This window comes from Ursus arctos, unplaced genomic scaffold, assembly GCF_023065955.2.
Source record: "Ursus arctos isolate Adak ecotype North America unplaced genomic scaffold, UrsArc2.0 scaffold_22, whole genome shotgun sequence".
Classification (NCBI taxonomy): Eukaryota; Metazoa; Chordata; class Mammalia; order Carnivora; family Ursidae; genus Ursus; species Ursus arctos.
The window spans coordinates 18,621,631-18,693,719 of record NW_026622897.1 but is presented as its reverse complement, the minus strand read 5'-3'; the positions used below and the strand labels follow the sequence as shown (position 1 = coordinate 18,693,719).

General features: G+C 40.7%; 6 protein-coding genes across 6 annotated transcripts; 3 read left to right on the top strand and 3 right to left on the bottom strand.

The window, feature by feature from the left end:
* Positions 1 to 7,961: 7,961 nt before the first annotated feature.
* On the bottom strand, positions 7,962 to 8,897 carry LOC113259774 (olfactory receptor 10G7). Its single transcript, XM_026505272.3, has one exon. The coding sequence runs from the start codon at positions 8,895 to 8,897 to the stop codon at positions 7,962 to 7,964; it is 936 nt and encodes a 311-aa protein (XP_026361057.2).
* Positions 8,898 to 21,730: 12,833 nt separating this feature from the next.
* On the top strand, positions 21,731 to 22,714 carry LOC113260190 (olfactory receptor 10G6). The gene has a single exon (XM_026505937.3). The coding sequence runs from the start codon at positions 21,779 to 21,781 to the stop codon at positions 22,712 to 22,714; it is 936 nt and encodes a 311-aa protein (XP_026361722.2). The 5' UTR covers positions 21,731 to 21,778.
* Positions 22,715 to 33,393: 10,679 nt separating this feature from the next.
* Positions 33,394 to 34,362, top strand: LOC113259776 (olfactory receptor 10S1). Its single transcript, XM_026505273.4, has one exon. The coding sequence runs from the start codon at positions 33,394 to 33,396 to the stop codon at positions 34,360 to 34,362; it is 969 nt and encodes a 322-aa protein (XP_026361058.3).
* Positions 34,363 to 42,475: 8,113 nt separating this feature from the next.
* On the bottom strand, positions 42,476 to 43,423 carry LOC113259777 (olfactory receptor 147-like). Its single transcript, XM_026505274.3, is given in 1 exon segment — positions 42,476 to 43,423. A coding segment is annotated over 1 exon segment (948 nt).
* A 12,515-nt stretch (positions 43,424 to 55,938) lies between these two features.
* LOC113260191 (olfactory receptor 6T1) lies at positions 55,939 to 56,901 on the top strand. Its single transcript, XM_026505938.3, has one exon. It carries the CDS (start codon positions 55,939 to 55,941, stop codon positions 56,899 to 56,901), a length of 963 nt encoding a protein of 320 aa, XP_026361723.3.
* Positions 56,902 to 60,977: 4,076 nt separating this feature from the next.
* On the bottom strand, positions 60,978 to 61,922 carry LOC113259778 (olfactory receptor 4D5). The gene has a single exon (XM_026505275.4). The coding sequence runs from the start codon at positions 61,920 to 61,922 to the stop codon at positions 60,978 to 60,980; it is 945 nt and encodes a 314-aa protein (XP_026361060.3).
* Between the last annotated feature and the right edge of the window lie 10,167 nt (positions 61,923 to 72,089).

The window sequence follows — 72,089 nt, the reverse complement described above, 5'->3', positions numbered from 1 at the left end:
TGTTATGAGGATTAAATGAATGTATAGAAGTGGTTTGAGTGATACTGATTCATAATAAATTCTTTTTTTAAGATTTTACTTATTCATTCAAGAGAGTGTGTGTGAGAGAGAGAGCACGAGTGGAGTGGGAAGGGGCAGAGGGAAAGGGAGAAGGAGGCTCCCTGCTGAGCCAGAAGCCCAACATGTGGCTCCATCCTAAGACCCTGAGATCATGACCCTAGCCAAAAACAAATGTTTGACTGAACCACCCAGGCACCCCAGTAAATTCTCAATTAAAGATCTAAAGTTCAAACCTGGGGCCACCAGTCAGATAGCCTGGTTCTCAGAATCATTCTCTTCACAAATTATGTCAATGATTCCCAGCCATTAAAATAGTATATTTGAAGATGCATGAATGTTGCCATTATTATTACTATTATCATTATTATTATATAAATTACTCCAGCTAATTATGGACAATGCAATCATTCTGATTCATTAACTATTTTGATAAATTTGCTGCCCTCATATTTATTAGTTTTCAAGGAATTTAACTATAAGAAAATACCTGAAATGTTAAAATTATAATGAATTAAGTTATTCTAGAATTATTCAGCTATGAAACAGAAACATTATTGAGCTTGGGATATGCTAGACACTTCATAAGTTAATCATTACAAGAACCTTATAATTATTACAATAGCCCTATAATAAGTTCTCTATTATAAAAATTGAGAAAACAAAGACAGATTAGAAACTTGATAAAGTCCCACGCTAGTAGGAATATGGTCAAGGTTTAATTTCAGGCTATTTGGCACAAAAGCTCATGGTGAAAATTCTACTGTATGTTACGATCACTAATTTCAGGAACTTTCCATTTTGGGGGAAGAAGAGCAATACCAATGAGCAACAGCAATTACTGGCATAATGAAACACCGATTTTTGAATAGTTATGTGTATTTTATAACTAAATGTGGGATTTTGATAGAAACTACATTTTCCCCCATAGACTATGAAAAGAGCATGATCTGCTCTACCTCCAGCTAAGTGAGATTGCAAATGTGTCATCCCGCAGTCTCATCCCACTGGTTCCTTATGTGTTCCCCATGAAGCGGCGGGTTCCTCTGGGAAAAATACTGTCAGAGCCCCATAGTCTCCACCTACATCAATCCTGTCTGATTTCTTCAGGATATTCTTCCTACTAAGATGCTTTCTATTCCCAAATATTTACTTTTCAGGGACCCGACTTCCGATCCACACTGAGTCCTAAACAGATGGCACCTCGTTCTCTCCATATGTTCCTACCTTCTTTTCAAGTCCCTGATAACTTGAGTTCTTTGTTCTTTCCATTTGGAGGTAAACCTATCACAACAAGTTCCTATGTCTACACCAAAACCTTTTTTCCTTCTTCTTCTTCAATATTTGTCTCTCTGTGGTATGACCGGCCCAACAAAAGTAGCCCTGAAACTTGGAAGTTCTTCCCATAGTCTTTGTTCACACATTTCTTCTTCATGCAATTGGAAAAGTGGTAAGAGAAGAAATAGAGCAAAAGAATGGAGGTAGGATGACATGAAGAAATTCCAGAAAATAAAGAAGAATGTTGGATAATTTTGATACTTCAGTAGTGAATCCTTTACATTATGAAATAATAATTGGGACAACCTCATTTTGTAAATACTTCATTGTGTTGTTGATATGCTCCAAGAGTTATTAGTACTGTTTTCAAAAAGGGAAAGTAAAAAAAGAATAAAATACTGGAGAATTGATGTTTGCATTGCACATGGGAACCGATGAAATCTCAGCAAATGTCTCATCGCATTGTGCCACATTTTGATGTATTCTCCTGAGTTTCTCCCCAAAATAGCAGCTCTGGAGGATCGAACTTGTCCCCTGCGGCTCGTTATTCATGGTGCCATTCCACTGTTAGCCTGAATTCTGAAAATATTGTTTGATGATAGCATAATGTATCTGATTGATTCCTTGAAGCTCTATTTTCTGAGTTCACTAGTGGTCGAAAACTGTCTATATGATAGAAGTAGTAGCTGAATTATAAGAAGTAATTACCTAATATAGAAAAAATCAGGCTCAAATCACGAATGACTTATGACCTCAGTGCTGATACTTATTCATTCACTCATGCTTTCTCAAATAATTAATCAATGCAATAATTCCTTCAACAATTTAAATTAGGGGACTCCTATACGGTGTCGGTGCTCCAGAACTCCAGAGTCCAGTGGGGAACACATAAGTAGACAAATGAATCTTACAGTGTCCTAATGTATATATGAAATGCTACAGTAAACAACATAACATCTAACACAGATTAGGTAGTAGAGTGAATTATCACCTAAAAATAAAAAAAATAGCATACGCAGATAACAAAGACTTACTTCAACTACATAACCCATAATAATTAGATATATAGAGTATGAATAATACAAAGGTGATTTCAGTCTACATGTTTTGGCGTCTGCTCCAAATTCACAGAGCTTCTGTTTCCCAGGCCAAATCATAATGCATGTTGAATCTTTTAGTTCTAACAAGAAGAAAATTTGGACACAAAGGTCTAAACTAAGGTATTTTGCATTTCTTTTTATTGTCTGAAAATCTCTGTATCCAGACCATGCATACATGTTGACTAGGACCTGCCCCCACCCAACCACAGGAGGGCCAGAAGAAGGTATAATCCTACCATGTCCCGGAGATAGAGATGAGGAAGCATTAGGTGGACCGCACTAACTAAGCCTGACTCAGGTCTAACTCAAATGTTTGCAGTGTGACCCGATTTTTCTCACTGTGGGTAAAATTAAGACAAAAACATATCTCCTCCTCTTTGGTAGAATGGGGGGACATTTTCAAAATGGGTATTAGGGTCATATCCTTCTTCAAAGTCATCACCATCAAACTATTTTCAGGGACCTTATTCTCATGTTTGGATACCCATACTAGCAAAGTGACCAGGGGACGTATATATTAGATCAAAAGAGACATTGGCAAAACCCTACGGATTCGGTATCACTCTATTCCTCCAGTTCACCCCCAGTCAGCAGGGGCCATGTTGAATTTTGAAAATATTGAAATTTATGCAGCAAGTGTCAGGGGGTCAAATGCCCTAATGCTAGCACTTCAGATCATTAGATAGAAGCAGAAGGCAAGGGCTCTCATGGAGTGAGCTGTGAGTGGGAGACTTTCTAGTTAGTCCTCCTCCAAAGGCCACCTGCTGGCTGCATATTGACACGTGTGACCATGTGATATGAGAGTATTTGAAATCAGTAATGAAGTGTGACAAACCATTCACAGGTGGACCACACTCTAAAATCAACACAGAAGAGCAAGGTCGCAATGGGCAGTCTGCTGTGTGTTAATCACCCGTCACTGTCCCAGGCCAATTTGCCCTGTGACCTCAGCTCTCTGATGGGTCCAAGAAAAGCCCTGATATTCAATGTGTCCCAATTTGCCTTGTTTTAAGAAGGCAAGGGACAGCTTCCAAGCTCTTTACTTGTTGGAGATGAAACCAGAAGTCACGATCATGACTTTTTAAGCTCGAGAACTGAACATTATTTTTTATGATACAATAGTTATTCAGATTTACTTACAGGTTTGATTTTTTTAACTTTCTATTCCTTCCTATATTTCAAATGCCTATTTCAGGATGAGTTTTATTATTGTGTTGTATATTTTTAAGTTACTTGATACGGTTGTAGTAGTGGTAGAAACTTCCTATTTTTTAATGTCTCTAAATGTCATTATTGCACACTCATACTTGGTAATTACTCAGCATTCAATCATATTTATTTTTTTAATGGAACGTGGTGGATACAGAATGTTACATGAGTTTCAAGTGTACAACATAGTGGTCAGACAAGTCTACACGTTATGCTCTGCCCGCCACAAGCATAGCTTCCATCTGTCACCACACAAGGCTGCTACGAGATCACTGACTGTATTTCCTATGCGGTGCCTTTCCTCCCTGTGACTCACTCCTTCCATACCTGGAAGCCTGGACCTCCTGCTCCCCTTCACCCACTTCGCCCCTCCCCCAGCCCCCCCCTCTGGCAGCTGCCAGTTTGTTCTCTGCCTTTAGTGGCGTACAATTCTTGATTGACAGTTATCTCCTCACATTCTTTACACTTTATTTCCATATTGGTTGATTTGTATCATTGCTGAGGCTCGATAAGCTGTTAAAATATTATTTCACTGAAGAATTACTTATAGCAATTTTCACAAGTCATATATTTTGAAGATATTTTGCTAATTCATAAGAATTATGGGTTTTAATATCTTCCTGTTAAATTGATTTTTTTTTATTTATAAAATGCCCTTTATACTCAGCCACAAAACAAATGAAATCTTGCATTCGTGACAACTGGATGGACCTAGAGTGTATTGTGCTAAGTGACAGAAGTCACAGAATGACAAATAGCATATGATTTCACTTCCATGTGGACAGACAAACCAAACAAACAATAAAACAGAAACAGGCTCTGGAAGCAGCAAATCGCTCAAGTAGAGAACTACTAGTGTTGCCAGAGGGGAGGGAGTGGGAGGATGAGCAAAGCAGGTGAAAGAAATAAGGAGCTAAAGGCCTCTAGCTATCAAGTAGTATGTCACTGGATTCAAAGCACAGCAAATACGTAATTTTGTATAGTGACCGATGGTGACTACACGTAACTTAGTGAACATTTTCTAATGCAGATCGTTGTCAAATCACTATAACTAATATAATATTGTACGTCAACTAGACTTCAATAAATTTTATAAAAAATATATCCTTCACGCTTCTTACTTCCTACCTTAAAGTTCACTTTATTTGATATTAATATAGACTTGGGTTTTTTCCTGCTGTTTTTGTGGTGTATATTTTCCACTGTTACTTTTCATTTTTTAATATCCATTTTTTGTATTTAATGAAGTTTCTTATAAACTAGATAATTAAGAATTTTCAAGTCAGTCTCTAACATTTTTATTTTATTTAAGGTGGTTACTGTATCTGTAATTGCTGGTATAGATTTAAGTTGAACATTTTGCTATTGTTTCAATTTGTGCTTAAATTCTTTTTTCTTTATTCCCATAATTTTTCTGTCTTCCTTGTATTAATCAAAGTATTTAGTGTATTAAACAAGTTTTCATTTTCTTATTTACTTTTTTGTTTTTACCTGTTTTCATTATTCTTTACCTTTTTATGATATTCAATATAATTTTTAATATTATAATTTACTTATGTTAACACTTTTACCACATCCTAAATAATCTAAGACCCTTACAATCATTTAACTCCATGTAACATCTTATATATTTTTATGTTTTGTCATATATTTAATTTCTAACTATGTTGTAAACCTCTTAGGACATTATTATTGGTGCTTTATTATTGAATTGATTTTTATTATTACATGTGCTTAAAATAGTTAATAGTGTTTTTTATTTACCTATATTTTCCCTTTCCAGTGCTAATTATTCCTTCTTGTACTTTGATCTGGGATCATTTTATTCAATTTTGGAATTTTCTTTAGTAATTTTTATGGCGCAGGGATATATTTTACACAGTTCATACTTTTCAGAGGGAGGTTAAGTCTGACAGCTACTTTGTCATGGCTGTGTAGAAATAACGGGTTCTCTTTTTGTTTTTAACTTGAAATTTGACTTTTCTCCTTGCCTGCTTTGAAAAAGCAGCTTTATAAAGATATAATTTGCATATGCTGAAATGTATCCATTTTAGGCGCCCAGTTTGATGCTTTAACAAACGCTGGTTACTTCCACAATCGAGATAAAAACCTTTCCCATCACCACAATGGAATCCCTATGTCCCCTCTGCTGTTCTTCACCAGCCAGAGACCCAGACTCATCTGCTTTCTCTCTCTGTAGATGACATCTGCTTTTTTGGAGTTTCCAACAATGGAATCATACAGTACATACGCTCTTGTGACTGGCTTCTTTCACTCATCCTTCTTTTTCTCCCTCATCTGCGTACTACTTAGCACACACCTACACACATACACAACACATGTACACATAAAACCGGGCAAATGTGAGTAAGATCTGTGGATGAGATCAATGCCAATATCCTGGTTGTGATATTATGCTATAGTTTTACAAATTGTTGCCATTGGGGGAAACTGAACATACTTACGTAATGGATCTCTCCATTTTACTGTATACAATTTTACATGATTCTACAATTATTTCAATAGCCATTTCAACTAAAAAAATGACACCGATATTTATCTTATATATCACCATTAAACACTTAAATTACTTTCAACTTGGTTTTGTTTAACATATATTATTATAGAATTTTGAATCTTTCAGCATATTTCCACTTTGAAACTATTAATAGTTCTCTCCTTGGGCACTCATGCTTATCACAGTGTCCACTGGATGATGCTACACCTGTTTTTCCTCCATAGCAGATGAGGACCTTCATGAATACAGAGACTTTGTCAGTTCTTTGGGTGTATCTATTGCTTATCACGTAACATAACACTCAGTAAATGTCCTATAACAGTTTGTGCTACTGTGAGTTAAGTAAAATAGTATGATGTAACAAGAAACTAGAAAGAATCCGAGTGAACCCAATGGCTAAGTAAGTTTGATCAAACTCATCCTCAGTTTTCTCCTTTGCAAATTGAGTAAGGTTCTAGACTAGGCCATATCAGTCTGGTTTATTGACATGAACACTAGTAATTGACCTCTTAAATAGATCACTGTTGCATGGTTTACATTGGTCATACCTTTATAGATAGTACAATTTTCTTCCCAGCATGGCCTCATAACTTGCTTAGAGCAAGATATACAACCTAGCATAGATGGGTTGCCTTGCTAAAGGGTCTCTGGAAGGCAGGTGCTGCAAGTCTGAGGAGTCTGACAAGTGATCTCCAGTTCTAACAGGTGCCTACCAGTTTCTCTTCTTCTCTTCTTGGTATGCTAGGCAGTGTTGACATTTATTGCACTAAGAGGATACCGGTGACATTTAAATTAAACATTTATTTTTAGAAAAACTACTTTATGCTATCAATATAGGTGTATATTTGACTGCTTTTGAGGTTCATGGCTCAAGTCTTACCTCCCAGATAGTGTCTAAAGTTCATTTTACACTTTAAGTCACACAAATGTGAACTACAGACAATATAATTACAGAGGTCTGGTTACTAGAGTCTGGTTCTAAAATTGGAAGATACTTTCAATATTTATTGGTAGTATATTTTTGTCTCTAAGATTATTTTCTTAATTTCACACATTTGCTATTTGTCTCTTGTTTATTCACAAAAATAATTTTAAGATTGCTGAAATTAGAAGCTTTGCATTTAAGATAACAGTCAGGAGCTCTGTAAATATAGAACAACAATCTAGATAGTGGTATCTGTTACCAATTCAGTACAAATAGTGCATAAAGTACATAGATAGGCAAATATTTACTTTAAAAATCTTGGAAGTCAAAGCGAAAAAATTAAAGAGTTATAGAGTTTTCATTAACTCATAAATGTGAATAAAGTCATTCTTGAGAATCAAGTACCTTTGGTATGATATTGTATAACATAAAATTTCATCATATGGGTACTATATTATATAATGAATTGCAAATATTACATGTGATTTTTATCAGTATAATGGTTTGAAAATTGAGAGAGATTTTTAGATTGATTTAAATTGGCAAAATGAAATATAGGTGAATTGTACTGAAGAACAATTTTACAAAATATTTATCAGGGGATAGGAGTAACAACTTTTCAGATGATTTACTTGATAGAATAGAAAAGAGAAGAAGAAGCCATCATCCTTCCTCTTACACTATCACCTAAATGTCTACTTATTGGGATTCTGGCAAGCAATGCAGAGGGAAAAATTAAAAATGCATTAAATTTTAATGAAAAAATCAAGATTGGATACTTGAAATGTTCCTTACAAGTATAATGTTCATGTTGGTGGTTTAATTTAGTCCTAAAAAAATTTTTAAAAAGCTAGTCATATCTGGCCTTTCTTCATTATTTACGTTGGGTGAATACTGACTGACTTCTCACCTTGAGCAGAGCTCTCTTCACTTCCTTGTTCCTCAGGGTGTACACCACCGGGTTTAGAAGGGGTGTCAGCACCGTGTAGAAAACTGCCACAACCCCATCCACAGCATCCCGGGAGCCTGGCCTCAGGTAAATGAAAAGACCAGGGCCAAAGAAACAAAGGACCACAATGCAGTGGGAGGCACAGGTCTGAAAGGCTCTGTGTCTCCCCTCTGAGGTGCGGATCTTCAGGATGGACCAGATGATGGACACATACGACAGCACTATCAGGAGAAAGCAGCCCGAGGCCACGACCCCAATGTTGACAAAGATCACCATCTCGTTCATGGAGGTGTCCGCACAGGCCAGCTTGAGGATGGGAGGGGCATCACAGAAGTAATGCTGGATCTGGTTGGGCCCACAGTAGGGCAAACGGAATGTCAGTGTGGTCTGGACAGCAGAGTGCAGAGAGCCACTGAGCCACGTGCTGGTGGCCAGGAGGGCACACGTCCTCCCACTCATCATGCTGGTGTACCTGAGCGGGTGACTGATGGCCAGGTAGCGGTCATAGGACATGACTGTGTAGAGGAAACACTCGGTGCTCCCCAGGAAGTGGAAGGAGTAGAGCTGGGCCACACAGCTATGAAAGGAGATCGCCCTGCCTCCTGGGGACGCCAAGGTCATCAGCATTTTGGGCACGGTGACCGTGGAGAACCACATGTCAATGAAGGACAGGTTGGTCAAGAAGTAGTACATGGGGGTGTGGAGGTGGGAATCCACCGTGATCACCAGCAGGATGAGGAGGTTCCCCACCACGGTGAGTACATAAATCACCAAGAAGAGTCCCAAGAGGGGGACATCCAGTGCTGGTGCACGGGGAAGCCCCATGAGGAAGAACATTGTGACCAGGCTCATGTTTGTCATTTTCCACGCCTTTTGTGTCTGTCCCTGTGGGAGTAGAGAGAGCACCCAGTATGTAATTGAAAACTGGACACCCATTTTCATGTGGCAACTGCATCATCCATGGTAGATATTTCTAGAGTTAAACTCAACTTTACTTGTAACAAAACTTATTTGGTAAAGATGATAGAATAATTTCATCATCATTCTCTCTCTCTCTCTCTCTCTCTCTCTCACACACACACACACACAGAGGCACACACACAGATCTATGCAGTAGAAAGTCCTAGAAATCATTGTATTAATCTCTAGGTATATATCATAAATGACCACAAACTTAGCAGCACAAAGGAAATACAAATTTCCTTTCTTACAGTGTCTGTGTCCGGTGAGCTGGGTGTTCTTAAGGTTAAAATCAAGATGTCAGCTAAGTATGGAATCTCATCTGAGGCTTGGGTTTCTCTGTCAACCCAATGGAGATTGTAGGCAGAATTCATTTCCTTGCAGTTTTAGGACTGAGTTATCTGTCTTTCTTGCTGGCTATTAGTAGGAATCCTCACTCTGAGCTTTATTTCTTTTAATAATATTTTTTATTATATTATGTTAGTCACCATACAGTACATCCCTGGTTTTTGATGTCAAGTTCCATGATTCATTACTTGCATATAACACCCAGTGCACCATGCAATACGTGCCCTCTTTACTACCCATCACCAGCCTATCCCATTCCCCCACCGCTCTCCCTGCTGAAGCCCTCAGTTTGTTTCCCAGAGTCCATAGTCTCTCATGGCACTCCCAGCTTTAGAGCCCACCCTCAAGTCCTAACCACCTGGCCATCTGATAACACAGCAGCTTACTTCTCTAAAGCCAGTAGGAGAACCTCTCCCTGTTTGCTGTGATAAACATGTCACAGAATGCATCACGAGTGATAATCCACCAGAGTCACAAGTCTCACCCACACTCAAGGGGAGGTGATTTGGCAGGGAGTGTGCACGAGGGGGCAGCAATCGGGGGGCGGTGCTTTGGAATTCTATTTTCTCTCCAGAGTTCATGTAGGAACTTAATAAACCAAGAATTTAATTGTTGATAGCAATGCACACTTCAAATGTCTACAGTACACCTGAAAAATTTGGGGGGTTGTCATATATACTTGACACCGGTAATACTAGTTGAAATATTGTAAGTATTAAATAAGGTAAGAGATGTGATCTTTAATAAAGTGTTGGCTTCTTGGGAGCTGCTCAAGAAATCATAATGAATCATACAAAATTGTTGCCTTGTGAGACCGAAATGCCTGTCTGTCTATCTATCTATCTATCTATCTATCTATCTATCTCCCAATCTATCTATAGAGGGGGAAAATGAGAGGAGAATAAATTCTCTTTGTGCTGTGAGACTTCTCAATTTCAAAGCTAGATCTTTGAGGAAGGTTTCCTCACTGGTATTGGGACTGATGTCTCATTACAACCACCACCTGCTTATAAAGGGAATTCCCTCAGAGGAGGTGAGAATCTCACCTCTATGATGTGAGACCAGGAATCTTCCATATCATTCAGAACACCAAACCGTGTACACTGCTGGTTCCATACTTCTCTTACACTAGTTTATCCTTCATGAGGCCCTAAGAACATAAAATTCATATGTGTTCTCCCACATCAAGCCACTGGCAGCTTTCTAACATATAACCTTCCATCTTAAATATCTAGATATTTTTTATTTGGCCTTTTTAGAGATAATATCCATCCCTACATCTTCTACTTCTCATACTCATGAATTCAGGCAATGCCCTTATAACAGAAAACATCTCCGTCAAGTGTATGGCTCTTATTTAAGACCTACTACCTGAGACAGGAAGAACAGAACCAACACCAGAGGAAAGGATGTTGCCAGCTTGATATGAAGAAAAGTTGGGATTCTGTACAATGAAAAGCAAGACAGAATTAATGTTTTTTATTTATCCAACTTAGTGTTGCTTTCATGATCGTTATTAATTATTCTTTGAGGGAAGACTAGGAAACCAGCTCCACAATATGAGAGAAGCCAGGATCTCTGATCTCAGCAAAGCTTAGACAAAATGCATCCCGTGTCTAGACAATGTGGCTTGAGCTACATCTAAGCTATAATTTTCATGGGTGAAGGGGAGTGGGAGGTTCAGGCTTCCAGACATGGAATGAATAAGCCATGGGAATGAAGGCCCCGCATTGGAAATACAGTCGATGGTATTGTCACAGCATTGTTTGGTGACAGATGGTGGCTGCACTTGTGGTGAGCAGAGCATAAAGTACAGAGAAGTTGGATCATTACATTGTATACCTGAAAATAGTGTGACATTGTATGTCAAATATACAAACACACAAAAACTCTTTAAGCTCTATTTTTCAAATAAGAGAGTAAATAACAGACAAAATTATTATAATCACCTATATGGATATCAGAATTCAAGAACTGGTACAAATGTATCTGAAGTTTCTACTTTACCAGCAGGATCCCATACCCAGAGTAACTTCACATTCAGATTAGATGAAATAGGAAACTTTTCACCAGGTGAATTGCAAGTAGCCTGAGATTTAAGGCAGGACTGTCGATTAGAGTTGTCAATGTTTCATCTGTGTGTCCCTGCTACAGCAATTTGGTCCTTATTTGTAGGTTTTTAATTAATACTTGTGTGAGGGGGTGGAGAGAAACAGGCAGACAGACAGAGGTGGGAGACAGAGACATAGACAGAGACAGTGACAATGTGAGACTTGATAATCCAATGTAGAAGGATGTCTAACAATGCCCAAGCATCTTATCTCTCTGTGGAAGCTCAGGAGGAAAAACAGGAAGACTAAGAGAAATCTACCATTTTGAGAACTCACCTTATAGTATATGATTAATTTCTGTATAAAACTCATCTATTTTTTTTCTTCCAATTTTTTACTATCATTGTCGAGGCAGTAGCCTGCAAGTTATTACTCAAAGAACAGACATACCTGTGATTCTTTGGTGCAAGTGGCTCATTCCTATCCAAGGACCCAACTAGTTGAAGTATAGGGAATGGAAATGAACATGGCTAGATGGGTCGGAACTTAACTTGATTTGGTGTCTCAGGGGATGGATTCCTCTTGGGTCTTCAGGTTCCCTTGATGAGCAGAAAAACAACAAGAGACTAACGAAAGGTTTTTAATAATCATGCTTATATTTCCCACTGTTTTGCTTTTTGAACCCTCCTGAGAAGATTTCATGTCTTTCTGAAACTAGTATCTACACCTAAGAGGAAGGAAGGAGGACCCAGTTATCCTTTTCCCTCAACAGTGATGCAGATAAACACACAACCCTGACTCTCAACTTAAAATCTTCCAGAACCCATAAATGGTCACCACCTGTTTCCATTCTCTATCTCAATGCCACTCTCTCATCCACCATCTTTTTAAAGTATGTTTAAAACATAAAAGTTTCTACCCTTTTTTGATTGTTTAGAGCTTTCGAGTGGCTTTTCTGAGGAAGTACCTAAGGATACATAACTATTTCCCAACGTGTAAGTAATAGATTGCATTGCTATCATAACTTTTATGCTCTTATAAGCTTATGTAAACACTTGATGTATTAAAGTCGTTCTTAATTTGTAAATAAGTTTTTCATGAACTTTACTGATTTCTTTGTTTTGAGGTCATAGTCTTTTGTTATTGATTTGTCAGGACTTTTACAGATTAAGGTAACTAATTCAAGTTACTAACATCAACATCTATTGCTGGCTGAATGGAGGAGAAAGTTCTTCCCACATAGTGTTGGTACAAATCTGTATGGTTACAGCGCCTTCTTTAGGAAAGCAATACGACAGTAGTTATTTTTTTTTTAAGATTTTATTTATTTATTTGACAGAGAGAGAGACAGCCAGCAAGAGAGGGAACATAAGCAAGGGGAGTGGGAGAGGAAGAAGCAGGCTCCCAGTGGAGCAGGGAGCCCGATGCGGGGCTCGATCGCAGGACTCTGGGATCACGATCCAGAACTGAAGGCAGACGCTTAATGACTGAGCCACCCAGGTGCCCCCAATAGTAGTAATTGAGTTTAAGATCATGTACACTCTTAATTCCAGTAATTCCACTCCAGGAGTCTATTCATGATTGTAAAAGCACCAGGATATAGTGTCTTCATTCAAACATGTGTGTTGGTACATGGTTTCTAGTGGAAAAACAACAGAACCAAGTGAAAAACTCTAGAAAGAATAAATCATGGTGTTGTTACATCATGAAAACTTAAGCAGCTACTAAAAGTTTGAATTACAACCACACCAGTTACCTCTGAGGGGTTTTCATGGGATATTTTCAAGGAGGAGGGGGAACATCATGTCCAGATGTGTGGTTAGCATTGTCTCATTTGTGTAAAGCAAATCATCACAAACTGTGTATTTCAGGGACATAGAGAAAGGAGTAGAAGGATATAAATGAGGTTATTAATCTGGAGTTGAGAAGTAGTGGTGTGAAAAAAGGACAAAATATCTTCAAAAGATGAGAATAATAATATAGCATATAAGATGTTGTCTAATTACTTATAATTTTATTCGTTATTGTATGCATAAAAAACCAGAAAAAAGGGAATTATACATAGTTTAAGTAAAAAAGGAAGCTAAACAAAACTATATATTTCAGTTGAAACACATTTATTTCCCCACACACTCACACACATACAGACACACACACACACACACACACTCATGTAACAAACCCCTAGAAAAGCCAATCACTCAAACTTGGAAAAGGAAACAGGAACAGGCAGAATTATTGCAAATTTGTGCCTCATGAATATGTGATGGTGGTCCACTGACGTCTCCATGGAAGGCGCCAGTCCACAGCGGCTTATCATCACCCCAGCCATGAAGCCCTGAACACACTGCAGGACGAGGTCACCCTGCCGTTCAAATCTCTGTGCTGTTAGTCCTGTCATGGCCGTCCCCTGAATCGTCCTTTCTTGCACGTGCCTTTAATTGCCCTTGCTTCTGACCAAAGTCTAAGTCTAGATTCCGTGTCCACGTCCCATATTTGCTGGAGGGAATGGGAAAGCATCTGGTATTGCTGTCTCTAAAGCAAAATGCAGCCCCACTGACAGGAAGAGGGTTTAAATGATACACAGCCAAAATATATGCACAAATAAGCTCTCCTACGCTCCTAGTTAAGGTGGTGCCACGAGATCTCCAGCGCAGGTACAGAGCTGCACGCCGTGTGGTCCAGCAGACGCTCTCCAGGGACCTACATAGGTCTTGTACATTTGCGTTTCCCGCCATGTATAAACATATCCTTAGCTGCTCTGCTTACATGTAGCAAAAAAAAATGTTCCCAATTCAAGTGTTGTTTGGAAAGAGAAAATTGTGAAAGGAGAGAGGTGAAAAACATGCTTTATTCATAAAAGAGAACCACAGAGGTTAAAAAGAGAGAGAGAGAGATGAATAAACCACACCCATGAAAATCAGTGAGTCTCAAAAACATAATTCTTAGTTAAGAATACCTCTGTATGGGGGCCCCTGGGTGGCACAGCGGTTAAGCGTCTGCCTTCGGCTCAGGGCATGATCCCGGCGTTCTGGGATCGAGCCCCACATCAGGCTCCTCCGCTATGAGCCTGCTTCTTCCTCTCCCACTCCCCCTGCTTGTGTTCCCTCTCTCACTGGCTGTCTCTATCTCTGTCAAATAAATAAAATCTTAAAAAAAAAAAAGAGTCATAACAAAACAAAACAGAACTTTAAAAAAACAAAAAAGAACACCTCTGTATATTACATCAAAAAATAAAATAAAATGAAATGAAATAAAAATGGGCATCAAATGACCAACTCCTTTGAATGACATAAAGCAAAATGAGATAATGACAGTAAAAACAATATATATTTGGTTATACATACATAGGCATGTATATATGCATATGCATATATACATTTATGCACACATATAGTTAGCATAACGTTGCCAATAAATATTGCTTATGTTAAAAAAAGAATACTTCTGTATGATTCCATTTATATGAAGTTCAAAATTCGAATGAACACATATTTGGTAAATTAACAAAAGAAAATCAAGGAAAGGAGTAGGAGAAATTCCAGGATAGTTATTACCTCTCGTGGGGAGAGCAGAGAATGTCATAGAAGAAAAGGACAAAGATGCAACAGTGGTTCTGGTACCATTTTATTAAATTGGATCATGGTTATGCATATTTTGTTTTATTAGTATTTACATATGTATATTATGTATGCATTATATACACATCTAATTTGTAACACTTTCAGAATACATAGGTGTACGTTCAATCTTTTGGATGTTGAAAGTTTTAATGTACACCTACGTATTTGGAAACTGCTAGAAATTAGATGTCCCCACCAGTTGGAGGTGCTGCTGTGCTGATGGCTGTGCTGGTATATTCTAGCAAGACCGCATCGAGAACTGGAGCTGACATTCATCACTACTTCATTATGCTTGCAACTCTCTGTCGTTCTGCACCTGGCATACTGCAGAGTTCAGTGGGAATGACCTCGAAATTTCCATCCTGAATCTTTAAATCTTTGATAATTGTCTTAATCTCTGTGAGCCTCCCCAAAGACACAAAAGATTTCATGACTCTTTTGTTGGAAGTAGGGAGCCCCAGGGCTTCCACGTGACCCTCTCTATCAAAACACTCCCTACTTACTCTACGGGCAGGAAGCCAATCTGGAGATTCCCTCAGTTGCTGAGAAGACCAATTGCAAGTCCCCACTCGTGAACTAGGAAATATTGCAGGGGAATTTGACATGCTGCTAAGGCAGACTTGGTTCGGAGCACGATTTATCACATGACAAAACTGAAGTTCGATAAATGCAATTGATCTGATTCTTTTTCTGTGTAGTTACTGCGTGGAATACAGGTCCATTTGCGGAAAGACAGGAAGAATATACACAGTTCAGGCTATGTTGTTACTACAGGGAATACCTGGTCTTTCCTTCTCCGAAGTGGCACCAACTCAGTGAACTGGCTCAATCAGGAATTGGGGAAGGACATTGACCTCCTTGGTGGCTTAGTTTGGGCCTCTGTTTATGATCCCTGGTGGGATTTTGTTATATTAATCAATAAGGAAAGACTTTTTGGGTTGGCAAGACTTTTCGCTCTTGGATTCATTTGGACTACTATATTTTCTGACCACTCACACTGATGGTCCCCCCCACCCTTGTCTGGGAGTTAAGACCCCTTACTTATGATCCTTAAAACACTGTAAAAATTAAAAGTTCATTTCAATTGCAATAATTCCAACCAGTATCCTTAGCTCTGTATCCGGTATCAATGTCATTCTTAGAGTCTTGTTAAAAGGAGTATGTTCTTGGCCCCTTCAGAGCATACGGTTTGCACGCGAGTCGGCTCGTTGCACGTGTATGATGAACCCACGTCCACATCGCCAGCTGGTCAAGTCATGGATTCCTTTCCCTGCATTCTTATTTAGCATAAGCCACTGTGGAGTCCAAGCATCCGTCAATCAATCAGTCAGGAAACAGTGTAAGGCTACTGTCTTCTGACCAAGCTAGCACAATACCTGCAGAACTTCTGGAAGGCTCTTAGTGGTAATTTCTCCAAACATATAAGGGCAGTCTTTTGTCCTTGGTCAAACTCTTTTGGAATTCATTTTCACCTGACTAAAACTAACGCGGGGAGGGTGGCGGTGGACCAGGGAGGGAGAAAGGACACGTGAGGCGTGCGACTGAGGAAAACTTCCTTCCTCTTAGAAGGAGAGGCCTTTTGGATTTCCAAGCAAGGCAAGAAGAGCCTCACCATGTGGAGCAGGAGGGGCTGATTTTTCTGGGTACGGAGACTCAGTGTGAGGTTGGGGAGTCAGGCACTGCCTCATGCAAATCCCCCCACCAGTTCCCATGCCATTTCTCAGAGCTCTGTTCTTTCTAACCATTCTCTAATCTTACATGAGAGCTCGAGCCAACTAGGCAGTTCATTGGATATTACAGTTAATAATCCACAAAGTATGTGGGTTTGGTCTTTGCTTTTTGCTATTTCAGCCCAGTCTCCCCAACAAAATAAGTCATTATTTTATCATCATAATAGAAGACCACTGGGTTTCAGTATGTTCTTTATCTGAACATTAGCGGATTGGAGGTTCTCAGACCCTCTCTGTAAATTGTTACTTACATTAGAATTTGTCACTCCGTCCCAGAGACCTTCCATGGCCCCATCCATAAAGAAAATCAAATAGGAAGCAAAGGGAGCTCTAGAGTAGAGAGACAGCCACTTGGGCTCCCTAATACAGAGAAAAGATCTCTCCTGACATTCCAAGGCCAAGGATCCACATCAGAATTTGGAACCAAAGCCCCAGTCTGTAATCAAGTATTACTTTGGCTGGTATTATTCGAGATAAATATTTATTCCCATCAGGATAGCACAGAACTTAAAAGCCCCCTGTCACAGGGGAATGAGGTGTTTGGCATCCTAAGTTCCTCCCACCTTCTTCTCCATATGTAGAATCCTCTCTCAGCAGAACCCTATATCTCACTTAAAATCTGTATCATGAGAAAGTATAGAAAAATTAGGAAATCATGTCCTTATAATGGGAAATGTACTGATAAACTAATGCTGACTTTAGATAATTTCTTTAGTGGAGAATGGCTCCGTCAGTAAATAGACCAAGTGCAAAGTTGGGTCTCACGACATGTTACATAAAAATTGCACACCAACAATGGTTCCAACTAAATCATTAAACATATTTAAAGACAAAAACTTTTTCAACAAATGTTTATTGGTCCATAGTTCGCCCAGCACTATTCCAGAACTACCCATTCCTCTATTCTCACAGATGGGGAATTCCTTACCACATATCTACATAGACTTGTAGGAGATTATATCCACTGTCTGCACAGTATAATCTTTCTCCTTTGAACTTCATCTCTTTAGAACTGGTTTTTGTTTTTTGTGTTTTGGTTTTTTTTTTTTAGTGTAAAATGGGGATGTGCTCTGGATTATTTCTCTAAAGGGTCTTCCGCTCTAATTTAAGTGTGTTTGACTTTTAAGGGATTGCCAAAATTGCATACTCTACCTAGCCCGGTCTCTTGTTTGCATACTGGAAGATCAAGACATTCCTGCCTGAAACAGTGTTGCTTGTCCTAGGAATTTACTTTTGAATCTGAGTGAAATTCAAAGGACGCTTTTAGGTAATTAACACACAGCATTCATGTAGCATCTTTGGCTTTGAAGTTCTTGCAAATTCCCTCCCCACACTTTTATGGCAGAAACAGATAAAGCAACTTTATCTCTAATTTACAGGTGAGAAAAGGAGGACTGGTCCTTCCTGACTCCTGATCAAGTCTATGCTCTCAGCAGGATCCTATGCTTCAGGGACACTGCTAGCAACTGAGCAAACATCCTGGAATAGCCCTAGCTCACATTTTGCTGTTAACAAAGCCCACTGCATCTTATTTTCATGCAAGTTAATTGCCCCTGAAGGGTGAAGCAAAAGTGATGTCAACCCCGGGCCCCACCCCATGGGGACTCCAGGAAGGAAGAAGTTGCTTGCCAGAAAGTGAGACTCCAGAGCTCACACCCCAGGGACATTGCTACCAACACTTTGAACAAGGCTACAAAGAGGAGGGATGCACCCAGAGAAGTGTGCAGAGAGACTACGGTGATGAAATCAAGCTGGGGCGTCTCAGAGAGCCCGGGGAACCTGTCCAGCTCAAAAAGGGCCTTCCACAAGAAACAGCAGAGAGCAAGAGACTGAAGCAAGCAGCAGGCCATGGCCTCATGGCAGAGTCACAGCCAGGTAGAGGCCGTCAGCAGAGAAGACTCCAGAAGGCAGGCACAGGTGTAGTGATGGAAACTCTTCTGAGATACATACTTATGAGAGTATGTGAGAGGTATTGGGAACAGAGAGGACAGCCAAGATCTCCTAAAGCTTGTGCTTTACAAATACACGGTGGGGAGGGGAGGATTTTATGTTCTGCTCACCAAAGTCCGGTTTACCTTTCAGAGTTTTCTGACCCAGATGAGTTTCAGGGTCTAGCTTAAGCCTAGTTTAGGTCATCCAGGGTTTGAAATGGCCAGAGAATGCTAGTATACGGGTACTAATCTCCTTTTCGCCAGAGCAGCACGTGGAGATGCTTCTTTTCCCATCACATAGATGAGCACATCATATGTCGATAATATCATGTGATCCTGACTAAATTGTATACACCATGTACCTGGAGCAGTTTTAGTTTCTAATGGAGAAAGAAGGGTATTTTTTTGGCTTTCCCAAGGGAGAAATTATAATTTCTGTGTAGAAAGAACAAGAAATTGTAAAAATGAATGAAGACAGAGAGAGCAGCGCAGTGGGGGGACAAAAGAGGAAAAGTACAGAACTAAAGAGAATTGGGGCTCGCAGGAAAATTGACCTTCTACGTGTAAGAACTAAATGTAAAATGTGAATTGACATGGATGCAGGAGACGTTGTGATTTCTTTTTTGGGGTGGGAATATACACCACCTCCTCTTTTCTCTCTCTCTCTCTCTGTTTTTTTTTTTTTTTTAACAAAGGAGAAACTGAGACTAAGACTATTAAGAGATTTGTTCAAAATAATGTAACTAGTAGGTAATGACAGTCGGTATTAGAATTCTTATGATTTCAGGAGCTACATTAAGACCTAAGTGATATTATCCTGGATTCAGTGTCTAGATCACAGTGACATCCAGACAGAGAGGAATGCATTTATTCAATAGAATTTAAGAACCTTGCAATGCAAGGGGCGCCTGGATGGTGAAGTCAGTTAAGCATCCAACTCTGGCTTTTGGCTCAGGTTGTGATCTCAGGGTCGTGGGATCAAGCCCAGTGTGGGGCTCTGTGCTCAGCATGGAGTCTTGCTGGGGTTTCTCTCTCCCTCTCCCTCTGCCTCTCCCTTCCACTCTCTCTCTTTCTTTCTCTAAAATAAATAAATACACCTTAAAAAAAAAAAAAAAAAGAATCTCCAGAGCAAGATATGCCACAAACATGGGATGAAAAGAAAATGAGACAAAGTCCCTTTGGAGCTCACAGTCTAATGGGAGAAATCAGGTGCTCAGAAGGGTAAATTGCAGCATGCTTTGTAAGCCCATAGAAACATGAAGGACTGTGGAGGCTACAACTGGGGGAAAGGGAGAAAAGGCTTTCCTTAGTAGATCACACATGAATGAGATATTGAAAGATGAGAAGAAAATTTTCAAGCATTGGCAGAACAAGGCCCTTCTAGATTAAAGGGACAGGTGTCTAAGGAGGCAGGAAAGAATGTCTGGCTACAGCACAGATTTGTGGGATGGAGCCCAGAGAGGGGAGGCTGGGGAAATAAGTTGACACCATATTACAAAGCTACTTTTTCTCTAGGCCATGCCAATAATTTTACACTTTGCCCTTGGCTGCAGTGGTGTTAAGGTTGGTAAGCAAGGAAATGTCTAGGAAATCTGGTCATGTCCCTGATTTCTACCTTTCCCTGTGGCTGATGCCAGTCACCAGTAGCCCCGGGACAGAAGGCTCTTTGTCATGCTGCTTCAAATTTGGGGACTCAGATCTGCTATGGGACAAGTCACAGGAAGCTACAGGTTCACTTCAGATCTCAGACACAAATGCAATGACTGAATTTGCCTAATAATGAGGACCACTCCACATAGTTGATGGAAAATAATAGCTAATGTTGATTGAGTGCTGCTATGGATTATGTAATTTTATTTAATCCTTACAACAATCCCATGAAATGGGCACAATGATTGTCCCCACTTATAGAATTAAGCAAGGAAAGGGGAAATGGCTTTTCCAAGTTTACCAACAAGTATAAGTGGAAGAGGTAGGATTTTTTTGGTAAATTTTAACGTGTGTTATGTGCTATTTTATACACTTGACATGTATTACCTCATTTAATTCTCACAGTTCTTTTTTTTATGATTTTATTTATTTGTTTGTCAGAGAGAGAGGGAGAACAAGCAGGGGGAGCAGCAGGCAGAGGGAGAAGCAGGCTCCCCACTGAGCAAGGAGCCTGATGTGGGATTCCATCCCAGGACCCTGGGATCATGACCTGAGCCGAAGGGAGTCCTTTAACCCACTGAGCCACCCAGGCATCCCTCCGAGCTAGGATTTTTCATTCTGGTCTGACCTCTGAGGCTATGCTCTTAAGATACAATACATGCTTCCTTAGTGGATGGATGGATGGATGGATGGATGGATGGATGGATGGACTGACAGATAGATAGCACTATCCAGAAGCAGAGAGAAAGTGACAACAGGCGCCTTGTGGATGAGATTTTGTATTGTTTCACTACCTTGAAAGACTTAAAAATGGCATGTATATTTTTTTGGCATGTAAATTTTTGAGATGCAGTTAATGAAAATGATTATTTCTACCTACAACTTCATTCGATGTGTAGCCCAAACAATGCATGTTTAAAAATCTATGCTGATTTTTATTGGGCACACCTACATTAGGAAATATAATTTCAATTCTCATGTTGTTAAAAAATAAACAAGCTGTTACTTATCTCTCTGGTATAAAGATCAGAGATCAAAGTGAAGGGAAACAATGGAATAGCCATTTCTTCATGGATTGATTTAGGTTTTTTATGACTGTAATTCTTCCTGACATGAAAAGCTCTGTGCATGGTCTTTCCTTCAGTCTCCTGAATTACATACACATCACCTGTCACATAGGTTTTAACCTTGGACAAAATAATTGCTCCCTGGAATCAAGCAGAATCCCAAAATCAAGGTTGGACAGATGGATGGGGGTGAGGGGTTGGTTGGGGTGGAGGCGACAGAATGATTAAGAACAAGAGCTAGAGCATGATCTCTCTCTTTCTGAGACCCTTTTGTGTCCATGCTTGGGAATGACACAGAATATATGTTCCATGCCTAAAGAATTGAATGGGCCTTGAGCTTTCCCTTCTGCTACTTCTTCTGGCAGATGTGAACAGCAAGGAAATGCACAGTGGAAACCAGACTTCCGTGTCTCACTTCATTTTGGTGGGCCTGCACCACCCACCACAGCTGGGGGTGCCACTCTTCCTGGCTTTCCTTGTCATCTATGCCCTCACCGTCTCTGGCAATGGGCTCATCATCCTCACCGTCTTGGTGGACACCCGGCTCCACCGCCCCATGTACTGGTTCCTGTGTCATCTCTCTTTCTTGGACATGACCATCTCCTCTGCCATTGTCCCCAAGATGCTGGCTGGCTTTCTCTTGGATAGCAGGATTATCTCCTTTGGAGGTTGTGTAATCCAACTTTTTTCTTTCCATTTCTTGGGCTGTACTGAATGCTTCCTTTACACGCTCATGGCTTATGATCGTTTCCTGGCCATTTGTAAGCCTTTACATTATGCCGCCATTATGACCCGCAACGTCTGTAACTTCCTGGTTTTCGGCACCTGGCTGGGAGGCACCCTCCACTCACTTTTCCAAACAAGCTTCATATTCCGGCTGCCTTTCTGTGGTCCAAACCGGGTAGACTACTTCTTTTGTGACATTCCTGCCATGCTGCGTCTAGCCTGTGCTGACACCACCATCAATGAGCTGGTCACCTTTGTGGACATTGGGTTCCTGGTGCTCACCTGCTTTATGCTCATCCTCACTTCCTACGGGTATATAGTGGCCGCCATCCTGCGAATCCAGTCCGTCGATGGGCGTCGCAATGCCTTCTCCACCTGTGCCGCCCACCTGACCGTTGTCATTGTTTACTATGTGCCCTGCACCTTCATTTACCTTCGTCCTGGCTCTCAGGGACCCCTGGATGGAGTGGTCGCTGTCTTCTACACTGTCATCGCTCCCTTGCTCAACCCCATCATCTACACGCTCCGCAACAAAGAGATGAAGGCGGCATTGTGGAGGCTGGGAGGTCGCAAGGATGTGCAGCCTCACTGACTCATTCATCGCAAACATGCAGAAGACACTAAGGTTTAGGGCAACAGATGGGATACTGATAACGGGGAAGATTTAAGACAGAAAGCAAAGAAGGATCCATGCAGAGAGTAGAAGACTCCTAGGTGCACAGATGGAAACTCTGGAATGTTTCCTGCTTTCAACATGATATTTTCATATTTCTTCCTTCAAATCCAATGGGAATCAAGCAAAGCAACTCAGCAAGGATGGAAGCTTACAGAAAAGATCCAAGATGAGTAAAAATCCACATAAAAAATTTGTTTCTCTATAGCATCAATCTACATGTGTTTTTTTAAAGATTTTATTTATTTATTTGACAGAGAGAGAGAGACAGCCAGTGAGAGAGGAAACACAAGCAGGGGGAGTGGGAGAAGAAGAAGCAGGCTCCCAGCGTAGGAACCTGATGTGGGGCTCGATCCCTGGACCCCGGGATCACGCCCTGAGCTGAAGGCAGACGCTTAATGACTGAGCCACCCAGGCGCCCCATACAAGTTTATTATTGCTGCTAATCCTTGAGCTGATTCCCATATTGCTTTTTATATGTTACAAATAACCTTCATGCAAAACAGGAACTTTGACCTCGACATCGATTATATAAAGTAGGTATTATTCCCAGGTAGCTGTGAGAAACTGAAGTCAAGGGAGAGAGTGGCCCTTCCACTTCCTGTTCTCAGCCTTTTACTTTGGTAAAAATGGTTGATGAACTTGAACGTGAGGATGCAATTCCACCACACTGTGCGGGTGTTCATGTGCAGGCCATCACTACCTCACTAGTTCTAGCCTCCTCAGGTTGCACAGGGCTCTGACTGGTAAACTGAGGGACGTATGTCAAGGGTAAGCTCTCTTGCTCCACAATCATATACTAGATCCCCTGGTGTTTCCATGGATATCAGTGAAACAGATCCTATGAGGTGGTGGGAGAATGTATGTGCTACCACATTCTGGCATTTTCCCACAACTGTTGAGTATGAATGAGAAGCAGATGGGTTGGGGCATAGACCTGGTTGCAAGATGATGACCTGAAGCCTATCCTGTTGGTTTTCCTTGTGAGAATGTTCCCGGTAGCTCATGAAGGCCCTTCACTTCCAGGTTTGGGGATACGGGGTGCTAGAGATGCTTTTGTTATTTCAAGTGTCCATGGGTAAGTGCAACCTAAGAAGATTCACTGTATTCCCCCAAATCAATGCCGATTGTTAAAAACTATGATCATGAGTAAGAACTAGTTTCTACGGACCAGAAACTTTCTGAGATGAAATGCATAGGTCAGTGGCTTTTCTTGCTGTTATAATAGCAGAGATGCAACCCTTACGCATCTAAACATGCATGAGGAGGCAAGCCAGTGCAACTCAACAGCGATGTGTGCAGTAAGACCCTAAAACTATGACGTCGCCGTCTGTTCTAAATGAGTCTGTAGTCTTATGAGAAGGAAGTGCCTTTGTATCTGAGCATAGAGATAAAAGATCTGACTAGAAAATGGTGAAGAAACAATTGGTACAATTCAGTGTCCAATAAGTCCTGTAGTAGTCCAGGAGAAGGAGACTGAGAGAGAGCATTAGGTCTAGAATCTGCAAAGCTGGCATCATGGGAAGTATGGGATAACCTATGGATTGAAGGTCTTGTAAAATCTGGTCAGTTAGAGGAAAGGAGTAGATAGAAGTTTTTGTGTGAGGCAAAAAAACAAAAACACCCTAAGGATATTCCTAGGAGAATGCTCTAGAAAAGTCTAATGAACCATTTTAGGAGAAGCAGCCCTGGGGCTAGGAAAAGGCAGTTTACAAACTGTTTGGCACATATACAAAGGACAGTGTCATGGGCACCTCAACATCCCACAGGCCAAGAGGAGGCAGCAGTCGGTCAGTAAGCTTCCAGGGCCAGAGCAGACCACGGGCAAGTCAGAGGAAAGCAAACGTGAGGACCTCCTTTCCCATGAAGGCCAATGACCCATTATGCCCAAAAAATGAAGGTTCACATCAAAAACTTAATTTGTTGGTCAACTTTTAACAGAGAAATATAAAATACATTTTAGCAATTTTTTAAAAAGACACCTAAAAACATAACACAACAAGCAACAAATTTTAGTCTCCATCAACAATTAAAAGAGCAGCAGAGCTGAGGAGTGAACGTAGGTCTGAGTCCCGAGTTTGAACTCTCCACTAGAAGGAACTGCAGGGAGTAGTGTTTTCTCCGTTACTTCACCTCTAGGGAGGGCGTTTAGTTTTCAAGTGTGCTTTGAGGTTATCTAGCCTTGAGGGTGAGAAAAATAAAGCAGAGAGGAAAAGCACTAGCCTGAATGTTTCTCCAGTGTTAAAAATAGTAACTAAGAGCATAAGACTGTTTAGAGTTTGAATATTCAGTATGCTTTGGCTTCCTTCTAATTTTGGCTTCTTGTTTTAAAATTCAAATAACTCTCTGGCTTCATATTTTAAAACTTAAGTAATTGATCCAAGTAGGATTTTACATTAGAGAAAGAAGCAAATTGGAAAATTGTGTTAGCTTTCATTTCCCAAATGACTAGCTAATTGTCACATTACCCTTAATAAATACTCGTCACACACACATGCTTAATATGCTACCTTCTAAATATACTAAATTCTTACATGTACTTGATCTTACTTCACAGTATCCTTTATATATACATACTGTATGTAGGCATATCTTTTATATATATGTGTGTGTATATAACGCACACACATAAATACAAATTCCATTAATATGTCCATTAGCACAACCCTTTGGAACAGCTACATTTTAAAAATACTTTTAAATACCCAATAGGACTACTTTCCCATATTTTCTATTCATGGTTAGATTACTTCCAGCTATTTTTTATAGTTATTAAAATGGATTTATAAATAATTTTATGTTATATATATTTTGTGTATTATAGTGTATTATATATTATAGTATTTAGAAATATATTGCTTTATATGTTTTGCTGTCATGATCTAATAGTCATTGTAAGTTACGTTTGTATATATCTGTTCAGATCACTTATATAGTAATTTTTTAATTTTAATATTCAGAAAGAAATCTGATTATGCTTATTTCTAAATTCCTAGAGGACATTTCAATTTATCCCTCTTTCACTTAGCCTCTCTAGGACTCATTTTCTTCATCTGTAAAATAAAGTTGAACAACATGATCTCTAAGCTACCTTTTATTTTGATATTCAAAATCTCTATAATTGTTCTATTCCCACTGTTTCCACGAAATGTACTTAAAAATTGGTGTATACAGAAAATGTTCTTAACAGAGAGACAGGAAAAGAGGAATCATAGAAAAATAGCAAACTGGCAGCCACCAGCCAGATTTTTTTCATCCATCATTTATATGCCAGAAGTGATAAAATATAGAATGAACAATTTCATCAAAAATTTGCTTCTGTTGGCATTTATTGCATAGTTTGACTCTTTCATTGCATTCAAGGGGCAAAGATAGAGCTAACTGATGGAAGTGAGGTATCTTGATTTAATTGCATGTAAAGAATATTCTAACATATCTGAACTGTCCAATAGTGGAACAGGCATTTCTGTGAAGTAGTAATATTCTCATACCGAAAGGGTCATGGAGAAATCGGTGGGTTGGGTAATCAGTTCAGAAAAAGTGAGGATGTTGTGCTATGTCACATGTCCCAGGGCTGATGCCTACTGTTAACAGAACACTTGTCATGTATCATTATTTTAAAGGTGTGGAGTTGACAGACTGAGCATGAGATGAGAAACTGAGCTGTCTTGCCAATAAGTGGTGATGATAAGATGTGAGCCCAAGTCCATCTAACTCCAAGGTTCATGCTCTTTCTGCTGTGCTCTTTCAAAGATGCTTATGGAAAGCACAAAAACCCATAGCACAGGACTTCTTCCTAGGGGGCTCTGACACCTGCACAGAGAAGAGGGAAGTAGTACCCTAGCCAGTTTGGGAACGGGACCTCTGACACAATACACTGTCAGTGCCACTGGAGTTCACAGACGAGCCAGGACACTCTTAGCCAGAGAAGGAAAGGAGGAGAAGAAGAGCTCGATCTTAATCTCAAATAGTGGTTTAGATTCTTGCTTCTCAAAGGGCAACCCATGGAACAGCAGCATGGATATCTCGGGGGAGGAGTCAGAAAGGCAGAATCCCGGGCCCTGCTCCACACCTGGGGGATTAGGATCTATCTGAAGATTCTCAGGGGATTCAGGTGCACATTAAGCTCTAAGAAGCTTTGGAGATATTATCAGGTAAAAATGAAGGTTGATTTCTTCAAGATGGACAAGCAGAGTGAGGAGAACAAGAGGAAACTGATAAATTTAGGAGAGGGTGAAGAAATCTACTTGAAACTGAAGTGTACTGAACAGAGGACAGGTGGAGGAAAGAAGAATAAATGGACAATAATCCATCAGATTTTAGATAGTCTTGAACTGTGAAATGAAAATGTTATGGAGCCCAGGAAGGAAGTGTGTGAGGGTGGGGTGGCTCCCGTTTCTAGGGGGAGCAGTGAGACACACGGGGCTGGGATTTGCTCAGGCGGTGATGCGCAGGGTGGAGTGACTCAGTCAAAGAGAGAGTTGACAATTGAGGAGACCTCGTAGGAGACCATTTTTCTAATCATCCAGCTGGGATGAAATAAGAGAATAATGGTAAAGGTTGTAAATGCGGATGGAGCTACATTTCAGAACTAAAGCCTAGTTAGACTGAAACAAAAAAGAACACTTCAAACAGAACTTCGGTGTTGAGCTGACCCACTAAGAGACTGGAAAGGAGTTGCCATTCTGCTTATTCGGTGAACACGCAATCCCAAATTGGGGGAAAATCTGTAGAGCTCAGACTACAGAGCTCACTCTGGATGTGTGCAAAATGGGACTATTATGTTCCTGTCAATGTAATAAAACGCAAACTCCGGGCAATAGTTTATATGAGTTTGATAAACTTTTCCATGCCTCCTAGAAATAAGGCCTTGCCCCTCACCATCTGCGGCTCTAAAAAGCTTTTAAAAAGCAGGATAGTAGAAGTCTGGAAGAAATCAAGTTTTGCAAGTTCTTCGGTAGCAGTTGGATTTCCCAGGCTCTCTTGAAGGTGATGCATGTACTCGGATAGGACATCAGCCCTTTCACCCCCTGGCTAGACCGTGAGTGCTGAATGCAAGGAGTTATTTCTCCACTGAGGGATCCATACTGAAAGGAAGCAGGCAACGATAAAATTCTTGTAAGGACCTGCAGAGTAATCTTACAAGTCTTTATATGTTCCATGAGGCCAACTGCACTTGGAGGTGACCTCGTAGAAAAAAGGAAATGCTAAAATACAAAAACTGGACTCAGGTAAGTAAAAAGAGGGGCAACTAACCAACTACTCTCAGTAAAAAGATGGCCCTGGGGACAAATGGTCCAACTCCAAGCAGGCAAATCACTTCCTCCCGAGCAGCACGCCCAGTATCACTGTGCCTGAGAATCTCTCTTCCTCATGCCTATGGGCTCTACAGCTCACCTTTCCCACAGAATCTCTTCTTGTATCACTGCTGTAGGGAAAGCATCTGTTCGCCTTTGCTCAACTATTTTGATCGCGTATCTAAAATATAAAAGACAAGTATTTCTAGGCTCTCAGGTGATACACATATAGCCCAATGCAGCATAAAGCACTGATAAGAGCAACTGGCTATTTACACGGAAGGAAAATGCTATGTTCAGGTATCAGAGTTGCCTTGAAAAGTTTTGATTGGGCTTCAGATGGTGGACTCTCCGTTGTTTAAGGGGAGAATGAAGAAAGCAACATATGGAAAAATTGAGAGAAGAGTGATAGATATTTGTGTGACCAATTAATAGAAATGAAAATATATCAAATGTGAGTGTTGAAGTTATTAACTATAGTGATTGGAGAGAAAGTAGAAGGGTGCATGACCGAGCTATTTCAAAGAGGGCATGAAGTCATAGAATATTGGATGTAGAATTATAAACAGTGGCCAATCGGCGAGTAAATTATTCCGCAGTTATTCGAGCACATCTAGAATCCTCGTAAAACCTTACAGCTTAAGTGTTTTTTAATCCAATTACATATGAGGAAAGTAAGTCTCAGAAACTTCAAGGGACTTCATAACAAGCTACTAGTCTTGCATGGAGCCTGGATTTGAACACAAGTCTACCTCTTTCCAGAACACCTACTCATTTCACTGCATCTTAGTGCCTTGGAGATCGTCAGCTACAATCCTTTCGTTACATGGGATATCACCTCATTCAGAAGATTTCAAGTTGTGGTCTGCTTTTTTTTTTTTAAAGATTGTATTTATTTATTTGTCAGAGAGAGAGAGAGCACGCATGTGCACACAAGCAGGGGGAGCTGCAGACAAAGGGAGGAGCAGACTCCCCACTGAGCAGGGAGCCCAATGTGGTGCTGGATCCCAGGACCCTGGGATCAGGACCTGATCCGAAGGCAGACGCTTAACCAACTGAGCCACCCAGGTGTCCTATGTTCTGCTTTTTTAAAAACAGATTTATTGGGATGCCTGGGTGACTCAGTTGGTTAAGCATTTTCTGCCTTTGGCTCAGGTCCTGATCCCAGAGTCCTCAGATCAAGTCCCGCATGGGGCTCCTTGCTCAGCGGGGAGCCTGCTTCTACCGCCTGCTGCTTCCCCTGCTTGTGCGCGCTTTCTACTCTCTCTGACAAGTAAATAAATAAAATCTTTAAAATAAAAATTTTTTTTTGAAGATTTTATTTATTTATTTATTTGACAGAGATAGAGACAGCCAGCGAGAGAGGGAACACAAGCAGGGGGAGTGGGCGAGGAAGAAGCAAGCCCATAGCAGAAGAGCCCGATGTGGGGCTCGATCCCATAACGCCGGGATCACGCCCTGAGCCAAAGGCAGACGCTTAACTGCTGTGCCACCCAGGTGCCCCTTTAAAAAAAAGAATTTTTTTAAACAGATTTATTGAAGGAAAATTACTCATTTTAAGCATACAGTTCATTTTTTTTAAGTTTACACAAGTTGTGCACCTTCTAATTTTAGCACATTTCTGTCACGTTAGGCCTATTTGCAGTGAGTCCCTGCTCCCACCCACAGACTTGGGCATTCCCTAAAATCTACTTTCTGCCTCTGTCCATTTCACATACTTGTCATCATACAATATATGATCTTTTCTCCTTTCACTTACATGGTTTTGAGGTTTATTCACATTCACAGTCGTGCTCTTTTTCAGGTTCATTGTTTTAATAACAGTTACTATGCACATATACAGCATAGCAGTACTTCATGCTTTTTCCAGCTGAGTACTATTGCGTACTATGCACATATCACGTTTCGTTCATCCTTTTACTGGTTGATGGGCTTCTGAATTGGCTCTCTATTTCAGCGATTATGAAGAGTACTGCCAAGAATATTTGTGTATGTTTTCATGAGAACATGTCTTCAGTTCTCTCATGTATATAACCAGGAGTGGAATTGTGTCATATGGTAACTCTGAATAACTTTTCGAAGAAACTCCAAACTGTTTTCCACAGTGGCTGCACCATTTTACATTCCCACCAACAAGGCATGAGGGTTCCAATTTCTCTACCATTCTTGCCAATGTTTGCCCTTGCTTGCTTGCTTTTTTTTTTTTTTTTTTTTTTGATACAAAAGGAGCCCAGACCATCTTGTTGTGCCAGGAAGTAAGAAAGTACATGAAAAAGATAGAGCGTGTCAATAAGACACAGGTGACAGAAGGAGCTCCAAATAACCAAAGCTAGTACCATTTGAATAACAAAATAAATAATTATCATATTGGATTATATTTAATCTCAGAATCAAATGTATATCCGTGAGTCCCTACCTATGTAAATAATTGAATAAATAAATAAGTGGGGAAGAAGAACCATTCCCTACAGAAGTTCCTATTCATAATGCAGAAGATCAAGGGAAATTTTTCACAATCACCATTAGATAAACAATAAAATAATAATATTTTCAGGCAAAATACATGAATATATTCTAAAATCAGTGAGTGAAAATTTGACAGGATGTGGAATTTAAGCATATTCTCAAAGTATTTTCACCCCCCAAGACATGTCACATAACCAATAATAGGACATATACTCTGAAATGATGTCCTAGAAAGGATACAAAATCCCTTCTGTGGTATCCACAAGTACGTAGGCTCAATCTACTCAGGAGAAAGCATCATACATACCCAACCTGAGAGACGTTGTCTCAAATAATGGACCAGTACTCATCCAAACAGTAAAAACATTAACTACAATGAATGAATGAGAACTGTCACAGACTGGAGGAGACTGAGAGCTTGTGCTTGATTCTGGAATAGAAAAAGGATATTGAGGGACAACTGGTGACATTTCCATATAATCGGTAGTTGAGTTTATAGTCCGATACTATCAATTCTCTGATTTTTCTAATTTTACGATAGCTTATACATTGTTAACATTAGGGGAAGTTGGCTCCAACTATAGGAGAACTCCATTTTGTTTTTTTAAATTTTATTTGAATATAGTTGATACAATGTGTTACATTAGTTTCAGGTGTGCAATATAGTGATTCAACAAGTTCATCCATGACGCTATGGTCACAAGTGTAGCTACCATCTGTCAGCATACAACACCATTACCGTACCCCTGACTATATTCCCTATGCTGTGCCTTTTTTCCCATTACTTATTCATTTTTTTAACTTTGCTGGAAATTTAACATTTCAAAATAAATAGTTTTAAAAATGAGAGGGAATGTAAATACATTATTATGCTCATCCTTGAACAAACAGTCTCTTTCCATTTATTTAAATCATGTGTCACTCAGCAGATTTTCCTTTTTTATATTTCTTTAACAGCTCATTAAAGTATACAATGCAACCATTAAATTAGCATATTTCAGTATACAATTCAATGATGGTTAGTAAATTTGCAAAGTTGAACAACTATTACCACAATCCAATTTTCGAACATTTCTATCGCTTCAGAAAGATCTGTCTGACCATTTGTGCTCATTCCCTGTCTCAGCCCCGTCCCAGGCATCCATTAATCCACCTTCTTTCTTTAAAGACTTGTCTTTACAGAACGTGTCATCAGGGGCACCTGGGTGGCTCAGTCGTTAAGCATCTACCTTCGGCTCAGGGCGTGATCCCAGGGTCCTGGGATCGAGCCCCACGTTGGGGTCCCTGCTCTGCTGGGAGTCTGCTTCTTCCTCTCCCACTCCCCCTGCTTGTGTTCCCTCTCTCCCTGGCTGTCTCTCTCTTCATCAAATAAATAAATAAATAAAATCTTAAAAGAAAAAAAAGATTTGTAGAGGAATTAATGTTCAAACTTAAGTACAGAGAGTAGATTTGTGAGAGATTAAATGAATTTCATTCATGTTCAAAACTGGACTGCAGTGAGGAGATCAGGGAGAGATTATGGCAAATTGCACAGAAGACGAGCCAAACAGCATCCCTAGATAAGAGAGATTTCTTTAAGGGGTTGTAGGAGATAAAGATTTTGTGATAATAATGGAAACAATGTATAGATAATTTTGAATATCAGATAGCGATGCAATTGTTGCCTTAGGCAGTGGGGAACAGTAAAGAGCAGAGATAAATCAAACAATGTTGCTCTAAGAAGACCTGAGGAAGAAGCTGAATACAGAACCATTTGATACATTCGGGATGTGAGTGAGAGTTGGGACATAAAACCATTGTGAAATTCTAGGTATAAAATATGCACATGTAAGGGTAGGTCCATGGGAATTGAAGATACAATAGAAATCAGGAGTTTACCTTTTTTAAAGATTGATTGATTGATTTGAGAGAGATTGCGAGAGCACAGGGGGCAGAGGGAGAGGGACAAGCAGACTCCCCACTGAGCAGGCAGTCCTAGGACCCTGGGACCATGACCTGAGCTGACTGAGCCACCCAGGTGCCCCTAGAAATCAGGAGTTTAAAGAAAATTTTCATAAAATGCAACATCTAATAAGGTTTAGGAGATAAAGAATGGAAACAATCGAAGAAAACTCTTAGATTATCAATTCCGACTCAACAATAAAAGCACAGGAAAACATTTCCCAAAAGATTTATAGGAAGAGCAAGAAATGTACTTAACATTTTGTCCTTCTAATTATTCACTCAATTCTCTAAGGCTTCATTGTCAAACACTTGAGAGTTGGCTAAGGGGGGCTGTTAATTCCGAAGAACTCCCTCTGGGTGAGGAATGGATGGAACTGCTGGGTTCCTGGCTGACGTAATAGCACCCCAACTCTGGGCAAGTATCCCCCAAAGATGGGATACAACTCCCTAGTGTCACGTGGCAATAAGAGCTGGCTTATCCACATCTGCAGTCTGGCAGAGTAAATTAGGACAGTGAAGGCATCACAATTCTGAAATATTTGCAAAAAAAGACATGGTCAATGAGAGTAAGATTTACAATCCATATTTATATTGCTGTTATTTAGGGAATGCATTTCTCCAAGTAATTGATACAGCCCTTTATGTGCCTCAAAGGATTGTGCGGATCCCCCCTATTGAAAGATCCATTTTTGAAATAACAGCAAGAAAACACTGGAACAGGTCAAAAGAGTGAAATGAAACTGTGTAGCTTTCTCTCATTTATGGGGCAAGACCAACCCAGCGTAGCCCAATGGCTAATGACATTTCAGCGAAGAGGAATGGCTGCTTATTATGCTTGTTGATGTCAGTTTTGTTACAAAGGGGATAACTAACCACTTTTCGTGGGAAAAGATGCCCATGGAGACAGAAGACCCCAACCAGACTGTGGTGAGCCACTTCCTTCTGGAGGGCCTGATGTACACAGCTGAACATCCCAGCCTCTTCTTCCTCCTCTTCCTCCTCATCTACAGCATCACCTTGACTGGGAATCTCCTCATCCTCGTAACTGTGGGCTCTGACCCTCACCTCTGCTCCCCTATGTACCACTTCCTGGGGCACCTCTCCTTCCTGGATGCCTGTTTGTCTACAGTGACAGCGCCCAAGGTCATGGCAGGCTTGCTCACCGTGGATGGGAAGGTGATTTCCTTCGAGGGCTGTGCCCTGCAGCTTTACTGCTTCCACTTCCTGGCCAGCACTGAGTGCTTCCTATACACGGTCATGGCCTATGACCGCTACCTAGCTATCTGCCAGCCCCTACGCTACCCAGTGGCCATGAACAGACGGATGTGTGCTGGGCTGGCTGGACTCACTTGGGCCGTAGGTGCTCTGCACTCTGCAATCCACACCTCCCTCACCTTCCACCTGCTCTTCTGCGGTCCTCACCGCATCGCCTACTTCTTCTGTGACATCCCCCCGGTGCTGAAGCTGGCCTGCGCAGACACCACCGTTAATGAGCTTGTCATGCTGGCCAACATTGGCATCGTGGCGGCGGGTTGCCTGGTCCTCATCGTCGTATCCTACGTCTTTATCGTCGCGGCGGTGCTGCGGATCCGCACGGCCCAGGGCCGGCGGCGTGCCTTCTCCACCTGCACCTCGCACCTCACAGTGGTACTGCTGTACTACGTGCCACCTGTCTGCATCTACCTGCAGCCTCGCTCCGGGGGGGCAGGAGCTGGGGCCCCCGCTGTCTTCTACACAATCGTCACTCCCATGCTCAACCCTTTCATCTACACTCTGCGGAACAAGGAGGTCAAGCGGGCTCTGCAAAGACTTCTGGGTCGAGGCTCGCAAGAGTCTCCAGCAGGCAGCCCGCCCCCCTGACCTGTGCCGGGACTCTTCATGGGCCTGCCAAGAAAACAACTATCCCCATAGCAAAATGAGGAGGGAAAATCGTTCAAGGGGGCATCAGCACAACGGAGCTTCCACTTGGCCATGAACTTTTCTCCCTCCCTTCGGCCAAGTGACATCTCTCATGGTCTCAGTCACAAACTCCTCATCTATGAAATGGAGGGACTGCTTAGGTGATGTCTGAGAGCACCTTCGAGATCCAAGTTCCATGGCTCGGAGGTATGTGAAATGCTGTTCTTATCCTCACTTGTTTTAGTAAATGATTCTTTTATATTTCATATGCAAAAATTTGATTAACTAGATAACATATTAAAGAATACTGATAACAGAAATGTAATGAACAAATAATAAATGAAGTTTTACCTCTGTATCACCTAGCTTAAGAGGACAAACCACATTTTTAAGATGATAAAATACAACTGCAAGGAGAAAAGTGACTTACTCAAGGTGACTTAGTAAGCGTCATTATCTTTACCTTCCCATTCAAGATGGTATGTAACGAAGTAGTAGAAATAACACAGACAGTGACGTCAGAGCCACCAGTAGTCTAATGCTGATCCCACCAGTCAGTGAACATAGAATCTTGTGCAAATTCTATAATACTTGGTGTCTCAATGTCTTCTTTTTTTTTTTTTTTAAGATTTTATTTATTTATTCGACAGAGACAGAGACAGCCAGCGAGAGAGGGAACACAAGCAGGGGGAGTGGGAGAGGAAGAAGCAGGCTCATAGCGGAGGAGCCTGATGTGGGGCTCGATCCCAGAATGCTGGGATCACGCCCTGAGCTGAAGGCAGACACTTAACCGCTGTGCCACCCAGGCGCCCCTCAATGTCTTCTATTAATAGGTTAAAAATAACTGCTTTGTAGGGTTTTATGAGGACTAAATGATATAATTACGTTAAGTGCCTTGTGCAAAATAAATGTTCCCTTTTCTTACCAAGCCTGCTAAGGATGTCAAAGAGAGCTTATTATACAAACTAAGGTTCAAAGTATCTCTGAAGAATTGGCAGGGTTTTGATATCTTCATTGAACACGGAGGAAGCAACACAAAAAAATATATATTTCTAGACTCCAAGGTAACAAATAATAACTCGAGGCTTTAGTTAAAGCAGCTGCCATATAAGTGGGTGGAGCCGTGCTGTGTTCAAAAAAGTCTGTGAATGACCTGGAAGGACTCTGTGGACTGAAAAAGGGCCTTGAATGTCAGACTAAAGAGTTTGGATTATGCACCAAATATTCTGCCTCTTCATTTCTCCTGTTCTTCTCTAGGAAGAAGAAGCAGCCACATTTGTAAATGCTAAAACATGGGATACGTAAGAAGAGAGAGGAAAAGAGACAAATGGTAGAATGACCAGTTAATAGACCATTATAACCTCCTAGACATGAGAGAAACAGTGTCAAACTTGGGTGATACCGTTGGAGATGGAGAGACATTTTAGGGAATTATGGTAGAGGTGTTGGAAAGGGAACAAATTGAAAGAATGTTAGAATTGGAACAGTAACCATGGTCATTTTGAGCGCACATGTATACAAGGTGCTGTGCTCGTTACTCTATAGTATTCCTCCTTAGAACTATATTTTAAGACAATGTTATTAATCATATTATACAGACAAGGAAACTGAGACTGAAGGAGGTGACATAACTTTTCCAAGGTCATGCAATCAGTAACAGTTGAAGCCATGATTTCAACTCACATCTGTATGGCTTCAGAGACCGCACATTTCGATTATACCAGAATACCCTAGAGAGAATTGAATCTAGCCTTCACTGTTTATGAACTCCCAATTATATTAGAGGTCTCAAGATCATGTTAGACTTGAACCAGGGGCAGTCCTTTTAGAGATAAAGATTCTCTGACCTTTAAATAGTGCTTCATCCTCCATAAAGGCGGGATCTGAACCTGGCATTTCTGGAAGGGAAAAAACACATCGAAAAAAGAAGGAAATGCATTGAAGGTGCAGAACTCAAGCCAAAATTCAGAGCTAATCTCCTTTGTCCTAGTATCTCAGAATTACTGATTTATCTGTAGGAAGGCCAGAAGGAACCCAGAGAAGATGATTATTCCCACAGTGTAGGTTTTAAGCACAGGTAGAATATAGGGAGGGCCAAACAGAGAATGGGAGGCAGAGCTAAAAATAAATTGTCCTGTCCTAAAGCATTCCGCTATCTTGTCAAATGGCTGCTTTGTTGAAATAATAGGATATCTTACAAAAAACTGTGCCTATGCCATTCTAGTCCCTTCTTCTCAACTTTGACCCTAATCCTTCTATACCTGTCTACCCAGTAAGAATCCTTTACTCTCTCAAACTCTGCTCCTCCATCGTCATATCTGACCTGGTCAGCATGGATTCTTCATGACATTGATTTATTATAGTTTTCACAATGGCACTAAAGCTATCCTGTCTTACATAGTTATTGAATGTGTCATGTGCATAACTGGATTATAAGAACTTTAAGAGCACAGACCCCTTATACCTCACATATGTCCCAACCAAAGGTTAACTCTATAAAATATCTGTTCAACTCAATATTCAAGATCTGAAAATCAAACAAGACACTATCCGTTCTTCACAATAAAGGTATCAAGTCAGAAAATTGGTTTTTCATCCAGTGGGGAAAAGAGACAAATTGTTCCTCCGGATTATTTTCTCCTTTTAGATATTTTGATCTTTAGGTTTGATTTTTAAATTTTGGGGACTTGGTGTATTTATAATATTACAGGTTCACTTGAAATTTAAGGGAAACAGACAAGAGGATTACTGAGTATTAATTAAGATGAAAACAGCACTTAACAAAAGGAAGACAACTGCATAGGGCTATCATTTTCTCAGCCTCCCAGCAATGCTAATAGGGCATAGACTGATAGCCTCTTTTTGATGAATATGGCAAAGAGATGGGAAACAAAAGCATTATTTAGGTGGGATAACTTGCAGAGAAGAACATGTTACAAGAGTGACTGAGCATCCTTACTATTGGTCATCTATGGCGTGGAGCTCCTGAGGGAGGAGTTCACCACTACTCCTGAAGGTAGAGAGAGTGTGCAAAGGAAATCGTGAACCGTGTGATCAGGCGGACTAACCAACCTCATCAAATGAAGGACTTCCGTGGCAGCAAAGGCATTCAAACAATGAATATGCAAGTGATATATGATTTCAATAATACTGTTGTTTTAATAATATGAAAATCTGTAAAACATATACTTGTGTCCCCCTCACCAGCAATGCTAGAATTTAATAAAATAACATTTCTTTGAATGTATTTTGTTACTTCGTTTTTATTGCCAAGTTTATATCCACTTTCCATTTTAATGATTGCTAACAGTTGTGCTATGTAAATTAGGGTAAATATCTGAAAACATTAAAACTGGGGGAGCACAGACTTAGAGCACATGACAAGGTAAGGTTTCCCCAGAATGTTGTAGAAATGTGTAAGCTTAGGAGTCAGATGTTCAAGAACCACTTTTACCACTCTTTAATTAAGGGAGGTTCACGTTGAAATAAGGATTCCCCCAAGTTTGATTAAGAGTCCTTGAATTTAGGGTGCCTGGGTGGCTCAGTTGGTTAAGTGTCTGTCTTCGGCTCAGGTTATGATCCCAGAATCCTGGGATCGAGTCCCGCATCAGGCTCTCTGCTCAGTGGAGAGTTGGCTTCTCCCTCTGCCCCTCCCTCCTCCGCTCATGCTCTCTCTTTCTCTCACAAAAATAAATAAATAAAACCTTAAAAAGAAAAGAGTCCTTGAACTTAGATCATTCTCCCTCCCTCTCTCTCTTTCTCTCTCTCTCTCAGTGTCTCTATTTCTCCCCTGAGCCCCTCAACAAAGTTTTACTAAATTCTAAGATATTGAGGCAGATTGTATTTTCCAAAGATGACCACAACAGTATCATCCATTCCAAACCTTCTTCTTGAAAAGAGATGATGACACTTTTCCATCAAGAGGTAGGGGGTCCATTCCCCACCGCTTCTGAATTTGGAAGATGCTAGGTGACTTCTCTGGCTGGATAACTATAGGCAATGCTCCCTCACCCTGGTTCTCGAAGGCACTTACTCTTGGAACTACTCACCATGGTCTGACAATGGGCTGTCTGCCCATGGGCCATGGGAAGAGGACCACATGAAGAGGTGTTGAGGCCCAGGACCCTCAACAGCTAAGTTATCAGAGACAACAGGGAGTATGGGCTTACCAAACACAGGACAGAGCCATCTAGCCTCAGGCTGCCCCAGGGAATATGAAGTGAAGAAGAGATGAGCCTTTCTCACCACACCTGGCACAAATTCCAGACTTGTGACTAAATCAATAATTGTTGTTTTAAGACACTAAATGTTGGGATGTTTTGTTACATAGCAAAAGATTAACAGAACACAATCTGTGCACGGTCACTGCTATTAACATATACACACAGACATGAGTATAACATCATCCCCAGGTATCCCTCAGGAACCATTGGCTATATATACTTCCAAATAATTAACCTATTGTTCTTTATATTCTGTTCCCTCATACATCTTATAATAATAGAAGAAATAATAGAACAAACTAATTCCAAAGTTAGCAGAAGGAAGGATATAATAAAGATTAGAGTAGAAATAAATGAAATAGAAAACAGGGAAAAAATAGAAAAAAATCAACAAAAGTAAGAGTTGGTTTTTTGAAAAGATAAACAAAATTGACAAATCTCTAGCTAGACTAAGGGGAAAAAGAGAGAGAAAACTCAAAGAAAGAAAATCAGAAATAAAATAAAAGACTTTACAACTGATGGCCAGAAATTAAAAAGATCATGAGACACTATTATGAACAAATATAGACCAGCAAATTTTGCAACACAGAATAAATGGATAATTTCCAGGAAACATAAAACTTACCAAGACTGAATCATGAAGAAATGGAAAGTCTGAATAGATCTATTAACAAATATGCAGGTTAAATAAGTATTCAAAAACCTCCCAACAAAGAAAAGCCCAGGACCAGAAAGCTTCACAGATGAATTCTACCAAATATTTATAGAAGAATTAATACCAATCTTTCTTAAACTCTTGGGTAAGTCAATGGCAGATGGTGAGAATCAGGTATCTTACTGTGAGGATTGGCAGCTTACAAACAAGCAAGGAGAGAAAGCAGGTGGTACTGGAGTAGAATTGGAGTCATCAGTATGGACTCACGTTTAACTGAATATAGCCACAGATGACTGCCTATGGACATATTTATAGATGTGTGTAGATACATATATTTCCTTGTTCTGTCCACTTAGAGAGCCTAGAAGCAATGATACCCTAGTAGCAGCAAGTACATCTTGTGCTCAGGTATTGGTTTCTAATGATGTTCTGCAATAAAAGAAACGGGCTGGAAAGATGAGCCTGTAGCACCCTGTGGTTCCAGAAAGCAAAGAAGTGCTGAGCTACACACACACACACACAGATATGGTTCTGTCGAAGAAACACAAGAGCTGGGACACCTGCGTGGCTCAGTGGCTTGAGTGTATGACTCTTGATTTTGGCTCAGGTCATGATCAGGTCATGGGATGGAGCCCCACATCAGGCTCCTAGCTCAGCAGGGAGCCCGCTTGGGATTCTCTCTCCCTCTGCCCTTTCCCCCTCAAATAAATAAATAAATCTTTAAAAAAAAATAAAAAGAGACACAAGAGCTCATTGAAAGGGTTCTCAATAGCCAAAACTTGAATAATTTGAGCAACAGAATCAATAAAGCAGTAATGGATTACAATTTAAAATATAAAATAAATGTCCATCAGTCCATGGTGATATAAATGAATGATTGAATAAATAGATAAATAAATAAATAAATAAAATGGACAAATCCCTGTTGCAGAAGCCCGAAGAAAATAGAAAAAAAGAAATAATAAAGATAAGAGCAAAAATATATAAACTATAGATAATATTTGTAATCCACATACCCAACAAAGGACCTCCTGGAATGTATCTAGAATGTATTTTTAAAAAGAAAAAGAAAGAACTCTCAAAACTCAATGGTAAAAACAACAAGAACAATGAAACATTCCTATTAGAAAATGGGCAAAAGATATGAAAGAGACAGGTCACTGAAGAGGCCATACACCTGCCAAATAAGCACATGAAAATATGTTCAGCATCATCAGGAATGAGGGTAATAAAAATTAAAACTACAATGAGATATTTCACATTCATCAGAATGACCAAAATAAAATACAGTGACAATACGAAATGATGGCACGGATGTGGAGAAGCTCAACCATTCATTTATTACTGGAGGGAATGTAAAATGGTACCACGGCCACTCTGTTAACTAATTACAATTTAAATAAAAACTTGAACCAAACAAACAAAAAAGAGACATAGTAGCTAAAATTTTCTCAAAATCAGAGGAAGACAGAGTCAAGAGCTGTGCAAACCTTAGAATACACCCAAAGAAATCCATGTCATGGCTCATCATAGTCAACTTCTGAAAATTAAAAAAAAAAACAAAATTTCCTGTGAAGGTAGAGAGAAGTGACAACCTACAGAGATACAATGATTAAGATGACAGCAGATTCCCCATCTGAAATAGTGAAGAAGAAAGGGGTTTCAACGGAAAAGAAAGAACTGCCAATTTTGAATTCTTTTTTTTTTCAAGTTTTTATTTAAATTATAGTTAGTTAGCATACAGTGTAATATTCGTTTCAGGTGCAAAATTTCGTGAATCAACATTTACGTACAACACCCAGTGCTCATCACCACAAGTGCCCTCCTTAATCCCCATCATCCATTTCACCCACCCCACTTCCCCCCTCCCCCAGCCTGCCTCAGATTGTTCTCTATAGTCGAGAGTCTGTTTTCTGGTTTGCCCCTCTTTTTTTTTTCCCCACTATGTTTATCTGTTTTGTTTCTTAAATTCCACATATGAGTGAAATCCTATGGTTTTTGTCTTTCTCTGATTTATTTTGCTTTGCATAATACACTCTAGCTCCGTCCACATCATTGTGAATGGCAAGAGTTTTAACGGCTGTGTAATATTTATTTATATATATGTATATATGTGTGTGTGTATATATATATATATATATATATATCTCACATCTCTTTTACTCATTCATCAGTCGATGGGCATTTGGGCTCTTTCCATAATTTGGCTATTATTGATAATGCTGCTATAAACATCAGGGTGTGTGTATCTCTTTAAATCAGAGTTTTTGTAACCTTTGGGTAAATAAATACCTAACATTATCTATATTTAGTGCCCTGAAGTCCCAAGAGGCAAAACCCAGTGCAAGTTCCTTTTATTCCTGACACCTCTAGAAGGTTAGCTTAGTTTGTTGTCCTTAGGATCTAGGATCAGAAGGAAATCTCCCTTTATCACACTCCCTTGAGACCAGAGACCAGGGGGAGGAGAGCATCTTTCTATTTTTATCTTCTTTGGGGAAACAAAGGATATCCCTAAACAAAATGCCCTACAGTGGTCTAACAGACCTCTCTTATTTCCACTGCAGCCGTTCAATAGAGGTTTAATGAATGAATGAATGAATGGCCAAATCTGAAGTCCCTCAAAGTCCATATATCCATGACAAACCTTCACAGGAATTCCAGATGTGCCTCAGTCAAAAATCTCACAATTTACCATTTCTAGATTTATGAACATTCAACCTTTTATACTTAAAATTTCTAACTTCTGAAAATAAGCTATAAGCTGGAGAAGGACAAATGAGCTCCTTTTTACTTTCTATGAAAAGATAAAGGACTGGTCCTCTTCTTCCTTATATTGTGTGTGTGAAGTGATTTATAAATAACTGACTTCAGGGGCTCCTGGGTGGCTTAGTCATTAAGCGTCTGCCTTCGGCTCAGGGCACGATCCCAGGGTGCTGGGATCAAGCCCCGCATCAGGCTCCCTGCTCTACTGGGAGCCTGCTTCTCCCTCTCCCACTCCCCCTGCTTGTGTTCCCTCTCTCGCTGGCTGTCTCTCTCTCTGTCGAAAAAATTAAATCTTTAAATAAATAAATAACTTCATTTACCTATTATTTGAATCATTTGCATTTCTGTTTTGTTTTCTTACTGTTCTCCCCATAGCTTCGTACACTGCATGCCCTTCCTAGGATTTGGCATCTATAACTAACACAGTTTCCATTTATGAGAACACCCTTTTCTTCAAAGTCTTACTCAGTGCAATTTTAACATCTTTGTTCCTCAGGCTATAGATAAAAGGATTCATCACTGGCCCCACGATGGTATAAAAAACTGTGGATACTTTATCTTGATCCAGAGACCCAGCAGGAGAAGGCTTAAGATACATGAATGCTGATGACCCAAAGAAGAGAGAAACAGTAATTATGTGGGAGCTGCAGGTGCTGAAGGCTTTGGACCTGCCCTCTGTAGAACGGATGTGGAAAATGTTGGAGAGGATCAAGGTGTAAGAAATGGAGATGGTGAGACTGGGCACCATGACGTTGACGCCCACCACGATGAAAACCACCAGCTCGTTGATGTTGGTGCTGGTGCAGGAGAGCCGGAGGAGAGGAGGTATGTCACACATGTAATGATCGATGATGTTGCCATCACAGAAGGTCAGTCTCAGCATGCACCCGGTGTGGGCCATGGCACCCACAAACCCCATCGCATATGTTCCCGCCATCAGCATGAGGCAGACCTGAGGGGACATGATGGCCTTGTAAAGCAGGGGCTTACAGATGGCCACATACCGGTCATAGGCCATCGATGTCAAAATATAGCACTCATCAATAACAAAGAAGGAGAAAAAACAGAGCTGCGTCATGCACTCTGCATAAGGGACGACGTTCTCTTTTACAAAACCCATCAGCATTCTAGGGATTATGACAGACGAGTAGCAGAGATCAATGAAGGAAAGGTTGAAGAGAAAGTAGTACATGGGAGTGTGCAGGTGAGGGTTCAGACCAATCAGAATAATCAAGCCCATATTCCCCATCACGGTGACCCCATAGATTCCTAAGAAAATGAAGAAGAAAGGCAGCTGGAGTTCTGGCTGTTGTGTTAAACCCAGCAGGATAAACTCGGTCACTGAAGAGTCATTTCCTGCAGCCATTCTTCCCTAAGGCATATCTGTGAGAACAGGACAAAGGGTGGCGTTACAATGAGTACGCAGTTCTCTCCCCCCAATCCCTCCATATTGAGACTGAGACCCAGAATGAGAGAATGAACTCAGACCCACCCTGCTGTGTGCCTTTGTCGTCTCCACTGTATAAAGGCTGAGAGATTGTAGACATCAAAGATGTCTATCAAACACACTAACAGGCAAGTGCCACAGGGGTAAGATTGGGTAACCCTGTGACCCATCAGGGTTGCATTGTCTCTGCTGCACTTGTGCTTTGAAAGTCCACCAGCCCCACCTAATGATCAATGGCTGCCTCGGCAGAGAGGAGATATGGCATCTCAGATCTTCAGCTTCCCACAGCTGGGGTCGGGAAGAAAAGGAACAGGATAGATAAAATTCAACACTCACCCTTCTGCATTGGGACTTCGATATTGGGCCTTCGATAACCTTTCTCCCTGTTCCCAAGGAGACACTGGTGGCTCTGATGAATTTTAGAGGTGAGCAGCCCAGAACAGAGATTCTTCTTCTTGGTTACCGTTTTTGTTTTGAGTGAGTTTCGGACCGAGAAAGCCAGAGCACAGACCTCTGAGGGGCCATGACTTACAGATCATGATTTCTGATAGTGGCTTTGCCCAGAGTGGTTTTCTGCAGATAAGGGGTTAGTAAATAGCGTCTGTGGGTGCCAAAAGAGCCCCCTGCTAATATGACCCCAGGGGTTTTCATGAGTTAGGAAATCCTAGGGACCTGATTAAAAACTAGAAGACAGGTTCTCCCAGTGTTTTCCCCAGAGATCAGGCTTTGTAGCAAAGAGAAATTACCTACTGCGCATTGATAGCCCTAGGTCATTATAGCAACACTGATTTCTTGGAATGTACCAATTTACACACCTTTTGGTTTGTGGCCAAATCGGGCACATCCCCAAACAGAAAAGCAGATGTTCTTTCCTGCATTCACAGCCCCATTACTATACGAAACACTACGCATTGTTTGTTTGTTGTGGCTTCCCACAACACATACACACACATTCATACACTCACATCCATTCGAATTTAAGTTCTAAAAGGACAAGGATTTTGTCTGTTTTCTTCAGCACCATTTCTCCAGCACCTTAGGGTAATACGAGGCATATATAGTAGGTACTGAATAAATATTTGTTTAATTAAATGAATGAATGAGAATCCCTTTTTTCCATCTTTCCTAGGACCTATACTGGTTACTGATTACAACAGAATTCTTGCCTCCCAGGCGAAGGCTTACATTGCGTCAATGTTTTTCTTTGCACACCTGAGTGTGGAATAGGAAAAACACCAGCAAAGGACATGAAGGCCCCTGCAGAACTTCTGGTGACCACGTAGGACACTTCAGATCAAAGTTGTTGAACTCAGAGAAGAAATATGATTTTCCTCCTCCCTCAGTGTCACATAGAGGACTTCTAATGCTCTCAGAGAGGTCCCCATGTCTCTCCCCAGGGACCACAGCACAGACTCAGATCAAAAGACAGATTTGGATTAGTATAGGAAGCTCTAAAATGCTGAAATCCTGGTCAGCTCACCATGGGAGGTCATTGGGAGCCATTCAGGATTTTTATTTCCCTTTTTTTAATAATAATTTTTTATTATGTTATGTTAGTCACCATACAGTATATCCTTAGTTTTTGATGTAATGTTCCATGATTCATTACTTGCGTATAACACCCAGGGCACCATGCAATATGTGCCCTCCTTATTTCTCTTTTGACACAGGACTGAAATCATCAAAATGCAGACTCGAGAAGATTAACGTGGTGCACACCAGCAAGCTGGACTGGTCTGCAAAAGACTGGAGGTAGGGTCAGCTTTGGGAAGCAAGTACAACGTCAGTAATGATTTTTAGGTGCCCTGAATTAATAGTGCTACTGTCAGTAATTCCAGGAAACAAACATACTCAAGAGACATTGCAAAGGAAGATTTATCAGGACTTCTTACAATGAGGATAGAAATGGACAAAAAAAGTTCCAAAAGATGATAGCCTCAGTGTTTGGATAAACTATGTTGTACTACAAACAGAAAGAACTCAGAAAGTTAGGAAGTATTTATGAAAAGCGTACGCTCAGGTTGAACGTGGGGAGCTTGAGCTGCTGGCAGGACATCCAAGCAGAGGTGCGCATTAGGAAAATGCCCAACGAAGGCTAAATAAATGTAAGGAGGAAGGTTCGTACATGAGAAAAAGATTTGGGGTTCGTTTCCGTTGAGGCTAAAGCCATGGGATTAGGTAAACCCAGGGAGAGAAAAGAAAGAGAAGATTATGCTAAGTGAAGTAAGTCAAGCAGAGAAAGATGATTATCATATAGTTTCACTCATATGTGGAACATAAGCAATAGCACGGGGGACCATAGGGGATGGGAGGGAAATCCAAAGGGGGAGAAATCAGAGAGGGAGACGAACCATGAGAGACTATGGAACCTGGGAGATTTCAGAGGGGAGGGGGTAGAGGAAGGGAGTAACAGGGTGATGGGTATTAAGGAGGACATGTGTTGTGATGAGCACTGGGTATTATACGTAACTAATGGATCACTGAACACTACATCAAAAACTAATGTCATGCTATACAGTGGTTAATTGAAAATAATAAATAAATAAATAAATAAATAAACAAACAAATAAATAAATAAAAATTTAAAAAGAAAAAAGAGCAGAAGGGCAAGAAGAAATTTTGAGAAATCCTCCAATCATGGATTTTATATTTAGGATAATTTTAAGCCAAACATTACTGGAATGAATCCCAATTATTATTCTCAGACCCCTCAAAATTACTAGTGGACCAAAAATTCCTCAGGCTGAATTTGAAAAGTGTCCCACTGGACAGATGTTCCTTAGGCTGCAACAATGATGAGTCCTGGGAGAGTACATAAAATGTGTTGTTTTGTTTTTTTGTTTTGTTTTGTTTTTTATAGAGAAGGAGAGAGCGGTGAGGGGGGGAGGGGCAGAGGGCAAGAAAATCCCAACCAGGCTCCAAGCCCAGCATAGAGCCCTACGTGGGGCTAGATCTCATGACCCTGAGGTCATGAGCTGAGCGGGAATCAAGAGTGAGTTACTTTACTGACCGAGCCACCCAGGCACCCCCATAGAATGCGTTCTCTATGAAAAGTTACAAACTCTTATTTAGCTGATACAATAACCAGAAATGCTCCCTCTAAACTTACATCAAATCACATTGCAAGAAGAACCTTACAGGAAGGTTTTAAGCTACAGCTGATAGTCGTTATTTCATCTTTAATACAAACCACGTAAATATGGGCAAATGTGGAATGAAGATAGGGAGGTTCTGAGCTTACCTTATATTGCAAAACTCTCATTTCCTCCTTCCTTCTCATTCCTTTCTCTGAGATATGTCAGCACCCTTCTCATGCCTGACTCCTTTTTAAGTAACTCAAGCTCAATATGTTCTAACTTGTGAAAGTCAGTGGTAATTAAAGCTTTATGTGACGCTACAGTTTCTAAAGAGGCAGAAAATAAAACCATGTATTTTAACCCAGAGCATGATGTTTTGATATATGTATACATTGTAAAATGACCATCCCAATCAAGCTATGTATCATACTCATTACCTCACATAATTATGAATTTTTTGTGATGAGAACACTTAAGATCAACTCTCTTAGCAAATTTCAAGGATTTATGCCAGTATTATTAACTATAATTACAAAGTTGTATATTAGATCTCCATAACTTACATATCTCGCATAAGTGAACCTCTGTCCCCTTTGGAGAGCATCTCCCCTTTTGCCTGCTCCCAGGTCCTGCCTGCTCCCCAGGTCCTGACAACCATCATTCTACTCTATGTTTTCATGAGTTCGACGGGTTTAGATTATATATGTAAGTGAAATCATGCAGTATTTGTCTTTTAAGTCTGCACTATTCACTTAGCATAATGTCCTCTGAGTCTATCTAGGCTGCCCCAAATGCAGAATTTCTTTCCTTTTTGAAGGCTGACTAAATCATAAGCATTTTTTTTAGAAGGTAGCTCATCCCAAGGTTAATTTTTCTTCTCTAAGTTTCTAATCAGTAAAGAATATACACAAAGTCGTCTAGTCAAATAAGATAAAGGAATCAGCTGTAGCAATGGGCAAGAGGACCATTAACTGTAGAAAGCAGAATTCGTTAGTACATATTAGATTGGAAAAGTACACCTTAATCTTAAAGCCAAATGAGGCTTCCAACTTATACCCTCTTGCTTGATCCACTGTAAACAAAAGGAAAATTGTGGATATTTCCCATAGGCAGAAAAGGAATTCCATGTACCAATCTCTTTACCCTGCAGGAGTAAGGGTGGGCAGATAGTGCCCAAAAGAGTCATTTTTCCATTAATAAATGAACTGGTCTGAAGAAAAGGGTGGAGTTGCCTTCTTGCTTTTGAAGCACGATAGCCCCACCTACTGGTAAAGGTATGGCCCAAAGAATTTTAGACCAACTCTTCAGAAGAGCTGTTTCTCTTCACTTACAAAAATCAGGTAAAAGGGGAAAAATCAAAGATTTCCAGAATGTGAAGAAGAAAGGAAGTCCTTTCCTCCATGGAAATGTAAGGGGAAAGAATAAATATTTCTAAAGTGCTAGGAAACAGGATCTGGTAGACACTGGGTGCTCAATAAATATTTGTCAGGGACAGATGCTGCCGTCAGAGTCTATTTGTCTGATATTTGTGAAATAATCACACATGTGAAGAAAACAGTGTAATAAGGTGGGTAAGAACCTGGCTTCTAGGACAAATGGCCATATTTACATGTTGGGTCCCTATTCATTTGCACTGATTAACCAAAGTAAACAGGCATAAGGAAAAAAAAAAAAGAAAGGGAAAATGCCCATTTGTTGGAAAAGATAGCAATGATAGTGATCTCCCTTCCGAATGATATTCCATCTTTATTCTAAGATGAAATTCTATCCTAAGGGCATTTTTTTCTCAGAATGAATGCAGATATCCCCAGGTGTGTTATTGAACAACCCATTTGGATTCATTTCTTGTTTCTTGGCCTGTGTTTATGAGAGAAGGCTTTGGGGTCAGTAAGGCACCAAAACATCCTCCAGGGAAGAGGATTTTCTGCCACACTTTATAGAAGTTCCACTCTAATTGGAATTTATGTTTCACCGAAGGAAACAAACTATTCTAGGAATTTTAAGCAAAGAGGGTTACGGGGAATTCAGTGCTTACAAAATCACCAGCTCTACTTAGGAAATGCATTCTAGACTGGGACCCAGGATGGACTCCTAGTCCTCTGGAGATCTGACCCACTGGGGAGGTTAAAATGAAGATGGGAAGAGCTCGCCCACAGTAATCACCACAGCATTCCACACTCTTGAGCGCACTTTCTCGGACTCTTGAAAATCAGAGCAAGGCTAGCTCTTCACTTTCCCGTGTTAAAAGTAGACTGCTTTTATTGACCTCACCATTCTACCTGATTTAAAGGGGCAAGATCTGACAATCCTGGAATGTTTAAAAACTTTTCTCTAGACAGATAATTCTGACCAGTGCAAAATTATCTTTTATGTATTGTATATTTTAAACCATAATTTATTTAGCCTATGAACTCCTAAGAGTATCATAGAATATTTTCCCATTTTCAATGAAAAGGAAAAAAAAATAATTAGCTACAAATAAAAATCACCAATACATAGTCTGACATGACTATATTTCCTAATTCTAACCAAGTTTGGACAACCATCAATAGGACTTTTTTTTTTTTTTTTTTTTTTTTTTAAAGATTTTATTTATTTATGTGACAGAGAGACAGCCAGCGAGAGAGGGAACACAGCAGGGGGAGTGGGAGAGGAAGAAGCAGGCTCATAGTGGAGGAGCCTGATGTGGGACTCGATCCCGGTACGCCGGGATTACGCCCTGAGCCGAAGGCAGACGCTTAACCTCTGTGCCACCCAGGCGCCCCCATCAATAGGACTTTTAAATATGTTCTTTTGGTTTTATTGTTTCTTTGCTAAGCCAATGGTATTCACAATTCACTTCACGCTCCAGAGTGTGCAAACTTTTTCAATAGAATGGCATCTAAAAAGGGGCTGACTTTTAACAGTTCACGGTGTTATTTTAAAGGACTTTAAGTTCAACATCTATTCAGCGGATGGGGGTAGAGTCAGCAGAGAAAAATGGATACTCTGAGCTTATAAAATTTATGTAAATGACAAGAGAATTTTTATTCTGCTTGATAATGAGCAAAATTAAATGATTCTTCTAATCTTTATTGACTATCTTAGTGCAAACTATATACAATCCATTCTCTTGAAAGCCCCGTGAAACCCATTTTGCAGATGAGGAAACTGACACTCAGAAAATTCAAGTTCATGCAACTAGTTGTGTCATAACTAGTATGTGATTCAATATCCAGTATTTATTGACAATAGGGTTTATTTGTTATTTGTGCTGATAATATATAAATACTTAATTTTTATAATTTCATTACATTATCAAGATACCCAAGGTCTTGAGTCACTAACCAGGTTTAAAAGAACTTCCTGAAGTTTGAATATAGTAGCAAATTTTCTTCTACCCTGTACTCAAGAAATAGTTCTACTTTTTTTTTTTTAGTAAAGGAGTATGACTGCCACTCTATGACAAAACTCAAACAACTTACTCCCTATAGCCTCAAAGGACTAATTACACTGTTTATTTTTAATAAAGTTGAGTCCAATTTTTTCCTTTTGGGATTTCAAAGCAAGTTCAAAGCAAGCTAAAGTAAATGTTAATTGATTAAGTGTGGAAGAAATTAATCATGCTAAGTTATAGGAACTTTTCTTTCAACACCACAGAGGGGTTTTGCCTGGTATCACGTGAACCAAACAGGTGTAGATACAAGAAGCCTTCCGTGTGCTCCGTTGACCATGAACAGGAGCCCGAGAGGCCCTCTGCCTTCACCTTCTCCAAACTGTCCAGGGAAGGAAGCCTAAGACACACCGTATTGGAACAGGTACAAGCCAATTTGTATCAGCCCCCTATCTCAGGCAACTTTGTGTACTCAAAATCTATCCTTACTCTGACTTAGCAAGGAGCTCGTTGGAATCAAGTCTTGTGTATTCATATCTCAAGGCTTATCGTTTTGCAGTAAGAAACACATGGTGTATTTCATTGCACACAGTAATACAATTTCTGTTTTTCTGTAGGAAATGAGAGCCCCCCATTCCTATTTTTGGCTGTTGAGTTCTGCACACATAGACCAATAGTTGAGCCGATAAAGCACAGTACTGCACTATGGGAAGCTCTGATGTTTACGTTTTGAACACCCAGATAATGAAACTAACAACTTCCTCTTTTATTAGGGCCTCAAACACCACACCTCTAGCTTTTGGAAAACTTTGTCCTTATTCTTGTCACTGAAGTTTCATGTAAAGATCCAGTTTTGCACGTGGAGAAGTAAGCGGGAACCTATTGTATTTGTGAGACTACTAGGCAAAGTACCCTGCCCCAGATAGCACAGTTTCAGGGAACATTGGCTTTCTACAGTTACTGTGTTAGTCATTCTAACCTCAAGCCTTTAAGAACAAAATTATTTCTATTAAGAAGTAATAACTCCAAATAGTCACGTTTCTTTTTAAATTAACACATAAATGATTATTTGACAATTATCCAAAAGCAAGAATACCATGTAAAAGGTATAGAAAGGCACTAGTGGCAGAGATGGGAAGGATCCAAAGACAAAAATTAAATTTCATCTGTCTCAAGGGCCCGTTTATGCTCCTATGAGCCTTTGAGTCCATCAGGTTTGAATCACTCTTCCTCCAACAAATAGTATGCTCTGGTCTTGCTATCTTTAAAAAGGAATATACTTACGTAATAATTACTGTGTATTTTAAACAGCTTGATTTTTAAAAAAAAGGAATAATCTTTATAGTCTCATATTCCTATTGAAAAACTCAAAAGTCTTGGTATTTGGGGTTACTTTAAACCTGAAAGACTCATATCCTTTCTTGATCTGCAACAATTCCTCCTTAAATGCTCAGTTAAATGTTATTAACCTTATAAAGTATTCCCTGCTGCCTCCAAACAAAATTTGTTCCTTTCTCTGCCCCCACATGACTTTCATTTTATCACAGCCTTAAATGAATTCTGATGGAATTTATAAATTTGCAATCAGTATATCTAACCCTTCCTACACTGTAGCTCCTTAGCAATTTATGCAACTTTGTATCTCCAGGACCTGGTAGGATACCTGGCACAGAGTGTTCAAGATTGTATCCAAGCTCATATGTCTGGAGGTACTGAGCTCGCTCAGACCTGAAAGGAATACTCGCTGCGTATTCCTGGATACACTGGGGCATGAGCCAGCCCCCAGCAATGTTGTGAGAATTAGAAGCCTGGATTTATTGCTTCATCTGTAAAGTTAGATCAACCAGCACATCAGAAAGTTGGTGATGGTTCCAGTTTAGAAAACTAGGCCTCCTGTGTCTAAGCTCTTCTATATCTGACCTACAACTTAGCCTCCTCTTATACCTCAGACTTTTTTCCTAATCACATTCAAACTGCCCACCCCTCTTCTTTTCTCTAAACCCAGTTCTCAAACTTGAAGGTAAATAAGAATAACCCAGAGAAATGGTTAAAAATCTGTATTCCTGGGCCCTAACCCAGAGGATGATTGCATTTTTACAGGTAAAGCCCACAAATCAGCATTTTTAATTGACAAACTAGATTCTGGTGCAGGTTTTCCATGCCCTCAGGAAATAATTCAATAAGGAGCACCAGGGTGGCTCAGTTGGTTAAGTGTCTGCCTTAGGCTCAGGGTCCTGGGATCGAGACCCACACAGGGCTCCCTGCCCAGCAGGGGATCTGCTGCTCCCTCTCCCTCTACCCTCTCCCCCACTCATGCTCTCTCTCTCTCTCTCAAATAAATAAATAAATAAAACCTTTAAAAATAAATAAAATAAATAAATAAAACATATTCAAACTTACAAGATGCCAGGAGTATACCTAAAAAGGAAAAAAGAGAAACAAGCTAAGCGAATGTGCTGTCAGTAGAATGAGAAGGATTTGGCTAAGGGAAGCAGGAGAGCAGCTCTGAATGGAATGTAAGGAGCTGGAGGACCAGACAAGTAGACATACAACCTGGAAATTGGAAATTTGCAAGACCGAATGGTCCAAGTGGATGAAAGGATTGAGAAAGGTTCCCGGGCACCTGGGTGGCTCAGTCGGTAAAGCGTCGGTCTCTTGATTGTGGCTCAGGTCATGATCTTAGGGTTGTGAAATCAAGCCCCGAATCGGGCTCTGTGCTGAGTGTGGATCTTGCTTAAGATTTTCTTTCTCTCCCTCTCCCTCTGCCCCTACTGCCACCCCTGGCTCATACATTCTCTGTCTCTAAAAAAAGGGGAAAAAAGAGAGAGAGAGAGAGTCTCACAGCAAAGATTTATGGTAAGTCCTGGCAAGAGGGTCTTATCTTTCAGAAGGGAGACGGGGCCGAGGGGGGGGGGAGGGGCTTTGATGATTCCGACCAGGTTAAGCTAATAAGCCAAATATGTAATGCCATGAAGGAGTACTTTTTGGGAATGAAAAAGTAGGTAAGTATGTGTGATTCTAGATCTATAAGCAACCCAAGCAGAATGCTCCACTTTCTACATGGTACAGATCTCGCATATCCTCTCATAGAAATTGAAAGACAAGGTCAAGTTTCTATGATGTACTGAGGTAAGGGGGTCCATCTTCTGGGGGTAGGGAGTGGTGACTGAGGCCAGAACACCTACCTTTCATCGCTCTGTGGGAGGAGTTGAAAGCCTCTGAGATACGGCCCAGTCTAGCACACATTCTGAGGGATATTTTTATTTTTTCAGAATCAAAGCTTTAAACTACAATAACTAATTTCTATATGCAGAATTCCTATCATTAGCCCACAAATGAGGCAAGATAACAATTGGAAGTTGACACTGGATCAAATTTACCATCACAAACTCTCTCACCTAAGATATTACGGCTGAGCATTACAAGCGCAGGTCCAAAGTCAGACTTTCTAAAATTCACTCCCTAACTCTTCTACTCACTAGATATGGGTCCTTAATTTCTAACTAATTCCCTTGCCTGTAGAGTGGAAGTAATGCTTCTCTTGTGTAGTTGCTGAGAGATTCCACAATGAAATGAATGAAAAGTTCCTTTCCTGACACAGCGTAGCTACTCGGTAAACTCTAGCTGATAGTATTATGATGCATTATTCTATGGTGGCATTCCCAATCAATATCCTTTTTCCCTCTGGCAGGTTCCAGTTTCAAGCAAAAATAGCCATATTTACTAGCGCCATGTTCTAACATCACGGTTGGATCATCTTCAATGTTCATCTTAGCTCTCTCCACCTCTGAGGTTTTTTTAAACCCGCTGCAATTTGCTCGGTTGTAAAATGGACATCAATAGTAGCTATCTTATTGTGTAGATCAAGTCTTGGTGCAGATAGAGGGGAAAATGTGTGTATGTGTGTGTCCTTCGTAGCTCTAATTCCCTCCATTGGTTCTTACCTTGCCAAGCAGTATTTTTAGTGCAAAGTGCATGGAACAAGAAATCATTTCCAACAATAACTTTGATAATTGCTATGACTTTATGCAAGCCTTCTTAGACATTAAGTAGGCTAACCCACAACATTGTTGGGAGGTTCAAAATGACAAAAAGAGAAATTTAAGATTTTATTTATTTGAGAGAGAGAGAGAGGGAGGGAGAGAGCACAAGAGCAAAGGGAGAGACAGAGGGAGAAAGCAGACTCCCCGCTGAGCAAGGAGACGGATGCAGGACTCGATCCCAGGACCCTGGGATCATGACCTGAGATGAAGGCAGACGCTTAACTGACTGAGCCACCCAGGCACCCCCCAAATGACAAAATTTTAAACATGTATACATAGGGATTATATTTTGATTATGTGGAAGACAGCCAGCCAACCAGGAATTATGCAGAAACTTGCTAGTCAAAAGATTAACAGTCAGTGGAATGTTATATAACACACTTCAGAGTATGTGTTTTATAACAGTAGATAAAAGCTAATATTAAACATTTGGCAGCTAGGCTTTATAAGCAATTTTTAAACATAATATTTACCCAATACTTTGGGAAAAGCCACCGTTAACATATTTCCCTCATCTGAAATGATTATGTCATCCTGAAATAGTGTTCTAGCATCCTTCTGCAGGTTTTATTGAGGTATTTCTTTGATTTTGGAGATATAGACCCTAGGATAGCAGAATAAAGCTTTATTATTAACTAGCTAGCTATTTAACCCCAGGATTTATTCCTTATTGACATAACCAGAACTTACCCTGAGTGTCTCTCTCCTTCAGCCTTGGAACCAAGATTCTCTGCCTCAGCCGATAATTTTTTTTAAGACTTCTTCAGACAGAATTAAGAAAATATTTGTGTTCCCCAACTTTAATGTTGGAAGTCTGGAGGAATAGTGATCCTGGATTAAACTTTGCCAAAGCTCTGAACACTTCATTACTTATCAATTAAATGAAGTAACTTGATGGTAACTTGCATTCTTTCTGTCTTAGAATGCATTTTCAGGCAATGAAATTGACAGGCAAGATCTATGAAATTCTGAGTATTTGGTGCTGGGTATGAGAAAAGGATCCTAGAACCAAGACGTCTACTGAAACCCAACCCTTCAAAACTTATGGGTAAATTTCACAAGATGCCAAAACTTCCAAGGACAAGATGAACACATCTCCAAATGGAGGCAATAGTTGAAGAGGCAAGCTGATACAACCTATCTCCTTTGGTAAGGTTCCCTCTCCCTCCTCATCTTATGCCACGAACATGTTGGAGAGCTGAGGATGAGGGGAGGCTAGTCAATGCTATACCAGGAAGAGGGATTTCCTGTAACCCACAGAAGGAAGTCTTGGTAAAAACAACAACAACAAAAAATAACCAAACAGGACTGGGGCTCTGCACGGTTTCATCCCCTGTGATTCTGCAGCTGATTAAGGAAAATAAAATCTCTAAAGATACCGAAAGCCCTGATTTTTATTGTTATTTTATGTTAAGCCAGGACACAGAAGGATCACAAACACTGAGAGTTGTCAGTCTTCTTTTCTTTATCTATATGATGAGGGGGACGCCTGGGTGGCACAGTGGGTTAGGCGTCTGCCTTTGGCTCAGCTCATGATCCCAGAGTCCTGGGATCGCATCGGGGCTCCTTGCTCAACAGGGAGTCTGCTTCTCCCTCTGCCTGTTGCTCCCCCTGTTGTGCTCTCTCTCTCTCTCTGACAAATAAATAAATAAAATCTTAAAAAAAAAGAAAGATGAGAACAGTTACATCTAACTTTAAGAGCCACTGGGAGAAGAGATATTGGATTTCCTAATACATAATTAGTGTTCAATATCATCTATGTTATTATTGGTATACAGTTTGCTATCATGATTTGTTTCTCTTTCCGTAAGTCCCCTATAAGCAGAGAGATTGATATATTCTCAGAATGTAAGGAAGCGCTAGGTGCTTATTATTTCGTTAATTGATTAAGTGATGATTTGTGGCTATCGATCCAGTTACAAAGTTCCATTTCATTTCTCTTCCAGGTCCCTGCAGATGAGTCCTGAAAACTGGACTCGGGTGACAGAGTTTGTTCTTCTGGGTTTCCCCAGGAGCCACACCCTGCAGTCCCTGTCGTTCCTGGGGTTGATGGTGACCTACGTCGTAACGGCCACAGGCAACCTGCTCATTATTGGGCTCAGCTGGACGGACCGACGCATGCACACACAGATGTACTTCTTCCTGAGGAACCTGTCCTTCCTGGAGCTGTTGCTCGTGTCTGTGGTGGTTCCCAAGATGCTCGTGATCATGCTCACAGGGGATCACACCATCTCCTTTGCCAGCTGCATCCTCCAGTCCTACCTCTACTTCCTGCTAGGCACCACCGACTTCTTCCTCTTAGTTGTCATGTCTCTGGATCGTTACTTGGCCATCTGCCGACCACTCCACTATGAGACTCTGATGAGTGGTCCTGTCTGTTCCCGACTCGTTCTGGCCTCCTGGCTAGCTGGATTCCTCTGGGTCCTTTGCCCCACCATCCTCATGGTCAACCTACCTTTCTGTGGCCCCAATGGTATTGACCACTTTTTCTGTGACAGTTGGCCTTTGCTGAGGCTCTCTTGTGGGGACACCCGCCTTCTGGAGCTGGTGGCTTTCGTGCTATCCACGTCAGTGTTACTGGGCTCGCTGGCACTGACCTCAGTTTCCTATGCCTGCATTCTTGCCACTGTTTCCAGGGCCCCCACAGCTGCTGAGCGAAAGAAGGCCTTCTCCACTTGTGCCTCGCATCTTACCGTGGTCATCATCGTCTACAGTTGCTCCATTTCTGTCTACATTCGTACGTCAGACGCTCAGTCCACGCTGCTCAACAAGGGTGCCTCAGTCCTGAGTTGTATCATCACACCCCTCCTGAGCCCATTCATCTTCAGTCTCCGCAATGAGAAGGTGAAGCAGGCGCTGAGAGATGCCCTGAAGTGGCACAGAACCATGGCTTCGAGAGGCTATGAGGGTCAAACGTAAAAGAAAGATTAGATGAGGAGATTAAAAATGCATGCAATTTTTAAAAATGTATTTGAAGTTCAAATCACTCTGGCAACACCCTGCACTTTTCTCAGACATTTAAAAATTAGTCTCCATATGGGGCACGTCGATGACACAGTCAGCTCCCCATCTGACTCTTGGTTTCGGCTCAGGACATGATCTCAGGGTGGTAGGATTGAGCCCCGAGTCAGGCTCTGCATGGAGTCTGCTCAGGATTCTCTCTCTCTCCTCTGCCCCTCCTGCACACGTGCACGCTCTCTCTCTCTCTCTCTCTAAAATAAATAAAATCTTTTTAAAAAGTCTCCATAGACATACGATATAAAATAGGGAGTGAGCCTTCATTTTCCTCCCTCCTATCTTCCCGACGCCTCCCCTGACCCAATTGGTCAAGTTTCAGAATTCTGGTTAGGACACGTTTCCTTTGGGGCAGGTCAGCATGTGGCCGTCATGCAGGGAGACTGCTCCTCTTCTTCCTCGGCTGTGTGTTCAAGCACCCTTACTCCTTTTTTTCTTTTTTTAAGATTTAATTTATTTATTTATTTGACAGAGAGAGAGAGGCAGCCAGCGAGAGAGGGAACACAAGCAGGGGGAGTGGGAGAGGAAGAAGCAGGCTCCCAGAGGAGGAGCCTGATGTGGGGCTCGATCCCAGAACTCCGGGATCACGCCCTGAGCCGAAGGCAGACGATTAACGACTGAGCCACTCAGGTGCCCCCGAGCACCCTTATTCCTGCTTCAGGATCCTGTATGCTGAAGCCAAGTGGGGATGCTGAAACATGGAGATTCGGATCAGGCCTTTAAAGGGGAGTAAGAGGCCTTCTGTGGCCTTCTACCTAGACAGAGTATTACAAACAAGATTAACCAGAACCGGTATACAGAAAATGACATTTTGGCTGCGGTAACAAATGGTTCCTTCACTGGCTATTGCTCTTTATGTGACTAGCCGCTCCTGTAGGAATCACATAAAGGAAGAATGCTGTGGCCAACAAAACATTTGAGTATCCCAAATTCCCAAGTCTAAATACAAGGACAATCATTCAATCGTTTCTTTAAGAGGTATTATGAAATACCTAGTGCGTTTAAGGCACTGAGCTAGGCAGGGATGAGTCTAGGGTGACGTCTTGGGCCAACAGAGACATGGAGGGCACAAATTTTAAAGAGACACATGCCCCAGTGGCTGCACCAGTTCAGGGTCAAGCCACGCACAGACCTGGGAGTGACTGCCTCCTCAGTCCTGCACCTGAGGCTTCTCGGCTACTGCTCTGGAATCTGGCTCTGGAGCTGGACCTTCGGTATACAGTAGTAAACAAAGTAGACCTCACTCTCACGTTTATAGAATTTATAGTATAGTTGGGATGGCTAGCAAAAAAACACAAAAAACAAAACAAAACAAAAAAAAAAACAGACAAACAAGAAAACCTAAATACACACCTTAGTATGTAGTTGCAATTTGTGATCAGTGCTTCCGAGAAAAGAGTTGAGTTTTGTTAGAGGGGCTAATAAGGAAAAATAATTCAAATGGAAGGCCAGGGAACACACCTCTGAGGAGATGAGCTTTAAACTGTGGCCTCAGGCTGAGCAGCAGTTATCCAGGCTAAAAGTAGGGGAGGAGCACTCCAGAGAGAGTGAGTAGTATTTGCCAGGACCCGGAGTAAGACAAGAGGGACTAAGAGAAACAAATGTACAGGAGGACTGGAAGTGGAGAGGTGGGAGGAGGTCAGTTCACACAGAACCTAGTCTGCAAGCTTTATGTGGAGTTTTCTTCCTTTGTAAAGGCAATGTAAAGCCTTTGAAGGGCTTAAAGTGAGGACGTGATCAAATCGTATTTTTAAAAAATCAATCAGCTGTTGTGGGGACAACTGGTTAGAGGGAGACAAGTGGATTTTAGGGGATCAAGTAGGAAGCTACAGCATGGCTTGGATGGGCTGGTTATGACTTTACAATTGGCAACAGAGACTGAGAAAAAATGGTCAATAGTAGTTTGGAAGCAGACTTGATAAGATGAACACTCTTCCTGCCCACAGAGCTCTTACAGCCTATGAAAGAGCCAGGCTGGGAAAGGGACGAAGCTGGAAAGAGGGGAAGAGCAGAATCTTAAGGGAGACTGAGTTATTTTCTGAAGAGAATAACCACTACTTAAGGGGACTGTGTGCATTTTTATGCATAGAAGTAAGTGTACTAAACCTGCCTAAATTTGAGCTCTTTTCCCTACCATTCAGAAAGATGACTCTTATAAGAAAAATCATTTTGGTTATTGAAAAATAAAGAAGCTGCATTTTCTTTGCACCTATATGTCCTCTTCAGTGTATCTGCACATATGACTTGTATAAATCAACATTTGACCCTGCTACAAGTCCAAAGTATAGTGGCAGGAGAACTAAACTCTTGCTACCAAAGCAAACTGCATGGAAAAGAGAAGTGTGATTTGAGTCTCCTGATGCTAGAGTTAACTTTCCACTAAAAGATACTCTTTTTAAATAGCTTATGTGTTTGCTCTATGCTGTCCTATCTCCTCTTCCAACCTTCCACCTCCCTTTTCCCTAGACCTATGCCTTTCCTCTTTCAAGTTTGACCCAAACTCTAGGCCCTGTGTACTAAACATTCCCTCTCAGCTGGCTATCATTGTGGAAAGGAACTTCACTTATACTAATTTACTTACTAAAATATAAGTGATGGGTGATGACTTAATGCTAAGATTGCAAAGACGTTTGTTAAATCTCATCCTCTTCCCGTCTCACATCCAGGGTAGATATCACCGATTGATTAAATAACATTCAACATAAATAAACAAAACATTGCTTTGTTTTATTTTAAAATTGATTCTCAGGAATGGGAGTGAAGATAAAAAGGTGCAGGTCCTATGATAAAGTTAAGAAGCCAAATGGTTAACTCGGTGGTAGGAGATGGAGGAATATGGATCAGGGAGTTAAGGTGTGAGGGGTGAATAGAGAGACATTTCTCCATTTCCTTTAAATTGCAGTAGAGCTTTTAGGAGTACTTATATACTATCTTGCACCTCTCCTTATTTAGGGACTCAGAGATAATCTACTTTTCCAATTCTGCATTTTTCATTGGGTTCAGCTGTCAACAAATGATCTTTTACTCCAGGTCTCTGCATTCCAAAATCCAGTATGTTTCACTCTCCCATCTACAATAGACCAAACCCAAGTTAGGATATTTTATCTCTACCCATGATACCAATTCAACTGGCACAAACGCACAAAGACATAGTGGCCCTTAGTAGCTACAAAGAGTGTTAGATATTATTAAGAACTTAGGTTCCAAAATTAAACAGACCTGGGTTGGGTTCCACAAACAAGCTCTAGAGACTTATATAAATTACTCAATGTCTCAGCTGCCAGAGATTCATCTTTAAAGTGAAGATGATACCTACCTCATAAGAATGTTGAGAGAACTAAAATAAATAGTAAATGTAAATCACTTGATACAATGCCTGGCACAGAGTAAGTTCTTAACAAATATTATTTAGATCATGATGATGGTGACTACCTTAAAAACTATGAATAGGAAGTAATTTTCCCAAGACAATTCCCCTTCTCTTCATTGACATTGAATTCAATCAGCCTTCTGAAATCAGAGCTCAGTATCCCACATTTATGTTAACCTCCAGATCCCTCCTGTCTCCAGGTAGTTTATAATTGTTTTGAGCTCTTCAGATATATTTTGTGTCCAAGAAGAAATATCAGAAAAGAAACACCAGATGTACCACCTCTATGAAGCGGGAACTTTCTCAGTAGGGCCGCCATCATCATATGGCCAAGTGCCATCTGAGTCAAACACCTTTTCTGCAGAGCACCTGAGACTTTTTCTCTAGGAGGCACTTGGGAGAAGTTCTAGGATACTCATTCCATTTTCTAGCTGTGTTAAAAGTCTGGGTCCCCAGAACTTGGCTGAGGTTGAGAACAATAGAGAAGCAGGTAGTAGAGCAAGTCATTGCGTGGACAAGTAGTTTTAGCTACTTCGTAGGTCTTCTCGAGCAGGTTCCTACACTGAAGCAGCTCTCAGATTCTTAGGCTTTGCCTCTGCTAATCCGGGGGTCAGTGATCCAGGGGACCCAGAAGGTCTTTTTGCCTCCTCCACAGCTTTTTCATGGCCATGATCACTTCCTTGTTTCTCAGGGTATAGATGGCAGGATTCAGCATGGGAGTGACCATTGTGTACAGCACAGAGACCGCCTTGTCCATAGGGAATGTCCGAAATGGCCTCGCATAGATGTAGACACAAGGCACAAAGATTAAGGTCACCACAGCAATATGGGAGGCACAGGTGGATAGGGCTTTGCTGCGGCCTTCCCGTGAGTGGCCTCGGAGCATGAACAACAGTGCCGTGTAGGATCCCAGGAGCACCAGAAAACACATCAAAGTCACCAGGCCATTATTAGACACCATCAGTAGCTCTAAGACAAAGGTATCTGTGCAGGCCAATTTGATCAGCTGAGGCACATCACAGTAAAAGTTGTCCAGCTTGTCAGGCCCACAGAATGGTAGCTGGATAGTCAGTCCAACCTGTACAATGGAATGGATGAAGCCCCCCACCCAGGAGGCTACCATGAGGAGCCCACAGACAGTCCTGTTCATAATAAGCGTGTAGCGTAAGGGCTGGGAGATGGCAACATAGCGGTCGTAGGCCATCACCGTCAGCAGGAAGATCTTGATGCCTCCAATGAAGTGGAAGAAGAAGAGCTGAGTCAGGCAGCTGCCAAAGGAAATGATGGGGTGGCCCGAGAGCAAGTCAACCAGCATCCTAGGTGCCGTGATGGTAGAGTAGCAAAAGTCTAGGAAAGAAAGATTGCCTAAGAGAAAGTACATGGTTGTGTGGAGGCGTGGGTCAGAGGTCACTATGGCCACAATAAGGAGATTTCCCGTTACAGTCAACAGATACACAACGGAGAAGACAGTGAAGAAGAGGAAGCGGAGCTCCCATCCCTGAGAGAGCCCCAGGAGGACGAAGCCTGTCACTTGGGAATGATTTGCCGGATTCATCTGCTTGGACTGACTTGGTCAGTGAACCTGCTGAGGAAAATGGACATATTCATCATGGGCCCCACAAACTTCTCTGCAATAATTTCCTCTGCTCTCTCTGGGGAATTTTCTCCTGTCTCATTTATTCTAAGATGAATGTTGTGAGTATCAAGAGGAAGCCAAGCATTTGAACTTCATACACTGGTGTAAGCAAACGCCAGGTGCCGAAAACTTGGGGTACCACCGATACTCTTTCTAGTTCATGAAAATCAAAAATAATCAGCCCTCAAAACTGCTACCCTGAGAGTGAATCTCACTTCTCCCAGTAGCCAGCTGTATAAACAGGAACAATCTTCCAAAATTATTTAAGTCTCACTTCCCTCATCCATGATGTGCACTAGCCAGGATGCCTGCAAGGTCTCCTGTGCTCTAATATTGTATAGCTACAGGTGGCCTTTATTTAGAAAACCCAAAAAATTCCCACTGGCCAAATATTTAAACATACAAGGGTCGTGAACTACTGTTTTTCTGAAGTTAGATAAGAAAACATGTGGAAGAAGGAGCTTCCTATCCAGGGGCTCTGGGAAACCCAGAGAAACTATAGTCCCCGGGGAAATATAGGGAAGGGTACTAGAATGTTGAACCACCCCTGAAAAGCTTGTGTGTCACTCTTAATTTGGGGGACAGCATCCAAAGAATAATTTCTTATTCGTATGAGAAGCAGCAGGAAAAGGCCATAAATGTTGTTTGAAGGTAAAAAAAAAATCACTATATAAATGCAAGCTGCCTCAACATTTAAAAACCTTAAAAATATAAAAGGTGTTTTTATATGTTTAAGCATTTTTTTAAAATACTGAGACAACTGGCTATTTGTAAGAATTCTAGAATGAATCTCTTCATTTCAAAAGAAATGTGAAGTATCATGCCACACTTAATTTTAAGTATGACTTTTCAAGTATATTTTCCTTCCTTTGTTCTTTCTTCAATATGCATTTCTTAAGCATCTTTTATTTACTAAACACTAAGGATTTTAGAAAATAAGACACAAGTGCTCTAACATGTCGCGCTCTGCATAGGACCTTCACCTTCTGACAGCTGCCCACCCCTCCAGTTTTGTCATTTTATTCCTAGCCCCCTTCCACATGCACTATGATCTAGCACCCCAGGCTACTTGAAGTTCCTTGAACTTGCCATGCTCACCCCATGTTTCCTTTATTTTCTTTATTAATCTCTACGTACTTATTTTATCTTCATTTTAACGAAAGCTTCCAAATACACAAAGTTGGGATTTCCGGTTTCAGCTTAAACATGTGAGGAACTTGGAAGTCAATACTGTTATCCTTGCAGCAGGAAAAAGCTAAACAGAATGAAAGGCAGTGACTTTTCTTGGAGCCTTCAGAGAATGGAGGTCACAGAGCAAAACACTCCCTTCAAAACCTGGAGAGACGAGGGAAGCAAGAGAGAATCATAGCAGAGACCTGCTTAGCTGGCACAGAGCCACCGGAATCAAACACTGTTAGGAGCACGTAAATAGCAATTTTGACAAATTGCTGGAGGCTGAGTGGGGAACTCCTGGGAGCTGCCATCTTAGGGAAGCCCTACACTTTCGTAGGCTCCATTTCCATAGTCAAGAGTGAAGAAAGATACTCTCCTGGCAATGGCAGGGTGAGAGGAGGAGTAACAAGAGGGAGGGGCACCTGGGTGGTTCAGTTAGTTAAGCATCTACCTTCAGCTCAGATCACAATCTCAGGGATCCCTGGGATCGAGCCCTGCATCGGGCTCCCTGCTCAGTGGGGAGTCTGCTTCTCCCTCTGCCTCTCCCCCCTGCTTGTGCTGTCTCTCTCTCTCTTTCACTCTCTCTATCTTTCTCAAATAAGTAAATAAAAAGTCTTTAAAAAAAAAAAAAAGAGTGAAATAGGCCTAGATAATTCTCCATAAGAAAATATACCTAAAAAAGACTTTACTAGAGCCATCTCCCACCCGGGAAAACGACCTTTCTCCCACTTCAGCACCCTACAGCTTTGTTGTGTCACCTACGGGGGTGAGTGTAGGGATGCAGGCCCACTGGACTGAAGTTTAATCACAAGATTATAGAATGCTTCCCTCCTTCAGGGACCTTACCCCCACACCAGCCCGGCTCCAGTGTGAAGATAGCGGGTGGCAGCTGAAACAGCCACAAGACACAGACTACCTCTTAAAGGCAATGCAGGAGACAAGAGTAACTTGAAACTTCTGACTCCTACAACTACAGCAAACTACTAGCCAGATTCACGTAAATTCTCGCACTAAAGTCTCTTTACCTCAGTTCCTATGACCTGACTCTTCCCTATGATTCCACATTCGGCTTTCAACAAAAAATCACAAGGCATGCTAAAAGTCAAGCAAAAGCAGTCTGAAGAGACGAAGTAAGCCACGGAACCAAGACTCATCTATCGTACAGATATTAGAATTATCAAGCAAGGAAGTTGAAACCGCTGTGATTAACAATGTTACAGGCTCCATTAGAGAGAGTGAGCAAACTGCAAGGACATACCGGTAATGTAAGGAGAGGGATGGAAATTTTATAAAAGTATACAAATGAAATGCCAGAAGTCCAAAACACTGTAACAGAAGTAAAGAATGCCTGTGATGGGCTCTTCAGTAAGCTGGACACAGCCAAGGAAAGAACAAGTAAGCTTAAAAGTAGGTCAGTAGAAACTTCCCAAGCTGAAATGCAGAGGATAAAAATGGCAAAGAGAAAAAGAGAAGAGCACCCAAGAACTTTAGGATAGTTTTAAAAGGGGCAACATACATGTAATTGGAATACCAGAAGGAACAACGGAATGGAGTAAAAGAAGTACTCAAACTAAAAATGGCTGAGAATATTCTGAAAATCATGATATACATGAAACCATAGGTCCAGGGAGGGCACAGCACACCAAACAGAACAGCAAAAATTTTAAAAAATAAAAAAATATATATATGTATATGTGTGTGTGTATAGTTATGATGTAGGAAAGATGTCAGGGTTCAGAGCCGACAACCAAGAAAGAATTCTTGAGACATCGTTGGTGCAAAAATATGATTTTAGGGGCGCCTGGGTGGCACAGCGGTTAAGCGTCTGCCTTCGGCTCAGGGCGTGATCCCGGCGTTCTGGGATCGAGCCCCACATCAGGCTCCTCTGCTATGAGCCTGCTTCTTCCTCTCCCACTCCCTCTGCTTGTGTTCCCTCTCTCGCTGGCTGTCTCTGTCTCTGTCAAATAAATAAATAAAATCTTTAAAAAAAAAAAATATGATTTTATTAAAGCACGGGGACAGGACCTGTGGGCAGAAAGAGCTGCACTGGAGTCATGAGGAGTGACCCATTATACGCTTTCAAGTTGGGAGGGGGTTAGGGATAGCGTAAGTCTCTAAGGAATTTTGGAAGCAAGGTTTCCAGGACCTTGAGGGGCTAGCTGTTGTTGGGGAAAGGTCTAATAAAACCTTAGTCAGGAGACCCTTCAGGAGTATATCAACGGGCCATATGGTTGGGGGATGTTTGCCAACATGTATCTTGGGAGGGTTAGAGGTAAAGGAAGTTTCCAAAGGAATTTTTATATGTTAAAGTAGACTTACAGGATCCTGGGGGTCAGGCTAAAATTGCCTTTTGCCCTTAGCGAAGTACTAACATGGAGGCAGCTGACTTTCTCGAGGAATGTCACTTTGCCTGTTTCAAGGACTTGTCAGTGGGCTGTAGGCAGAAAGGAAATTTCATTTTTCTTTTGCCTTTGTTTCCCACATAAAGTATATCATAGTCAACAACAGAAAACCAAAGTCAAGGAGAAAAATCTTGATAGAAATCAGAGGGAAAAAATTCTCAACAAAAGAGGAACAAAAAACGAGAATTAGAGGGCAAGGCTTGTCAGAAACCAAGAAAGCAGGAAATAAGTGGACTGATCGATACATTTAAACAAGCGTTGAGAGAAAAAGAGCACCAGCCCAGAATTCTAAATCCAGCAAAATTATCCTTTAAGCATTAAAGAGAAATAAAGACTTGCTCAGGCAAATACCAACTGAAAGAATTCCTCACTAGCAAACCCTCCCAGCCAGAAATGTTAAAAAGAAGTTCTTCAGGAAGAAAGAAAATGATGTTGGTCAGAAACTTGCAAAGACATAAAAAAAAAAAAAAAGGAAAAGTGTTGGAGAAAGAATAAATGAAGATAAAATAGCCTTTAAATTTTTTCTTATTCTTAAAAGAAAAATAGCAGGGTATCGGGTTATGGATACGTAAACAGAGTTATGAGCAAGCAAATGGAATGACAGCAACGTCATAAGGGGTGGGAGTATAATCGTTTGCTAGGACTTGATGAGGGAACGGAAGGCAAGCTGAGGGCAAAGCAGAAGCTGACACCCTGCAACCCCCCCCCCCCGCCATGGGATGTATGCAACATTCCTCAGGCACTCCTGGCTGCCCTAAAGGACAAAGAAACAGTCCTTACTACCTACAGCCCACTGACAAGTCCTTGAAACAGGCACGGTGACACTCCTCTAGGAACTCAGCTGCCTCGATGTTAATACTTTGCTAAGGGCAAAAGGCAGTCCTAGCCTGACCCCCTCCCCTCCACCAAGATCCTTTAAGTCTACTTTAATGTATAAAAATTCCTTTGGAAACTTCCTTTATCTCTAACCCCCCAAGATACGTATTGGCACTCATCCCCCAAGCATGTGGCCCACCGATCTACATCTGAAGGGTCTCATGATGAAGGTTTTATTAGACGGTAATAAATGACCTTTTCCCCACAACAACTAGCCCCCTCAAGGTCCTGGAAACCTTGCTTCCAAAATTCCTTAGACGCTATCCCTAACCCCCTCCCGACTTGACGGTATATAATGGGCCATTCCTCACAACCCCGGGGCAGCAGCTCTTTCTGCCCACGGGTCCTGTCCCCATGCTTTAATAAACCACCATTTTGCACCAAAGACGCCTCAAGAATCCTTTCTTGGTCGTCAGCTCTGGACTCACCCCACTAAACCTCACCTATAGTCCCCAACCTCATCAGGACTGACGTAACAAAGCACCCCAAATTAAGAGGTGTAAACGGCAAAAAATGTATTGTCTCAGCTCTGGAGGGTAAAGGTTCAGCTCAAGGTGTTGGCAGGATTGGGTCATTCTGAGAGCTGTGAGGCTGTTTCTTGCTTCTCAGCTCACTTCTGGTGGTTTGCAGGCAATCTTTGGCATTCCTTAGCTTGTAGAAGCATCACCTACATCTCTGTCTTCGTCTTCACACGTCATTCTCTGCATCTGTGTGCTTCAAATTTTCCCTTTTCTAAGGACACCAGTCATATTGCAATAAAGCCAATCCTATGACTTCATTTAAGCTTGACTACGCCTGTAAAGAAGCGGTCTTCAAATATACTCACATCCTGAGACACCAGGGGTTAGAACTTTAACATATGAATTTGGGGGGGAGGGTAGAAAATTCAATCCTTACAGGGAGGGAGGAATTGGAAATACTCTTGATGAGTAGAACAAAGGCAAAAGAAATGTAGGTAAAATTAAATTTCCTTACAGCTTGCAGCCCATTGATAAATTCCAGAGACCTGCAGTGTGATATTCCTCAAGGAACTCATGGCTGCCTTAATGTTAATGTCTTGCTAGAGGCAAAAAACAACCTTAGCTTGATAATAGCCAGACCTCCAGGATCCTGCAAGTCTTCTTTAAGGTAGGAAAATCCCTTTAGAGACTTCCTTTATCTCTACCCACCCCCCAACTTCAAAGTATTTAATCAATCACTCCTCAGGATCACAGGGCAGCTCTTTCTGCCCACTGGTCCTGTCCCTGTGCTTAAAAAAAAAACAAAAACAAAAACAAACCTTTTTGCACTGCAAATGTCTCAGGAATTCCTTCTTGACCTTTTGCTTGCTGGCCCCACAGCACTCTGACCTGTAGTGCAACAGAATCTCAACCACCATCCCAGCAAGCTATTTTGTAAATATCAGCAAGTCGATTTCTAAAATGTATATGAAAAGCAAAAAGCCTAGAACAGCCAATACAATATCGAAGAAAAACGATGTTGGGTGACTCACACTAACTGGTCTCAATACTTACTATAAAGTTCCCATAATCAAGCCAGCATGATATTAAATGGAGAAAAAAAAAGAAACATAGATTAAGGGAATATGATAGTCCAGAAAAAACAAAAACAAAAACAAAACAAAACATACAGACAACGGATATTTGACAAAGAAGCAAAGGAAATTCAATGGGGAGAAGATTGTCTTTGCAAGAAATAGTGTTGGAACAATTGGACATCCATATGCAAAAAGAAATCATACATAGATTTTATATCTTTCATGAAAATTAACTCAGAAGCAAACATAGACCTAAATGTAAAATTCAAGTTACAATATTACTACAAAAAAAAAAAGAAGAAGAAGAAGAAGAAGGAAATGTACATAAATTTTAAGTTTGGTGATCTGTTTTTACGTGCAAGAGCAAAAACATAATCCATAAAAGAAAAAAAAAGATAAATCGGACTTTCTTAAAACTAAAGATTTCTGCTCTGCAAAAGACACCGAGAAGAAAATCAAAAGACAAGCTCCAGCTCGGATAAAATATTTGCAAAACATATATCTGGTAAAAGACCCAAACCCAAAATATACAAAGAACTCCTGTAACTCAACAATAGGAAAGCAAGCAATCCAATGAAATGGGCAAAAGATCTGAACAGATATCTCACCAAAGAAGATATACAGGTGGCAAATAAGCATATTAAAAGATGCTGAACATCATTTGTCATTAGGAAACTACAAATAGAGTAGTATTCCACGAAAAGATTGGACAACAATTCTGGTAGCACTATAACATATATATGGGAACTGAACAATTCAGTAAGCGAATGGCATTGGTAAGAGCCAGGTTTCTCACTGTTGGGAGTGTAAGCTTACAGATAAGCAAGAAAAAAGATTAGAACGATCCATTTGTAATGGACTAGATAAAGATACAGATGTTACATATTGAAATATATGCATGGGTAAGTAAACAGTCTTGTATTTCCTTGCTCTGTCTGCATAAAATACCTGAAATCAATAACATCCCAGTAGCAAAAGCACACAGAGCACTCAGACTTTGGTTTCTAATTCAGTCTCTAATAAACGGAACCAAGACTTCTTGGAGAAATGGTGGATTCTAGGACTAGGGCAGGAATATGCAGGATGAGCCTGGAACACTAGTAAGACAAAGTATGGAAGCACTCAAAAAAAGTTGATGAGATATGTCAAAAGGACACAGGAGACAAATAGCTCTCAATGGCCAAAGCTGAAACCGTTTGTGCAACAAAATAAAGTAGCACCGGATTATAAACTAAGGCATAAAATAAACATCCATGATATAAATATATGATTGAATAAATAAATGGGGGAGAATATACACACCTCCCTGGGAGAAGAATTCCAAATAATTTAGGTAGATACTTCATCCTCAAGGAGGTAAACTCCTTAAGTGTAAGTTACACACACTGAGTCACTGCTAAGATATGAAAAGTGAGGGCGCCTGAGTGGTGCAGCGGCTGGGCATCGGCCTTCGGCTCAGGGCGTGATCCCGGCGTTCTGGGATCGAGCCCCACATCAGGCTCCTCCGCTATGAGCCTGCTTCTTCCTCTCCCACTCCCCCTGCTTGTGTTCCCTCTCTCGCTGGCTGTCTCTATCTCTGTCAAATAAATAAATAAAAATCTTTAAAAAAAAAAAAAGATATGAAAAGTGAGAAAAAAATAGTTTCGAAAGGAGAAAAGCTGAAAAACACTTTTACAGTGACATCAATAGTGATATTATGTTGATAATATGCACCCTTGATATATGTGACCTTTATATCACATACATAATAGGCTATCATGATCAAGTAGGGTTTCTTTCAGAAAAGTAAGGATGGGGGCGCCTGGGTGGCTCTGTCCGTTAAGCATCTGTCTTAAGCTCAGGCCATGATCCCAGTACCCTGGGACTGAACCCTGCATGGAGCCCTGCATGGAGCCCGCATGGGGCTCCCTTCTCAGTGGGGAGCCTGCTTCTGCCCCTCTCCCTGGCTTGAGCTCTCTCTCTTTCTCTCTCACTCTGCACTCTCTCTCAAATAAATAAATAAAATCTTTAAAAAAAAAAGTAAGGATGATTTAACATTTAAAAAGCACATGAGGTAAATTATCATATTAATAGAATAAAAGAAAACATTATATGATCACTTCAACTGATATGGAAAAAGCATTTGGCACAATTTGACATCGTTCATAATTATTAGGAATAGAAAGACATATTCTCAACCTCATAAAAGGTACCTACAATCTATAGTGAAATCTTGGCTACTTTCACCTAGGTCAAGGACAAAGGATGGCCCCTCTTATCAGTATAAAAGAAATGAAAACATGAAGATTGGAAAGAAAGAAATCAAATTGTCCCCATTCACAAACAACATAACTGTTCATGGAGAAAATCCTAAAAATATAAAAGATAAATTAAAACCATTATGAGAGAAATGTTTTAAAAATATACTTTAAAAAAACACTTTGGAATTTATTCATCCAGCAATATAGTTTCAAAATATATAAGAAAAATGTTACAATTACAGGAAAAAGTAAATGATAAGTCCAGATGTCAGAAACTGCCAAATTATGTAGACAAAAAAAATACATAATGTTATAGAAAATTTGTGGGTTTTTCCCTAAAGATTTTATTTATTTGTTTTGAGAGAGAGAGAGAGCACTCACACAGGAACGAGGGACAGGGGCAGAGGGGAAGGGAGTAACAGACTCCCCACTGAGCAGGGAGCCCAATGTGGTGCTGGATCCCAGGACCTTGGGATCATGACCTGAGCCAAAGGCAGATACTTAACTGACTGAGCCACCCAGGTGCCCACCTATAGAAAGCTTGAATGACACAGCTAACCCGCTTAAACTAATAAATATATAAAGCAGTGTATTCCCCAAAACAGAAAGTGGTATTCTTTTCAAATACCTATGTGTTTTTCCCCCAAATTGTCCATGTGCTATGTCACAGAAAAAAATTCAATGAATTCTTAATGACAGAATTTATGCTGTATTATTAGAAATTAGTAGTGAAAAAGTAGGTAAAACAAATCATCCACTAAGAAATATAAAATTGTCTTGTGACTAATATATATATACTGTATCTTTTTAATTAACTCTTTCGTTTAAGAATTCAAATATAAAGGGGCGCCTGGGTGGCACAGCGGTTAAGCGTCTGCCTTCGGCTCAGGGTGTGATCCTGGCGTTACGGGATCGAGCCCCACATCAGTCTCCTCCGCTATGAGCCTGTTTCTTCCTCTCCCACTCCCCTGGTGTGTTCCCTCTCTCGCTGGCTGTCTCTCTCTCTGTCAAATAAATAAATAAAATCTTTAAAAAAAAAAAGAATTCAAATGTAAACCTTAAATATATTTAGAAAATAATAGTGAGAGTACTATAAAAAATTTACAGGCAGTTGGCAAAGTAGTAAGAAGAAAAAATTATAACCATAATTTTCTGTATTTGAATATTAAAAAAAGAAAATATATGAATTAAAAATCCAACAGAAGACACTCTAAAAGGGAAAAACATGGAGTCAAAAAAGCAGAATACTTCTCCCACTTCAGCACCACCCCAAAAGAAAACCATGCACATAATCAATAAAACCAAAACCTTTCTTTGAGTAAAACAAAAACCTAGAAACAAATAAGTAAGTCCAAAAAGAAAACACTACTTACACAAACACAGCAGTAGGAACTGCCAGATTATGTCTACATGAAATTTATACAAGTTTTAAAATCTAGTGAAATGTTCTAAGAAAATATAAATAAACTAACCAATTACTTCCATGTGGAAACACGACTGGGTAAATAATAATAAGATAAATTGTAAAGTTAGTCAAAGAGTCTTCCTTAAAAGCAAAATCTTTTGTAGAGAAGATCTATGAAACCATCAAGATATAGATAATTTCACATGATATTATATGTCGAGAACCTTAGACAGTTTCTGGCACGTAATAAACCAGGAACTCAATCCGTAGTTGCTGAATGAATGAAAGTTCTATGAACAGTTAACAACCACAGAAATGATGACCATCCTTATTCTTTTGATAACACTAATGTAACCCTATTACCACCCTCAGAAAAAAACTACCAATATCCACCAAAGAGAAAATTATAAATTAATCTAAATACTACATAAGTTTAAATTCTAAACATAACAG

Coding starts and splice junctions, on each gene's coding strand:
- LOC113259774 (XM_026505272.3), bottom strand. CDS start 8,897: ATGACAAACATGAGCCTGGTCACAATGTTCTTCCTCATGGGGCTTCCC.
- LOC113260190 (XM_026505937.3), top strand. CDS start 21,779: ATGCACAGTGGAAACCAGACTTCCGTGTCTCACTTCATTTTGGTGGGC.
- LOC113259776 (XM_026505273.4), top strand. CDS start 33,394: ATGCCCATGGAGACAGAAGACCCCAACCAGACTGTGGTGAGCCACTTC.
- LOC113260191 (XM_026505938.3), top strand. CDS start 55,939: ATGAGTCCTGAAAACTGGACTCGGGTGACAGAGTTTGTTCTTCTGGGT.
- LOC113259778 (XM_026505275.4), bottom strand. CDS start 61,922: ATGAATCCGGCAAATCATTCCCAAGTGACAGGCTTCGTCCTCCTGGGG.